This window comes from Microtus pennsylvanicus, chromosome 2 (genome assembly GCF_037038515.1).
Source record: "Microtus pennsylvanicus isolate mMicPen1 chromosome 2, mMicPen1.hap1, whole genome shotgun sequence".
In the NCBI taxonomy this organism is placed as follows: domain Eukaryota; kingdom Metazoa; phylum Chordata; class Mammalia; order Rodentia; family Cricetidae; genus Microtus; species Microtus pennsylvanicus.
The window spans coordinates 10,021,250-10,092,839 of NC_134580.1; the positions used below are offsets into that span (position 1 = coordinate 10,021,250).

Below are 71,590 nucleotides of genomic sequence, written 5' to 3' on the forward strand. Positions count from 1 at the left end.
GGAGACCCGTGTCTAGAGGAGCCAGTGAGCCACCATTACACAGGCTCAATGTGTCAGTGCAGGGCTCCATCTTGGCCTGACTTCAGCTGTTTTGAGTCCAACGATCAAGAGCCACCACAAGAAATACCAACCTGCTCTGCCTGTGCGGGCCCCTGCCGTTGCAGTGGACTGTAGGTGTTTGTGAGGGGTCCCAAGTGCTGCCTGTGCAGGAACCAAACCTGACATTGGTGGCATTAGCTGAGACTAGAACACACACTTTCTGACTCTGGTTAATGCCAGGATTATCCTGCTCACCACTCCTCCCTCTGAGAGTTGTGGCAGCCCCCGAGCCTTCCTACCTTCCTCATCCTGGTGTTTGCCCATATCTTCCTACCTCAGATCAGTCTGATTTATCCTGACCGCCTTTGTCTTTGGTCCCATGCCACCTTCTTCTGCTGTCATTGACTGCTATATACTCCATTTTCTAGACCACAGTTAATATTTATTGAACACAAATTATAGAAGACAAGAGGACAAAATCCAGGTTATCTAGACGCTATCTTGGCCATCACACCTTCCCACAGTATGAGAGGAAGCTGAGGGTCACAGACTGAGTCTCTTGTCACAAACATGTTGACCCCAAACAATACTTTGTTTGACATCTTATGTAAATCTGCCTTGACTCTCTATCTCCAAAGACCCAATAATAACACAGCACAGCATAGACATTCACTTTGATGTCATCGGTCTCTCTGGTGACCCTGTCCCCTTGAAGGGTTGACTACTTCTCAAGAACTCCATCTTTTCTCTTGTCACCACCACCATCCTCAACATCATCTACATCCCCATCATCATCACGATCACTATCACTATCCAGACATTACTTCCTAGAAGACACAAGGGTGTGGTGATCCTGCTGATGCTGGGAAGAATCACCTAGAGGTCATAGGGACCCTGCCCTCAGAAAACGGGATGTGGTCCCCTGCTCTGGCTTCAGCTCCCACTCTGGCTTTCTCCCATCTTCAGTCATCCAGGTTTCCTAGGTTCTCATGGCTTGTTCGTGTTCTGCTCTCCATATCAGACCCTCTGTATTGCAGTCCTAGTCCCATTCTCTAGGCATTCTGACCCCTTATTTTAGACTTCAGATTCTATCATCTTAATGCACTGCATTGACCTTGCTCTGCTCAGCCAGAGATACAAACTCCTCAACCCTCAGGTCTATAGACTTGATCATGCGTTATTTCCCTTGTAACGATATGTCCCCCCTGCCTTGTGCCCATCCCTATACATGTCATTTCCCCTGAACTCTTAACTGCTTGGTGGAGGGGTCACTGAGGCTAGAATGACTGTAGATCCTTGTGGAGCTGCTCAAATTCACGCAACCTCTCTTCTAGATTGTTAGCCACCTCCCGTAGCGCTTCTGCCGACTCTGTCTTTGCCCCATTATGTAAATCTATGGAGTCAGTCACAAGATTATACACATCAAATCCAAATAGTGAAACATTACCGACTCCTTTTCCAATCCTGGCTAGTCTGGTTCCTAGGGGAATACCGCGTGAGATGAGATTCCTCAACTGGCTAATACGGTCTCTAAACGTTGTGAAGTTCCTGATTCTGCCTGTCCTGATGGCTTGAATATGATCACTGAGGTTTTTGCAGGCACAGATTAACTCCACACCATTAATACCAAATTTGAATATGATCAAAGGCGTGATATTCAAAATTCTGTTCATTATGTCTGTGCTGGCTTCAACCAGCCGCCTGGCTTCACGTTTATCTGCCCCTTTGATGGATTCTTCCACAATGCTAGTGGTGAGACCAGTCGCAGCTGATGCTGCTCCTAGACCTGCTGCTGCGAGAGCCAGAGAGGCCCCTCCTGTGAAGGGTGCCAGAACGAATCCAGCGATTGTGGCAGCGATGCCGGTGGAGCCGGACACCACATTGGAGATGGTGCAGCCCTTGTGCACCTCGTCAAGATGGTCAGCCAGAGCTCGGAGCTTACTGATGTTTTCTTCAAGTTTCCTTTTCAACTCAGGAAATTCTTCCAGAAATTTTTTTTTCCGCTGCCTCTTTTCTGTTTCATCATTTTCATCTACGGGCTCCCGGGCTAAATGCTGCTTCAGTGCATCACGCAGGGCAGCTTCCTCCTCGCTGTGAGAGCAGAGATAAAGTTCATGAATAAAATAGTAACTTTTTGAATGTTAAAGCCTTGTTCAAACCTTCCTTTCATACCACAGACCCAGCAGGAGAAACACAGCAGAGATCTGTAATCTGCTCTCTACCTGGATCATCTGGTACAGCATAGATGTCCAGGGCCTTAGTCCATAGGGGTCAGTGTGTGAAGTCAGGACACTTGACAAAATTAGAGGCACTGATAAAATGATTTCACTCAAGGTCAAGCCAATGCCATCACTATCTGTGGGAGCCCCATAGATGAGTGCCACATTTGGGCTTAGAGCAATTACTCTTTCAGTCAGAGAACTGTGCGTGGTGTATGGAATTCCCCTTTCCCAAGAGTCTCCTCTCTGTCCCTGGTTGCCCTGAAGTCATCTGCAGCCCATGCAGTATCCAGCTGGCAGGAATGCCTGTGCTTGCCTGGAGGGTCTGCGATGGACCATTCACAGGGCAAGCCAAGTGTGGATTCCTCAGTCTGAATGAATTCCAAACCTAATGTCTCAAAACTCCACATCTGTCCTCATGGGACAATACACAGCGACAGCACAACTGATTATAAAGAATTACACAAGACTCCTCCATCTCCTGTACACTGTCAGCATCCAGGCAGATTCAGGCTCCATCTGTAATATACTTCACTAAATATCTGCAGGTGTTTCAAAGTGTGGAAAATGCAGGGTCTGAGATGCATCTGTTCCCGAGAATTTCCTATGAACATGCTCAACCTGAAAGATGTGGGAACTTTGGTGCCATTTCTGACTTGCAGTGGAACTGGAAGCCAAAACACTGACCTTAGGAAGATTCCCCTGAGGCCTGTGTCACCAGAATTGATTTCTTATTGATGTCCATGGAAGGGATCTGTGGTCCTGCCCTCCTGACAGGTGTCTCTAAGTCCCCAGATCTCTGTGTGTACAGTATGGCTCCATGTTTGTCCCAGAGGGCAACAGTCCTGAGCAGTGTTCTCCTGACTTCTTGAACCTGCTTCAGGATGAAGGTTCTTTCCTAGGTTGGGCTTCCTGGTGTGCAGTAGTCATGTAATTTCCTGGTGTACTGTGGTCATGTGATTTCCTGGTATGCAGTGGTCATGTGATTTCCGGGTGTGCAGTAGTCATGTGATTTCCTGGTGTACAGTGGTCATGTGATTTCCTGGTGTGCAGCCTGAGTCATGTGATTTCCTGGTGTACAGTAGTCATGTGAATTTCTGGAGTGCAGTGGTCATGTGATTTCCTGGTGTGCAGTGGTCATGTGATTTTTTTGTGTGCAGTAGTTGTGTGATTTGTCACACACTCAATGCAGAACAACACTCCACACTAAGGAGAAGAAACTTGAAGCTTGAAGCTCTCTCATTTCCATCTGGTGGATGTTTCCATTAGCTCATTTTAACCCTCTGTGCTCCGTGGTCAACTGTTACTATGTGCCAACTGTTATATGTGTGTTCTTTGTGTGGTTTTTGCAAATTCTCAGTCCTGTTTGCATTAGAGTTGTCCTTCATTAATGGCTAGTGTCAAATATAAAAAGAAGGCTCACTGGGACTCTTTCTTCAGACTTTGTCATTTAGCTATTTTTGAGAATTTAAAATTAAACCCAAAACAAACCTTCAGAGCCACAAGAGACCTTTCCCAATCCTTTTGCCTGATCTCTGCAGATTGCCAAATTCCTTTCCCTCCCTGACTGGATCTCACAAGGTCAAGTGGCTGCCTGAGATGACTGAGACAGGACAGCTGCTATTAATTCTGGCTTTACACCGACTCCCACCCCTCACTCACTCTTGACCAGGTCTAGTCAGAGCCCTGCAAACAGAGGTCACCATGGTAACATATACTACAGCTACTGACAGGGTCACATTTGAACACAGCAAGGCCATGTGCAAAGATACAAGGGGCCTGGAGACCACTAATAGTGACAAGCAGGCTGGACATCGCCTGAAGCTGGACAGGGCAATAAGGGAAATATTGTCCTCTGAGATGGTGACATGCGATCCCCTCAAACTCTCAGCTTCTGAAAACCGTCCTCCAACCGCATTGTCTGTGGACTCTTGTCTCTAGCCACACACCCTTTCTGATATTCAGGGAGTGCTGCGTAGAACAGGATAGAGTCTGAAATAACACCCGAGAACATCTGAGCACACACAGCACGTGGAGAGTGTGCCCAAACACAATGCTGCACACACATAAAGCATGAGGTCATGGCCGAGGAGATAAACACTCTCCTCTGTCTTGCATGTCCCCTGCTAGGCCTCTTCTCTGTGCCTCTAATTCCTCCATCCTTCCGTCCCTGCTGTCCTTGCCTTCTACCTGCACCTCCATTCTAGGGTCACTCTCAGTCTTTCCTGGACCCTGGCTAAGACCCTGGTCCTGCTCTCTCTGGTCTTTGGGAAAGGGTGCTGGCACTTGGTTTTCCCTCCCTGACCTGCTGCTCATCCCAGGCTGTCATCATGTCCTATCAGCCTGCACTTTTATTCCTACTGAACACACTGGGCTCCAGATCTCAGTAAGGACAGTCAGGCTCAACCCAGCTCTGTGCAGCTGCACTGTGGGCTCTCGGCCTCCTCAGTTCACAGAGGACCCTGCTGTTGTCACAGCTCCTCACATGGGAGGAAAGTGACCGAGACAGAACCTGGGGACAGGGCTAACCATGTCTACATTTTTCTCACTTGTCTCACAATATGTTCTTGATTCCTCAGTCCTACAGGAGACTGCTGGCCCTGGTCTCTTCCCATGTCTAAAATAGCTCTCAGTGATAATTGTGTGTACTGGCCACATGCTGAGAGCTGCACACACATGATTTTATTTTCTCACACTGCAGTCTCACAGTGGTGACACGCAGGAAGTTGCTAACTAACTTGCCAAGGTCACAAAACTAATAGATGGCAGAATCGGTCCTGGCACCTTGAGCAACATCTTCAGTCAACCCGAGGTGATGTCCACGAAGGATAAAATAGTGGAAACATCCCCCTGGATTGTTGAGAAGGATGTCAACAACCCCACCCCTGGGACTGCCTAGAGTGTGATTGCCCACCCAGGAAAACCCTCATCCTCATGGTCTGGTGGGCAGTGCTTGGTGCACTATGCAGGTAACCTTGAGAACTCCGCTTCTGCCGCAAACGCCTTCCAGACTCCATCTTCATTTATCAAGAGCTTCAGGTCATCTCTGCACACTTCGTTAGTGATTAAGGTAGTTATGTTGTCCACTATGCTTGGCTGCGCTGTATACCATGAAAAAGAGTGAGGTTAGAGGACAGAAAGGAAGAGGTTAAAGGGCAAGTGGCAGAAGGCGGTGAGATGTCAATGTTCCTGAGCATTTGTCTTTGGGTCCTAATTGGGTCTCTAGGGTTGTAGGTTCAATTACATCCCCTAAATTTGTATGTAAAAGCTGTTAGGCTCAGCAACTGTGCTTGGGTACAGAACCTCAGTGCCCTTATATCCTTGAGAGTCACAGTCATCCTGTGACATTGAGCTTTCTAGTGCTCTTTTCTCTGCAAATGAAAAACGCCGAATGCTTGTCATTTCTTATTGTCCCAATTGCTCTTTTCATTGTATACCTACATAAAGAGTCACCATTTACAACCATCCACAGACTCAAAATTATGCTCTGTTGACCTTTTCCCCACCAAAAATTCCCGGCTGACCTAGAATTAACTGTGTGGACCAGTCTGACCCCAAATTCAAAGAGATCCACTTACTTTATCCTGTCAAGTTCTAGAAGTAAGGCAGGGCAATAATCTCTAAAAGCCTACACACAGGGATCAACTTCCTTCAGTATGCCTCTATATCCTAAGACTTCCATAACCTTCCTGAAATCACCACACCAACTGGAGACTGAGTGTTAAAATGCATGAGCCTCTGAGACATTATAGAATCAAGACAGCACACTTATCCACACACTTATATGCTTCAATTCCTCTTCCATTGGAACACTTGCAATCTGGATGCAGCCGGAAAGGAAGGAATAGACTACCTGGTAACGCCATGAGGATGTTCTGGGTCTGTGCACAAGGCTTTTTGACAGGTTTTCCTTAAGGCTCTTCAGGTGGCTAGGCTGGAAGGAAGAAAAGAAGAAAATGTAAGATGTAATGGGGACAGCTGCAGGGAAGGGAAGGTTGGAGGGGCCAGAGACCCAATGGTTCCACCGGAGTGGCAGTAAAGGACCAAAGGACTGACGGCCATAATGCTTCTCCCTCAGTGGGTCCCGTACTGCTACTTACAGATGCCAGCCATCTGGTCTACCTTCTCCCCTCAACCTGGCCAAGACAGCCTTCTGGCCCTGGCAGAGTCCAAGGAGAAGACACCAGCTAGAGACATAGCCATGAAGAAAAGCAATATACAGTCTATACATAGGAGAAATGGGAAGGGATGGTCTGCCAACTATTTGGTGGGAACTCATGTAAATTAATGTTAATAGAAAAAATTTACTGTATGTTTGTGATACACAAGGCTCCTCATACACACCTCATTAGAGGACCACCATCCTCCGTGAGATGAGGACTCCTGTGAGCCCCATTTTAGTGGAGGGAAGAACATAAGGGTTTTCTGACACCCACAAGATTTCATAGTAATGCCGGAACAGGGTTTGACCCCAGGTTGTTCTTACTGGTACCCCATCTTTTAGGTATGACTCTCCACTCTCTAAGGCACCCATCAGGATTTCATCCCCTCCCATGTGACTATGAATGGCTTCTCACCTACATCAGGGCCTGTGCCCTTGAATGGTTAAATTCACGGATGCTGTCCTGTTCTGCCAAAGTTCACATCCTCTTTGTTCTGCAGGATCCTGGATCCCACCAGGGCTGGAGTCCCTGTTAGTCCCCGTCCCTGTCCCTGCTCTAGCCCATCCAGTGCTCTGCCCTCCCCATTACATGTTCAGCCTTAGGTAACTTCTAATCACTAAGTGAAATGAACACTCTCTTGAATACAATGTCTGCACTGTGGATTGCATTCTTTTTTAGGTATTTCTAGAAGAAACATGAGTAGATCACAGAGCTTCAAAATTTAACTTTTTCATAGCCTGGGGCTCAATGTTGCCTCAATAATGTGTGAGACGTGGCATCCCCATGGGCAATGCACAAGGTTGGACATTCTCCCTAGGCTACTAGGGTACAGTAGCCTTAAGTAAACAGGAGATCTGATTGCACGTGGGGTAACCTCAGCACTGGAGAGGCTGAGGCAGGGTGGCTTCTGGCAGTTCGAGTACAGCTGAGGCTTCACACTGAGATCCTACTTTTAACCCAGTACAAACACCACTGGTGTCTGCGTCCAAGGCTACATTTTGTTGGCGGAAAGCCCCTCAGTGTATATGAGGCCCCAGGAACAATCCCTAGTGCCACAATGGGCAGGATAACCAGATCCCCCCTGTAGACTTGCCCAGTCACTCCCAGCCCTGGATGGCCTATCACTAAGCGCACTTCTCAGCATTACACTTGCCACCTACCCAACCCCATTCTACCTCCAGGACCAGTGGGCTTGGCATGATGCTGGCAGCAGCCCTGTGCTGGTAACCAGGACCAACTAACTGTCCAGAGGAACCTTCAGCCAGTGGGAATGTGATTGTTGTAATTTAGAAAAAAAGCAGCGTGTGAGAAAAAGATGCCATGCGACAGAGTTCACGGGGAGGGGATTTTATTAGGGGAAAGGGAACTTAAAAGGAGGGAAGGGGATGGGGAGACTGCTCTCGGGGGACAGGAGGAGCAGAAGAAAAGAGAAGAGAGAAAGAAAGAGATGGAAATGAAGACAGAAGGAGAGAGAGAGAGAGAGAGAGAGAGAGAGAGAGAGAGAGAGAGAGGATGATGATGATGATGATGATGATGATGATGATGATGATGATGGAAGGTGGGCAGGGCCCTTTTAAAAGGGAACATGGTGAATGTGAACAGATGATTCTCTTAGTGGGTAGAGCTGATGAAGTAGATCACAAGGTTGTATCAGCACAGATGCCCGAATGCTAACAATGATCACAATTCAATTGGAGATGTCAGAATCTTGCTGTATGCTAATATCAGCCTTACCAAGTTTGGTGGGTGGAGAGGGCTCAGCACAAAGATGCCAGGTCACCATGATCACCCCACCCTCACCAGCATCCTAGAGAAGGAGGTTGGCTCAGACCAGCTGGATCAGACATGGGGTTACCTGTATCAGAGACCAACTACACCGACTACCCTTGAAGCAGTCTCCCTTTCTCTAGAGACCTTAAAGGAGACAGGAATCTTCCATATGAACAAGTGACATGGTGGCTGGTGAAGTCATCTGAGCGACCATGACCGACAAAACTCCCAGGACTGCAAAGCACAGGACCGTGCTGATCGCCCATTCTGAGCCAGTCTGTTTCCCCAGAAGAGAAAAAAAATCCTCGAACTCTCAGGTGTTTTGAAAATGTCATTCTCACCTTTGAGTGCCTGAGATGAGTCATGACACTTCAAACACCACGACATTGTTGTCCTGTGGTGAAGGGAAGTGAGGAGACCTGTGTCTAGAGAGGCCAGCAAGCCAACATTACACAGGCTCAATGTGTCAGTGCAGGGGTCCAGCTTGGCCCGACTTCAGCCATCTTGAGTCCAACCATCAAGAGCAACCATGAGAAACCTCAGCCTGCTCTCCCTCATTGCCTCCTTTTGCTGCAGTGCCATGTAGGGCTTTGCAGGGGGTCCCAAGTGCTGTCAGTGCAGGAACCAAGCCTGACATCCGTGGTATTAGCTGAGATTAGAGCAGGCACATTCTAACTATCCTGCTTAGCACGTATAACCCCTTGGTTTCACTAGACTTGATCAGTGCCATGATCTCTGTGGCAGCCCATTACCTATGTTGGGAACAACCAGGAGGGCCTTGCCCTTTTCTCCCCAGACTGTCTCTGGCCTGGGCTCTTACAGAGGACACAACTCCAGCTCACCTTTCCTTCTAGCTGAGCACTTCCATTGGTTTGCTTTTCTGTCTGCATGAGCAGCTTACTGTCAGGAGCTAGAGGCCAGTGACACAGCACACATAGAAGGCCACACTGACTTCACGAGCTGTAGACTTCTGAGAGTCTCCATCAATTTCGCTGACTCTCATCCAACTATACCCCCCTCATCCTTAATTTAGGATTTTTTTATTTTAAATTTATTTATGTGTTTGATTTTTTAGACAGGCTCTCATGTCCTGGTTGTCCTCCAACTTTATGGGTCAATGAACCTGAACCTGACCTTAAACTTCTTATCCTCCTCCCCCACCCTCTAAATGCTAGGATTGCAAACATGCACCATGCTCAAGGATACAAAACAAAAACAGAATCCAACCACAGCTTGAGGAGTAGTGGACCATGAGCAAGCCATTTTTTTTTCTTGTTTGTTTAGTTTTGCTTTTTGTTTTTCAAGATAGGGATTCGCTGTAGTTTTAGAGCCTGTCCTGGAACTAGCTCTTGTTGACCAAGCTGGCCTTGAACTCACAGAGTTCCGCCCGCCTCTGCCTCTTGAGTACTGGGATTAGAGGTGTGCACCACCACTGCCCGGCTGAGCAAGCCAATTGGAACTTTCCTTCCTGGTGACACCCGGGGCCACCACCTTGGACCCAGTTCCCTCCAGCCTCGCCTATTCCTGCACTAATGTGTCCAGGTACTTGAGACGTAAGGCACCTTGGCAGAGTCACTTCCTTCCTTGCTTGTCTCTCCATTTTCTCTGTAGACTCACAGGGTCAGGTAACACAGCAGGCAAAGCATTGAAATCTGCTGTCTATCAGTGACCTGCTGTGGGAACCACACTGCCTTTGGGGTTGATGTCTATAGAAGCTTCCAGAATTTTTGAGAACAATCAGCAAGACCTAGTTGTTAGATCACAGACCACTTATCTGTCTCCCACTTCCTCCCTCAATCCTCCTTCCTCTTTTCCTCCCTCCCTCCCTCCTTTCCTTCCTCCCAGTCTCCAAGCTGTCTTTGAGAAATCAGACCGTGTCCCCATGCCTCTCTGGTCCCCACCTTCTATCGCGGTGCGCTCTATTACCAAAGGATGTGAGAGAACTTGTGAACCAATGTTTTTCCTTATTTTTGTCATTCAGAGTCAATCAGACGCCTACTCTGAAATTGGCTTTGAGCTCTGGCCAGGCTCCCCAGTCCCTGGGGATACATTATAAAATCGAGGGAATTTTTATCTCACTCTCTCTCTTCCCTCCCCAGCTTTATGTCCTTGTGCCTTGCTGTCCATGGTGGCTGTCTATCTTACTATTTAATTAGACTTTATTTCTCAATGGACCTCCTCTCCAGGTCCTAGAGTGAAGCTTCCTTTAAGGCTCTTCACATCACCTCTAAAGATCCTCTGTCCCCTGAGTGTTATTCTACCTTGAAGCCCAGCCACATCCTGCCCACAGTGACTTTCTCTTCGAACAAAGCTCATGCTAGAGGTTGATTTCCTGCCAGCCCCTTTCCCAAAGGCAGCCTTTCTTACACCTGCTAATGTTTAATGTGCTTACATGGGATTACATCAGACCCCAAGTATCCAGCGGGCAGAGTCCGAGCACACATCCATGCGCAGGGTGACAGAAGCGGCTGGTAGCTGGCGAGTTTTAAGGCCAAAGGAGAAAAGGAATCGACTTTTCAGTCATTCTGCAGTAGTCAAGCAAACCCGAGTCCAGTGACACCAGGGAGCACTCCAAAAACTGGAAAGAGTGCTGCAGGGTGGGGACATGGGGGCCACTGGGCTTCCTGGAGCTAGGTCTGACTATACAACGCAGGCTTGTGTGTGTCCCAACCCCCACATGGACATATGAGAGGCTCTGCCCTGTCCACTCATCACCTAATAGGTGAGCAGAGGCCAGGTGAAACCCAAAAGGTAAATTGCTGTCCCAGAATCCTGGCCAAGTCTCTCTCTCTTCTGAAGCCTCGGTTTCCTCATAAGGCCTGACTCAGAGTGTGGATTCAGAGAAAGATGGATGTAAAAACCCTGGGGTCCTTGTGTCTCAAAAAGCAGTTCTTGTCCCCATTCTGCTTTGGTCACATCACGCAGAGCCAGCTCTGCATGTCCAGGCCCCCAAACAGAGATGTGTGGTCCCCTATCCCCTATCTTGTTGCTTCCTCCCTTTCCCAGAGGAGGGACACTGAGAGCACACTCCTCCCTGAGGTCTCCCGGTCACGTGTCAGGAATCTGGTGCACAGCTAAGTCCCATAGGTTCTATAGGCCCGTCTGAGGAGCCCCCTCACCCTATCTTGCACTTATGGTAGATGGAAAGGGGGAAGCAGCCCGACCCCACCCTGGCTGCAAAGGCAGCTTCATTGCTGCTGTGTCTGTGACCCGAGTGAGGCAAATGCCTCACGTTGCTGAACTTATTATGATCCTCTTTCAGAGTGGGTGGGGGGAGGGGGTATGCAGGCATAAGAACTTAAACATTCCCCAACTTACCAGCAGTCTTCAACAGGATGAATTCAGATGGGGCTGGACAGTGCTTAGCTGTGTGGACACAGTGACCAGCTGTGCATCCAAGTGATTATCGAACGCGGCCTCCTGCTGATATACCCAAACCAGAAATCGAAAGAGAAAGCCCCACTTGGCAAGGAACTGACAAACACAGGAAACTTGTGATTTGCTGGATGCTACCCTCATCCCATGCCCCCAGCTGACCCACTCAAAGGAGTGACCTTATTCCTAGGTTCTTAGCTGAGCCATTTTTAATGGGGGGGTGTGTCTGTGGTATGGAGGGAAAAGACCTGGCACCACAGACGTGGGGACTATCCACAGATCACCCCCGGTACCCGCTGGGTTCTGTTCATCTCCTCCATCCCCCACCCACATCCTCAGCACTGCCCCCACCTCCTGGGTTCTGTTGATGCTGACCTTGGTGCTGCGATGGCCTGTGCAGCGTCTGGTCATCTGCTTTTGTGGGTTCTCCTCCCAGGAACTCCTGCTCTGAAGCACTCAGTAACACATCCTCTCAGGGCAACAGGCCCCCAAACCTTAGTAGGCCCCCAGACCTTAGCACAGCTGACTCCATGATGGAAGCACCATTCAGGCCACAAACCCAGCACATAGAAAGCTTCACCTGAGAAAAGGAAAACTAAATTCTAATCCATCAAAGTCCATGGTTCTCCTAGAAATCTCTAAATGGGCTAACCTTGCATTGTAGCTTCTGGAGTCTGCTCCTGGCTGACTGTTCTGGTTAACTGAAGTATGCCATGCCGGAATATGGTTTTTGTGCTTAAAACTCACCCTGAGAAAGGCTCAATGCTACACTGGTATTTGGAACACAGCTGTAGTTACCAGCAGACTAACAACTACTTTCTATTGGCTCAAGCCCGTGTCTGAGTAGCCTTCTCTGGTGGATCCCCAGGAAACTTTGGGAGATTCCTAGAGACATCAGGGGTCTCAGATCCTCTCAGAGCGCGTAAGAGTGCAGTGGTCAATGACCTCCAAGGGGATGGGAAGCCTGAGATGTCCCAGGTCCCCAGGACTCCCTTTCATCACTTCCTGTCTAATGCTCTTGAGGGATCTGACACCTCCACTGGGAAAGGAAACACATTAGAAGACACCTGTGCTGTCACCTCTGGAGGTAAGTCTGGTTAAGATGACTTCTGTATAGGTCACAAAGAGAGGCTGGACATGGTCACTGATGGGTGTCCAGTATCTGTGTGAACCATCACCAGACTCCCCCGCTGTATGAATGTGTGGGGTCACCCCTGGTGTCTCTACTGTGTGTCTCTCTATGTGTTTCTGTCAGTTCTACGTCCCTGTATTGACCTGACCAGTGACGTTCTCTGGTGTGAGATACCTCCTTCTCCCTCTATGACCTGTGCCCTCTTGTCGGGGACCTGAATTCTTTTGGTTCTGCACACAGAGAAACCCAAAAACCTCTGCCTGTCCCACTGACAGAGTGCTCATTGGCTTTTTTTTTTTTGCTGGACTCCCACTCATGGTTGGAGTCAGTCTCAGTCTCTATGAAGCTGTGGGGAGGAGCTGGGCCTCTTATGCAGGTGGTGGGGGAGGGGGCTGAAATCTATGCAGAATTTATAAACAAAACAGGGCCATGATCCTCTTTCAGAGTGGCTATGAGGGTATGCAGGTGTGAGAGCTTCGCTATTCCCCAACTTACAGGATGAATTCAGATGGGACTGGACAGTCCTTAGCTGTGTGGACACGGTGACCAGCTGTGCATCCAAGTGATTAACGAACACAGCCTCCAGAAAGTGAAAGAGAAAGCCCCACTTGGCAAGGACCTGAAAGAACACAGGAAACTTGCGGTGTTCTGGATGTTATCCTCTTCCCACGCTCCCTGCTGACTCAAAGGAGTGACCTTAGACTTGTCATTGTAGGTTCTTGGTTGAGCCTGTTTCAAATGGGGGTTGCTGTGATCTGGAGGGAAAAGACCTGCTATCTCGGACTCGGGGACCCTCCACAGATCAACCCTGTAGCTCTTAGGCTGACATCTAAGCAGAACATGCACACGGAGGAGAAATAGTGTCCCAGACACACGCTTGCTCTACTCCCACCCCTTTCTCTATGCAACCCCCGGGAATGGGAAAAGTTCCCTGAGCAAAAGAGGAAGTTCCACTCCTTCCTCTTTTATTATTTATGTGTCCTTTTCATAAAGCAATCTGTGCAATGGGAAAACTCAAAACCTAGCATTCTCTGAAAATCAGAGCCCCCCCCCCCAAGACCTTGTTAGGGTGGGGATTAGTGCAGAACAATTCTTTCTGGACAGAATGGATTTTCTCTTCTGTGCAACACTGACCAAAGGGACTTCGAATACTTTTTGCTGGGTCCTTTTTAGAAGGATGAACGACAGCTGCTGAAAAGATTTCCTTTGTCACCCAGTTGGCCCCAGCTATTAGAAAATGTTTTCAAATTAGAAAAATGTAAAGGTTTAAATGAGTCCCAGTTGCTGGAGGTAACTCAAAGGTGTTTAATAAAAGAGAACAGATTGAGAGACGACACCTTATATATAAACTGAGAGCCACTGTCACCTTCTCTGATGATGACACACAGTGAGACTTACAGATTCTGTCAGAAGAATATCTCCTATAGAAAGTCCTGCCCCAGGGCTGGAGAGATGGCTCAGAGGTTAAGAGTACTGACTGCTCTTCCAGAGGTCCTGAGTTCAATTCCCAGCAACCACATGGTGGCTCACAACCATCTGTAATGAGATCTGGCACCCTCTTCTGGTGTGTGGGAAGCAGAATGTTGTACACATAATAAATAAATTTTAAAAAAATGATAAAACTTAGAGGTTTAACAAGCCACCTCTGACTGCGTGTATTATTTATAAAAAAAGAAAGAAAGAAAGTCCTGCCCCAGTCAAGAAATACAATTGAACTCTGTGATTTACAGTTCCTGGGAATATAGACAGAAACCAATCCCTAAGGACGGGCCCAACACCAAGTTCATATAACTGTTCAATTAACCAGTTCAGCTACTCTCCGCAGACTAAACAATACCCAATGACCCTGGAAACAAAAAGGGAAGTTGTGGTCCCCATTGCCAGGCTTAGAGAGACGGGCATCCTGGTGCCCTGCAAGTAACCCTGGAATACACCTCTCCTGCCTGTGAAAAAAACTGGGACCTCTGGTTCTCATGAGTCTGACTCTGCCAGAGAAACAGGTGTACACTGTCTTGGACCTGAAGGATGTCTTCTTTAGCCTCCCATAGGCACAGATCAGTCAACCTATTTTTGATTTTACATAGGTGGACCCAGAAAGAGGATACAGTGGGAAACTTTCCTGAACCAGGTAGTCCCAAGGATTTGAAAATTCTCCAACTCTGTTTGATGAGACACTAAATGCTGACCTCCTGTTCTTAATCAGAGGTTTCCTAGGGCCACACTCTAACAATGTATACTCTAACCAATCCTCCCCTAGCCTCTAAAACTAAAATAAATTGTAAAAGGGCCACTGAGGACTGCAGCAAGAGTGACAGACCTTGGGCTACAGAATGTTGGCTGAGAAAGCCCAACTTGTACAACAGAGGCTGCCCATCTTGGCTACCAGTTGAGGGGAGGGGAAAGGAGCAGGTCTCAGTGAAGGATTGCTGCCTTCCTTCAGATCCCAGCTCCAAAGACTAAATGGCAGGTTCCAGAGTTCCTCAGTGTGGCTAGGTTTTGCTGCCTCTGGATACCAGAGTTTGCGGAAATAGCAAGGCCTCAGTACAAGGTGTGGTGAAGGTGAATGACTCCCTACCCTAGACAGACAATAAACAAAAGGTTCTGAGAGCAACTCTGACTCAACTCCAACCCCCAGCACTTCCAGATGTCTCAAAACTATTCATCTGGTTCTCCATAAAACTAAAAACATTACAAAAGGGGTTCTAACCCAAACTTTGCGGCCATGTAAACGCCCTTTCCAAACAATCGGACCCTTTAGCTGCAGGATGACCCTCCTGTCTAAGAGCTGGGGTGGCAACCATTAATCTAATGAAAAAAACAACAACAAAAACCAAAACAAGATAACTCTGGGTCAGCATCTTATACTCACAGCAAGCACCACACTGCGGAGGCTCATCTCTGTGGAACACAAAAATGCTCTCTATGCCCACGTGACCCTTGAGCAGGCTCTAATCCTGGACCGTCTTTGAGTCCCATTTGAGAAGCCTTCTGCTTCAATCCTTCTACCCTTTGCCTGATATCAACACACAGGTCCTCATCCATGACTGTCACATATGAAACCCGGTGCATGGTGTGTGGCGTAGATACTTTAACTGCAGTGTTTTAAAGCCCAGGCAGGTGTCTCAGCCCACAGAGCAAAACTGACCGACCTAATCCAGTCTCTCAGATGGAGAAAAGGAAAGTTCAGCATCATAAACACAGAGAGTCGCTATGCACTTCCTACTGTACATGGCTATGTTGTGGTCTTTAGAAAAAGATGGTCTCTGCCTTCTGGAACAAGGACATCTAAAACCAAGAGAACATTTTGTCCCTAGAAGCTATTTGGCTGTCTCATGAATTTTCCTGGCCATACTTTCTGGTTTCCAGCTATTGTTGACCACGTTTCTTCTGTCAAGTTTCCTTGCACTGAAATCTGTCCCCTTAATTAGCATGACTTCAGTTATCCAGTCAGATAACATCACGGTGTGATGCAGGACTGTGAAAGGGTCCACAGGAACGGCAGACTAGCAGGGATGTGGGCCCTCTGCAGAGTACAGAATACACTGGAATGTTCGCAGTCTTGAACAGTCTCTGAGATGAGCAGCAGGGTGGAGCTGTAGACTCTCATGGCGAGGGAGTAGAGTAGGGGTCTCTAAGATTAGTTTCACCCCACCTGGACACCCTGAAAATCTACTAACAACAACTCAGTTGACCAATGACATGCCAAGAAATGTTACTCAGGGTGGCTGTCATTTAAGAGTTGAGGATGATCTAGAGGTCATTTTAGCCCAATGGAATGTGACCCTGATGCAATGGGAAGCATTAGCTGAAGGATCGAGGGGGAGTTGTGTGGACCACAGCATCTCCTAGAGGCATCAGTGACCAAGATGTCCGATCACCATGGTTACCCTATCACAGTCCATACCCTGGAGAAAGCATGGCCCAGAACAGCACTCACCTCCTGCTGGTCTCTCTTCTTCTAGCGGCTGGGATCTTCCAAATGAGCCTGTGACCTGGTGGCTTCTGAAATCATCTAATGGCCAGGACAGACAAACCTCCCATGACGGGAAAGCACAGGAATGAGCGTAAGTATGCTCTGTTGAGAGCTCCAGGTGGCTCCCTGGGAAAGGAAGGACAGCCACTGCCCCACATGATCACAGTCTGGACACTTGGACCCCAAGAACATCTGATTTGTCTTTGCGCATTATTGAAAACACCAGGCCCTAGATAACAAGTATCAGTTTCAAGAAGGTTCCACGTTTTCGAACCAAGTGCAAATATTGCTTCTCGGCCTCTGGACTATAAGCAATTGTCGAACTGCACATAAAGATGACAGACTCTAGGCCGTGAATGTAATATTTTTGTTTGGAGCACGGATAACTTTGCCCTCAGTTTGCCACATGGGTAATAGCCAGGAGCAGCAGGGCCATTTGCTGAGTGAGCACAGCAGCTTTAGATTAAACCAGAATGAGCTGACCCAGAATTGATCCAGAAAAGCTAGAAATCACCTGGAGACTTGCCGCTGATTATTGTGGAAGCTGCCTACAAAGTTCATCCGGGGAGAGGACCTGGTCTCATGATCAGAAGATTCCTGAGTGGGAGTGGAAACTGGTTGTGGAAGTCACATTACCACGCAGCTCCGTAGCAAATTTTAAAGGTACCATCCGGTCTCCCCACCTATACTCCGAGTTAGAGGACATTGGAGAGTTGGCAGATGTCACTGTTACGTCATAGCAAAGTCTTGAAATCCACCGCACCTGGCTTCTGCAACCAGGGTGGAGGGTCGCCCCAGATACACAAATGCCACATTACCCAGCCAATCCCCTTCTGAGTAAATGCACAGAAGCAATGATGAAAACAGACGCACAGGGAGATGTTTGTTCTTCCACGTTCCCAACAACTTGATTGAGAACGGTCAAAGGCACAGCCTGGGTGTCCACCGTGAGCTGAACAGAGTGAGAGTGTGCAGTGTGGAGTGGAATCTCTCAGCGTTTAACGGGCAGGAAATTCTGTCCCACACACAACACAATGAAGCCTGCCATTATTAGCGCAGACAAAATAAGCAGGACATGGAAGGACAGATGCTGCATGTCTCCTTCGTGAGGACAATGGGGAGGGAGAGCCCACAGGGGAGAAGCCCGTGGTCGTTCCAGAGGTTGTGGAGAGCAGTGTCAGCCCACAGATGAAGAGATCTGGATGCTGGAGATGTTGCTCACACACACACACACACACACACGTGCTTACAGTGGGCCATATGGATATTTTACCACAGCTTCAAAAATCTATCTTTTCTTTAAAAACCTTTATTCTTCTCTCATACAATACATCCTGATCACAGCCTCTCCTCCCTCCCCTTCTGCCAGTTCCTCACCCCAGTTACCCTCTCCCCCAGATCTACTGCTCCTCCAGTTCGCTTCAGAAAAGCGCAGGCTTCCCAGGGATATCAATCAAACATGGCATAACAAGATGCAGTAAGACTTGGCATAAACCCTGATATCAAGGCTGGAAACAACCTAGTTAGAGGAATGAGTCCTGCAAGCAGGCAAAAGAATCAAACACACTCCCTCTCCTACTGTTGGGAGCCCAGAAAAACACCAAGTTAAACAACCACAGCATGTTTGCAGAGTCCTAGAGCGGACCCAGGCAGCCTCTGTCTTTGTGAACCCCCGGGAGCTCTGCTTAGTTCATTCTGGGGCTGTGTTCTCCTGGTGTCCTTGACCCCTCTGGCTCCTACAGTCCTTCCTCTTCCTCTTCTTCAGGGTTCCAGGAGCTCCGGCTAATGTTTGGCTGTGGGTCTCTGCATCTGTTCCCATCAGCTGCTGGAGAAAACCTCTCTGATGACGGCTGAGCTAGACTGGGCCTTGTGAGTAGAGCAGAACAATTAGGAATCAGCTCACTGACATTTTTTTCTCAGTCCTGTTTGGTTCTACCCTAGGTCTGTGAGCCCAGTAGCTTCCAGTTCCTGGCCTTCCAGGCAGTGTTGGGCACAGGCTCCCTCTTGTGGCTTGGTCCTCAAGTTAGACAGGTCATTAGTTGGCCACACCCACAGACTCTGAGTCACCATTGCCCCAGTGCCTCTTGTCAGCAGGGTCAAAGGTTTTGTGGCTGGATTGGTGACCCAGTCCCACCACTGGGAGCTTGACTGGTTATAGATGATGGCCAGCTCAGCTGAATATCCTCCATTGCTAGGAGTCCTTGCTAGGGTTGACCTGATAGATTTTAGGATGTTTCCACTGCACTAGGTTTCCATTCTGCCCCTTAAATGTCCACCTAATCTAGTCATCTCTCTCTCTCTCTCTCTCTCTCTCTCTCTCTCTCTCTCTCTCTCTCTCTCTCTCCACTCCTCCATCCCCCATCTGTTTCTTCCTGCTCCCATCCCCACCTGCCCCCCAAACCCACCCACAAATCTATTCTATTTCCCCTTCCTAGGGGATCCATGCATCTCTCTTAGAGCCCTCATTGTTACTTAACTTCTCTGAGTCTTTGGATTGTGCATGATTATCCTTTTTTAATAGCTAATATCAACTTACAAGTGAGTACATAACATTTTTGTCCTTCTGGTTCTGGGTTATCTTGCTTAGGATGATTTTTTTTCTAGTTCCATCCATTTGTCTGAAAATTTCATGATATCATGTTTTCTAGTATCTGGGTTGTACTCCGTTGTGTAAATATATCACATTTTCTTTATCCAGCCTTGGGTTGAGGGACATCTCAAACCCAGACTTCTTTGGGAAAAATGATAGCCAAAGGCGTCTGGAGAGATTGCTCAGATGTTAAGAGACTCACAAGGCTGTGATTCAACATTGCGTTCTTGTCAATGACCAGGGTTCAATTCCCAGCACCCAGAGGACCGCTTACAACCATCCTTAGTTTCAATTTTAGAGGATCCAGCACCCTCTTCTGGCCTCCTCAGATCAGACATGCATACAGGACAGTCACAGACATGCAGGCTAAACACCCACACACATCAAATATGAATAAGAAATAGATATTTAAAAATTAAAGAAAAGAAACATTTGCAATCCTTTGACTTAAGGGAATTAGAGGAGGAGAAAGCAAGGTCCTGCCCAGGGCCATGACAGACTGAGCAGGACAAGGAGGCTCATACGCATGCCCAGGGCTGTCTGCTCTGGGCTCCTAAGAGAAAACACAGGTTTGCCTGGTGCCTTACTCTGCTGGGCAGTGGGGCATTATTATGGTGAGCAAATGTATGGAGTGGTATGATGAAGGAGAGAGGGAGGGGGATGGAGGGAGGAAGGGATGGAGGGAGGGAGAGAGAGAGAGAGAGATGATGATGATGATGATGGTGATGATGATGATGATGATAATGGTTCATCTCCTCACTTCCCATAGACACACATATATCTGAAGAGGTCAAAGTGGTGAGGAGCAGGCTGAGGTGCTGACTTGATTGCCATCCAGAGCCCTTGTCTGGGTTCACAGCCCTGTTGTAGCCATGGTCAGTGTTGATGTTTCTGGTTCCTGATACTACTGAAGGCCCAGAGGATAGGGTTGTCCGAAGTTGTCCACACCCATCTGCAACACTAGGAAGAACTGGTGTTGCTCCTCACCAGCAGAAGCACTCAGAAGAGAGGGTCCCTGAGAGGGAGGGAGGGAGGAAGGAAGAAGGAGAGGTTGGAAATCAGAGACATTTCATCTCAGTCACCAGAAGACCAGAAGGTGTGGGCTCAGGAGTCGCTGCTTTTCTCAAGGGAACCATCTCTTTGTTATCTTTGATTCCTGCTCCTGTCTGCCTTTTCCTGCTGCCTTTGCCCCTGGAAGTCAGGGCATTTCAGCTGATGGGCTGGGGTAGTGAATAGGGGTGTATAAATAGGGAGATCTGAGTTGCAGTCCTTCAACCTTGATTTGGGTGTTTTCAGGTTTCTACTGAAAAAGGCCCCCAGCTCTTAGAAAGCCACCATACCTCAGCACAACTGACTCCATGATGGGAGCACCATTCAGGCTGTAAAACTCAGCATGTAGACAGAACCACAAAATGAAAACAAAGACTTAACCCATCAAAGTCCATGCTTCTGAGAAAGCCCCTAAGTGTACTAACCTTGCCTTTTTACTTCTGTGGTTCTGCTCCTGGCTAACTGTTCTTGTTAACTGAAGCATGTCAGCCTAGGATAAGGATTTTGTGTTTAAAAGCTTCCTCTAAGAAAGGCTCAGTGCTATACTGGGATTCTGAACACCCTTGTAGTCACTGGCCAGTCAATAAAGACTTTCTATTGGCTTAAACCCGTGTCTGAGTCATCTTCTCTCTCGGATACCTTCCCACATCATGTTTCACTGACTGGAATCCCATGCTGGTGCTCAGGTCTATTATGTGACCTACAGTGTGTGGTTTCCTGTTCATGAGGGTGGTTTCTTGACTTCCTTCTAGACTAGAGAATAATAGAGAGAGCAGCTGAAGGTCTTGCTTTTACTGGCAACATAGTAACTTGACTTGTGTGCTTTGATGTGCACTGTTATAGGCATCAACTCCAGAGATGGCATGTTTTTCTGCTACAGGAAGTCATATAAATGACATCATGGTCTCTCATGCAAGCTCTAAGCCTGCTTTGCTGGAGCGTTGGTTTAGTGTGCTGTGCAGTGGGCATAGCAAACACTTATCCAGTTGATGGCCAGTAGCTAGAAAGTGCTCTTTTAGAGAACGACCCATGTTGAATGTGGTTGTGGACAATAAAAGACAATTTGTCCTCTGTCTACTTTTCTTCAAATAATTGCATCCAAGAGAAGGTGGTTCTGACTCACTCTCCTAGTTAAAATAAGACAGGGGTTGACTTAAGCTTCTGAATACATGAAACATTTGTACAAAGGTATCTTCTGTGAAAATGATTTGTAGTCTGTAGACATTACTTAGGAGATACCTTGAGATGTACAATCCTCCCTTTCAGTTGAAATATTTTTTACTTTCTCCAATTAAACTTAATCTTTAAAGATTAAAAACAGTAAAGATTACAGTCAGGACAGTTTGACACTTTCTGCATATTTGGTCACATGTCTCCTTCTCTTGGTTGGTTGTTTCATATTATAGTTTTTTCCAATGGTCAGCAATATTTATTTAACCGTAGGTTATAGATGTGGACAAAGCCAGTTGATATGAGATATCATCTTGCCTACCTCCCCTTCCATCGCTGAGAGGGGCCGAGGTTCATAGACTGAGTCTCAGGATCCCAAACTAGTCAATATATCCACCTCCAACTTGCTTGATCTCTTACTTAAACATCGCTTCCCCTATCTCCCCAAATCACCTACTGACCCAGCTTGACACATGGAGATTGGTTTTAACTTCACCGGTCCTTCCTGCCACCCTGTCCCCTTTATGGGCTGGCCCCTCGTCAAGAGTTCTATTCCCTGTGCTGTCACCGCCACCATCCTCAGCACCTCTGTCATCATATGAAAGGTGCCCGATGGACAGAGCGGGAGTTGGTACAGCTGATGCTGGACAGAAAGGGCTGTGGCTCACAACACATTGTCCTGTGGGAGGGAGGCTTGGAGCCTCCTACTCCCAGCTCTTCCGTTTCCCTGACCTTCCCATTACTCGCCCCTGCACACCCCTCTCTGTTCATACCCACAAACCACTATGTGTTGTTAGACCCATTCCCACAATCTCTTGTCCTCTCTGGTCCCTCAGTTCAGGATGCTGTCACATCTTTCCTTGACCCTCTAGCCGTCCGTATTAACCATACAGTGAGCCACAGAAACACAAACTCCTCAACACTCAGTTCTATAGACTCACTCCCACACTCTCTGCCTTCCCAACTTTCATTGCTGTCGCTGTGATAAACACCCAACAGAAAAGCAACTGAGAAGAGAAAGCTTTTATTCAGCTTATAATTCTAGGCTATAGTCCATCACTGAGGGAGTCAAGGCAAAACGTCAAAGCAACTAGTCACAATGCATCGACAGTCCAGCGCAATGAGAAGTGAGTTCCTGCATGCATGCTTACCGGTGCACAGCCTGCTTTTCCTTATACAGTTCAGAACCATACCTAGAGAACAGTGCTGCACATAGTTAAGGAATTTAGAGTCATAAAGAAAAATCTCTCCCAAGCACGACAACTTGAGCTAGACAATCATCGAGATTGTCTTCCCACAGGATTCTAGATTGTGTCGAGGTGACGGTTAAGACTAACTACCTCATTCTTCCTCCAGCAAAATGCCTCAGTGCCTCTAATGGGTCTAAGTCATCTCGGCTGACCTCTGGGTTGCTCAGGGGAAGCTGTCACTAAGAAACCTGGAGGGTCTTATGGATCTTGGCAATCTCTCTCACCTTGTTCTCTAGCTCCTGAGCCAGCACCCGCAGTTTTTTGGCTGATTCTGACTTTGCTCCACCATGTAATTGCATTGATAGTCTTACAAGGTCAAACACATCCACTGAGAGGAAGACAACTGAAATGGCTGCCCCTCTGATTTGGGTCTTTTTGGTCATTGCCAGAGCAGTGCCTTTAAAGACATTCTTCACCTGACTAGCTTGTTGGGCAGAGATTCTTCCAGAAGTCATGAGGAGCTTGGCATCTGCCACTAAGTGAGGGTTGGCTCTGGCTACCCTAATGGCACGGATGATTTGTTCCAAGGTTTTCAATTCATTGACGACACCACAGAACCTTTTAAAAAGTTTGAGAGCAGTATTTCCCAGGTCAAGAACTTTCTTCATATTATCCATGGTGTCTGACAACAGGCACTTGACTTCAGCTTCATCTGTCCACTTGTTTGTTTCTTCCACAGCTACAATGGCAGTATTGGCCACAGCAGCCACTGTCCTCAGCCCCACCCCAGTGGCTGTGAGCATCAGACTGGCCCCCTACTGTCACAGGTGCCAGAACTAGACCCAGGATGTCCAGGACTCCAGAGGCAACTCTAGTGGAGTTGATCACCACGTGGGAGATGGTACAGCCCTTGTGCATCTGGTCAAGGTGGTCAGCCAGAGCTCGGAGCTTCCTGATGTTTCCTTCTATCTTCTTTTTCAACTGAGGAAATTCTTCCACAAACCTCTTCCTGTCCTGCAGTTCTTTTTGAAGCCGTTCTTTGTCCTCCACGACTGGGAGCTGCTCCAGAGCCTTACGCAGTGCAGCTTCCTCATCTCTGTAATAGAAGAGGTCAGAGCATCAGAAAGATGGCTTGTTCGCTGTAAGATGGGTTCCCCAAGATCTATCTCATTCAAATCACAGAATTACATTGTAGAACCAATGGGAAAGAGTTTGACTATGTGCAGGACTCTGCATTCTACAAGAAACCCCAGACTCTCTGCATTCTACAGGGTGACCACAGACACTCAATGGTTCTTAGTCCGTAGGTGTCAGTGTGTGAAGTCATGTTCAGACACACATTAGTGACGGGCACATGATAAAGACGGCTCCACTCAAGGTCTGTGCCATGACTACCAAATATTTGCTCATGGGGAACTCTGTGGGTGAGCACTGGGGTGTGGGATCAGAGTAAAATGGGGGACATTCTGAGGGATCCTGTGGAGATGACCTGGACAATTCAGCCTCTGCCACCAACACCTTCCAGGCTTCTTTTTCAGCCAACAGGAACTGCAGATCTCTTCTGCTTGCTGAGTCCTGCAGACACTCAGTGACTTCCTGGATGAAGGGTTTCCTCAATACTTGGGAAGAAAAAGAATGAGGTTAGAGGTCAGCATGGAAGAGCCTAAATGGCAAAGAGCGTATGGTACTTGATAGCCAGAGTATTCAGCATCTACCATTGGGGCATGAATGGAGTCAGCAATGCTAGGGAATGTGTTGTGCCTTCAATTCACGTATAAAACTGGAGGTGAACAGTTTTAGAGGTGGGCCTTTAAGAAAGAGAAGAAATGAGGATTAGATGATGTCATAAATCTATGTCCCTCATCCATGGGAGTGTGGCACTGATAACAAAAAGAATAGATACTACTATGTGTATAATGTCATCTATCTGTCTGATTGTCTGTCTGTCTATCTATCTATCTTGGTCGTCCTCAACCTTCCTAATGTTGTGACCATTTTATAAGGTTCCTCAAGTTGTGGTGATTCACCCCAGCATAAAAATTATTTTCACTGCTACTTCCTAACTGTAAATTTGCTGTTGTGAATAATAATATAAACATCTGTGTTTTCTGATGGTCTTAGATGGCCTCTGTGAAAGGGTCTTTCAACGTCCAAAGTGGCCAAGACCCATAGGTTGAGAACTGCTGACCTATCTTCTGACCTGTCATTGTCGATCTCTGTGACTATGCGTCCGTACCTCCACTTGGTCCCTTCCCGCCTCTTTGTCTCCATGCACGCAGGAGAGGAGGTGTGCAGACTCCCAGTTAGGTTGCCGCTACACACCTGGAGGAGTGCCCTCACCACACCTACCTGCCATTCCTTCATTGTGGACTTTGGCTTTCAGAACTGAGAGAGACGGAAGTCTTAGGTTCAAGCCCTCAGCCTGAGGGATGATGGGATGGCAGCTGTGTCGACTCATATACCTATCTGTCGTGGATCTTCATGGTGGTTTGCAATGAAATGAAATGTCTTCTGCTCTGAACAGTTGGAAGGTGTCACTTTCAGTCTCAGAAAGTGACAACCTTGCAAGGGTGACTTCCATCTTCCTTAAGGCTCTTGCATGTCAACACTGGCATCAGAGCCTCTGAATGGGACGTATAACTCTCAGAGGTTTGTGACATTAGCTTGTTGGATAAAGGTAGCATTTCAACAAAAACAACTAACAATGTCAGAAGTAATTTGAATGTAGGAAAAGTGAGGCTAGCTGTGCTGGTTTGAACGAGAATGACCCCCATAGGCTCATTAATTGGGATGCTTGGTCCCCCATTGGTGGATGTTTTGGGGAATGGTGGCCTTGCTGGAGGAGATATATCACTGCGAATGGATCTTGAGGTTTCAGAAGCCCACTCCACTCTCAGCTCCCCACCCCCTTTCCACCTCATGCTTGTTGATCAGATAAAAGCTCTCAGCTTTGACTCCAGCACATTCCTGCTTGCTGCCATGATGGTCAAGGGCTCATCCTCTGAAACTGCAAGCCCCCATTAAATACTGTCTTCTCTAAATTGCGTTAGTCATGGTATCTCAGCACAGCAATGGAGAGGGGACTAAAACGGCAGATGGCACTAAGGAGGGGGTTATTGCTGGGACAGGCCTGACCGTGGCAGTTTTTATGGATAAATCTTATTGGCAGAGGAGATTTCGAGACAGCCTTGTGTTGACTCTGCCACTTGGCTGTTCTACAGACCCACAGCTAAAAAGAGCAAGCTAGGGAGTGCCGTTTCTCTGTGGCCTCTGCACCAGCTTCTGTCTTAGGTTCCTTATCTCCTTGAGTTCCTGACATTGATGGTCTTTGCTGATTAACTATGGTGTGGATAGTGGAAGTGAAATAAACCCCTTCATCTGTGCTTACTTTGGTCCCAGTGTTTATTGACAGCAACGGGAACCCTTGTTCATATCCTAGCTACAGTGAGTTTTCATAGGAGACGAAGGACTCATTCGCAGAAGCTGCCAAGCTTGGGAAAGCTGGTGTGAACAATATCACACACAAGTGTTTTCCTGTGTGGTGGGGAGCTTGGAGTCTCCTCAGACTTTGGAAGTTGTCACTAAGCCATATGACCTGCTCTCCTCCACTTCTCTAGGCCCTCCTAACCCCTCTTGAGAGGCAAGGGAGGGAGGAGGGGAATCTGAGCATGTTTCTCAAGACAGGGCCAAGAAAGAGAACTCCTTATACCCAGGTAGAGGAGTCTCCTCTTGGCACATTTTGGAGGCTTTCTTTTTATCTTCCACTCAACAAGCTCTCAGTGTGGAGGTCCAAGGTTCTAGACCACACTCAGGAAACAGTAGAGAAGAGGAATCCATACCTTTGGAGGCCATGAGGGCTGCAGGGTCCCTGAAGACAGGTGTGGGGTCTCAGGTTTTATGCACAGCTCTCTGTGGGTCTGGGCTAAAAGGAAGAGAAAAGCAAACTGTAGGATTGAGTGGGGACAGCTTCAATGGAGGCTGCTGTCTCTGATGTGGGATTCCCCTCTGTATGCTTTAATATGTTTTATTGCCATTGGTTAAAAAAGAAGCTGTGTTAGCCTATGGCAGGGCAGAATATAGCTAGGCAGGAAAACTAAGCTGAATGCAGGGAGACAAAAGGCAGAGTCAGGCAGACACTGTCCAAGAAGCAAGATGTGAGGTAACAAACCACAAGCCTCTATTATAAAATAACAGAAATGGGTTAATTTAAGATGTAAGAGCTAGCTAGGAATATGCCTGAGCTGTTGGCCAAACTGTGCTGTAATTAATATAGGTTCTGTGTTATTATTTGTGTCTGGGCTCCCAGGAGATGAAAGCACAGTCTCCATTTACACTTCTCACTGTGATAGCAGAGTCAGAAAGTGACTGTCCCTGCCCTGCTGCTTAAGGACCCATTGGGCCTCCCTTTCTTCCATCACCCTAGCCAGAGCAGAGGCTTCTGGTCCTGCTAGGTCCATGGAACAGGAGGTCAACTGGAGACATGGCCATAGGTAGGGACTGAGTCCCTTCTGGAGATGAGAAGAAATGTGTGGGCACCTGGCACGGGAACTGTGTGCAGCATAGGTTCTTGCTAAAGGCACCATATGGCAAGAGAGCTGGCATCCCTATCTCATGTGGCCTGTTTATAGGCTACAGGACCCCAGAGGCTGATAGGAAGAAAGACTGGCATTTGGGGTGACTTATACTTGGTTGAAATGTCTGCACTCTTGTTCAGGGAGGCCGCTTACTTGTTCCTGGCTGTCCAGAACTGAAATAATCACACAGAAATTATATTAATTCCAATACTGTTTGGCCAATAGCTTAAGCGTCTTTCTGGCTAACTCTTTTATCCTAAACTAACCCATCTCCACTAATCTGTGTATTGCCACGTGGCTGTGGCTTACTGGATAAAGTTCCGTCTCTTCCTTCCTTCTCCGGTGGGACTATATGGCATTTCCCTGACTCCACTTACTCTGTCTCTATATATCTTTGGCAGCCTGGCTGTATCTGTTAAATCATTGGCTGAAAGCAGCTACTTTATTAACCAATGGCAATAAAACATATTCAGAGCATACATCACCTCCCACATCACTCTGATTTTCCTGTTTCGGTGTCACTCTGCTTGTGGCATAGCCCAATGAGAAAGTGTCAGTGGGCGTAGGTCCTGGAGCTAACACCTAGTATCACAAAATAAATGAAGGGAAAAGAGAGTGGAAAGGCCAGGTCTCCTTCATGCTTCCTTTAGACCACCACCTCCCCCATGCAGTAATCTGCTACACAAAGACCCTCTTAGCATCCGCATCCTCTAGATGGGAGCCAGGATGAAGTGTAGCTGGTCCCAATCCATCCATTCTGGAAGCCCAGGCTGGAAGCCTCTACTCCCTTGCTGTGCACAAACTCTCCACGTGGGGCAGATAGAGGCTCTCCGCAAGTCTCAATTCCCTTTGGTGGAGCCTTTCCTAGGGCAAGGAGACAGGGGCTCAGGACAGCTAGAACCTGAGAATCCTTAATTAGCTCCCCAGTCATGTTCAAGCCCATGCATGCTGGACAGAGGGTCTCCCGCCTACTGCATCCCCCCCTTCATTCCATTATCTCCCCCATTTCCCTTACTTACCTCACTGGCCCTCCAAGCAGCTTCCAGGGCTATAGGACTGTGAGTCTATCCCTCACAGGAAATGTCACCCAGTCTTATATGGTGCCCAAACCAAACAGGACAGCCTCATTCCATGTGACCAGACTGCTGCTGTCTGGAATCTGGAGACATTCATTGGATATTTAGCCATTAACTTCTGATGACACAGAAAGTGTGGATTAAAAAATAATAATGAAGTTTCTAGGACTTTCCGATTTTACAGACACAGAGATAGTCTCCTCTACCCCCACCTGTGATCTGGACTTTGACCTTGTGCTGACAGAGCTCGAAGTGCTGAATATGGGGTTGTACAACTTGTCCCTCCATACCCCACACTGTGCCCTGCCCACCCAAACACACAGGCCAGTCTGTCTTCCTTCTCCACCCCTCACAGGCTGTGCAGAGGCTGGGGAGGCCCAGGGGAGGCGGGCCTGTCTCCCAACTGCTCAGCCTGCTTCACTGAATCCTTAACAAGGCACCTCCATTCCTACAGGGCCTTGGCACGGATACATGGTCAGAGACACAGTGTGCGGCACAACTCCTGGGCACCTTGAAGTCCCCAAGTCAGTCAACATTTATTCAATCTGGTCTTGGCAGCAATAACTACCCAGAGCCAGCCTCAGGGTGCACAGGACACATGAACCAGTGAGCTCTGGGTTGTCTCCCCGCCTTTCTCTACACCCTTCATTTCCTCCATTTCCAAAGGAGTGAGGCCCCACAACAGCCACCTGCCCTGGGGGCCTGTTTTCCAGGTCTCAGGCAGACTGGAACTTCATCAAGGCTCTGGGAACCTTGGTGATCTCATCTGAGGGTTTCCACCCTTTCTTGTGCTTATGACAGAGAGGGACAACCAGAGCCCGCCATGGCTGCAAGTCTGCACTGGGTTCTGGGCTGATGTCTGACCTCGATCATTTTTTTTTCTCTGCAAGAGCTGCTGGGAGGAGGAGCAGGTAGGGGAGATTAAGAGGTCCCCAAATTACCAGAAAAACCTTCCCTTGGTTGAACAGGAATCTTCCCTATGCATCTGCTCACTGGCTGCACAACAGTATTCCAGTAAGGGGCAGCTTCATCTTTCTGCTGGTTAACACACAGCAAATACACAGCAATCGAAACTGAAAGCCCCAACTTCCTGAGCAAAGTCAGACCCACACAGTAGAATACCACCTATAGGGTATTCCACATTTCCACCCTACTTCCTGACCCACACAAAGGAACAACCTTAGCTTGACATCCCAAGCCTTTCTCAGTCCATAACATCTTGAATGGGACTTCTCTGTGAGCTTGAGCAGCAAAGATCTGCCATGACAGATTGTGGACCCTCCATAGATCACCCCCTAAATGGCCCTGCTCTGTCCACACACTCTCTCAACAGAACATTTCTTCCTCCTCTACCTCGGCACGGCCCCCATCCTGGGGTCTTGGATGCAGACAGCGGTATGGTTGCGTTCAGCAGTCTGGCACCCGGATATCTGCTTTCATGGCTTCTTCTGCCTCTAGCCCTGTTCTGCACCTGGAACCACCATGCATTGCTTCTTCTCCGAAGCCCTCAACCTCTACCATGGCAGACTCCCTCGTTCCCCTTTTGGCTCCTAAAGTAACTTGGGATCAAAGTCCACCGTCAGGGCAAAAAGCTCCTGCCTCTAATCTGGCATAGCTCCAGGCAGAAGGAAAATTTACCCAAAGCTGAATGAATCACAGGGACCAACTGACCTTTTATTACAATGATGGACATCATTCCAAACATGTCCTGGGGGTTGATGTCATCTCCGCCCAGCCTCTCAGAGAAGGATAGCAGGTGACACTGGATCTTCATACAACTGCCGGGATCTCATTTACTTAATTGTATGGTTGGAATTTTAGAATAATTTCCTAAAATCTAAAGAGCTCATTTTTTAAAAATCAAATCATTACCTTATAATTGATAATGGTTGATAGTGGGGAGGTGGCCTATGATTTTTTCCAGGTGTTGAGAGGTAAAGGCTTTCGTACTACAGTTCAGGAACCAGTCAAGACTCAAGCCAAGATCCATGTTCAGACAGTAGACACTTGGGAGCACACTTTCTTTTTTAATGTTATATTTTCTGTAGCCTTTCTTGTTCTCAATGCTTCCCTCTTTCGTCTGCATGACTTTATCTTGACAGTCAGAGGACATCACAGTGAGATGCAGAACCATGAAAATGTCCACACAAGCTGTGGGGCTGCCGTCATGGAGACCCACTGATCAGGGGACTGGATGACATGGAGCATTAATACACAACTGAGTGCAGTCGGGGTGGAGTTTGGGGTTTTAGAACCCAGCTGCAGATTCAGCAGAGAGAGAGAAATAAGGATCTCAACCTTCATGTACACAAGCAGAGACCATCCCACCTGAATAGCCTGTCTTTGTGTTAAAGAACGGCTCGGTTGCCCAGTGACCTGGTCAACCAGGGTGACTGTCACTACAGGGCTGAGGATGCTGAAAAGCATTTAGTCCAGAGGCAATTGTGTTCAGTGGAAATGCAATTTTAAAAGCTATTTATTTTACAACCTAACCACAGTTTCCCCCTTCTTCTCTCCTCCCAGTCCTTCTCCTCTGTTATCATCCAGGCAAATGCAAACTTGGCTGTCCATCCCTTGGAGACCTGTCAGAAGCAGAGTGGTCACCCCTGCATGCATGGTAGGCAGTGCCCCGACTCTGTACACAGGTGCAAAGGTCCCTATAAGAGACATGCTACAATCACTCCCTCTCTCTTTCAGAATTTCTCTGAGGAGGCAGCTCTCTCTCTCTCTCTCTCTCTCTCTCTCTCTCTCTCTCTCTCTCTCTCTCTCTCATTTTCCCTCACAATAATAAACTTCCTTCCCATGTAAGTTCTTCTTGATGGAATGTTTGTCCCCTGCCATGGGATCCGTGGTCCCTCCTCACACCTCACATCAGAACAATCCCCCCATCATCCCCCCCCCCCCGCCAACCCACTCTTCCTAGGTGGGTTTCTATTCAGAAAATGGCAGGGCTCCCGTGGATATCAATGAAACATGGTGTATCAAATTGCATTAAGACTAAGCACCTCCTCTAGTTTTAAGGCTGGGCAAGGTGACCCAGTATGGGGAATAGGGTCCCAAAAGTCAGCAAAAGAATTAGAGAGAGTGTTTGTTCATACTGCTAGGAGACCCACCGGAAAACCAAGCTACACACCTATCCCATATATGCAGAAGGCCTAGGTCAGTCCCATTTAGGCTCCTGAGTTGTCGGTTCAGACTCTGTGAGCTCCTATGAGCCCAGGCTAATTGATTCTAAGGTTCAAGGACATCACAAGAAAACCCACAGGATAACTAGCCTGGGAATGTAACTAATGCAATGGGAAGCATCCCTGCAATGGCTTTGGGAGGCAGAGGGTGAACACCAGCACCACCTGGTGGAAGCTGGAGGGGAAGCAGCTAAGGCACAGGGATCCCCACACAGCCCAGAAAAGACAGCTGAGACAAGGCTGAGACAAGATTGATACTGCACTGCTGCCTCCAAATAGGGGCTACCTACATGCTGACTTCCCTTTCTCTAGGGGCCTTGGAGGGGACAGGGTTTGGGTGGGTTTTCTTTTTCGTTTTTGATTGTGGGGTTTTTTTTTTGGTTTGTTTATTTGTTTGTTTGGCTTTTCCGAGACACAGCAGCTCTGTGTAACAGCCGTGGCTGTCTTGGAACTTGCTTTGTAGAGCATGCTGGCCTAGAACTCACAGAGATTCTCCTCCTGCCTCTGCCTCCCAAGTGCTGGGATTAATTCTTTCTCAGCTACAGCTGTTAATTCCCTGGGACTATTTAAGTCCCTGTTACCATCTAAGGTTTTGTTTAAATGAATTATTAGATCAGGTGTTATCCCAACAGCCAGTCATAGATTGGACATGTCTCCTAGCAATCTTTGAAAGTCATTAAGAGGCCTCAATTGTATAAGACTGTTTTGGCTATCCTGGGTTTTTTGTTTTTCCAAATAAAGTTGATTATTGTCCTCTCCAGATCTGTGAAGAATTTTGATGGGACCTTGATAGGGATTGCATTGAATCTATAAATTGCCTTTGGTAGAATTGTCATTTTTACTATGTTGATCCTCCCAATCCAAGAGCAAGGGAGATCCCTCCATTTTCTGGTATCCTCTTCAATTTCTTTCTTCAATGCCTTAAAGTTCTTGTCAAACAGATCTTTCACTTCCTTGGTTAGTTACCCCAAGATATTTTATGCTGTTTGTGGCTATCGTGAAAGGTGATGCTTCTCTGATTTCCCTCTCTGCTTCCATATCCTTTGTGTATAGGAGGGCGACTGATTTTTTGGAGTTGATCTTGTATCCTGCCACATTACTAAAGGTGTTTATCAGCTGTAGGAGTTCTTTGGTGGAGTTTTGGGGGTCGCTTATGTACACTATCATATCATCTGCAAATAATAAAAGTTTAACCTCTTCCTTCCCAATTCGAATCCCCTTGATCCCCTTATGTTGTCTTCTTGCTATTGCTAGAACTTCAAGCACTATATTAAAGAGGTATGGAGAGAGTGGACAGCCTTGCCGCGTTCCTGATTTTAGTGGGATTGCTTTGAGTTTCTCTCCGTTTAGTTTGATATTAGCTGTCGGTTTGCTGTAAATAGCTTTTTTTATATTTAGGTATGACCCTTGTAAACCTAATCTCTCCAAGACATCATCCCTGACTTCAAACTCTATTACAGAGCCACAGTAATGAAAACAGTGTGGTATTGGCATAAAAACAGAGAAGTCGACCAATGGAATCGTATAGAAGATCCGGATTTTAACCCACAAACCTATGAACACCTCATTTTCGATAAAGGAGCTAAAAGTATACAATGGAAGAAAGAAAGCATCTTCAACAAATGGTGCTGGCACAACTGGATGTCAACCTGTAGAAGAATGAAAATAGACCCATATCTATCACCATGCACAAAACTCAAGTCCAAATGGATTAAAGACCTCAATATCAATCTGAACACACTGAACCTGATAGAAGAGAAAGTGGGAAGTACCCTACAACATATGGGCACAGGCGATCGCTTCCTAGGTATAACCCCAGCAGCACAGACATTAAGGGCAACATTGAATAAATGGGACCTACTGAAACTGAGAAGCTTCTGTAAAGCAAAGGACACTGTCACTAAGACACAAAGGCAACCTACTGACTGGGAGAAGATCTTCACCAACCTCGCGACAGACAAAGGTCTGATCTCCAAAATATATAAAGAACTCAAGAAACTAGACTTTAAAATGCTAATTAATCCAATTAAAAAATGGGGTACTGATCTGAACAGAGAATTCTCAACAGAAGAAGTTCAAATGGCCAAAAGACACTTAAGGTCATGCTCAATCTCCTTAGCGATCAGGGAAATGCAAATCAAAACAACTTTGAGATATCATCTTACACCTGTCAGATTGGCTAAAATCAAAAACACCAATGATAGCCTCTGCTGGAGAGGCTGTGGAGGAAGGGGTACCCTCATCCATTGCTGGTGGAAATGCAAACTTGTGCAACCACTTTGGAAAGCAGTGTGGCGGTTTCTCAGGAAATTCGGAATCAACCTACCCCTGGACCCAGCAATGCCACTCCTGGGAATATACCCAAGAGATGCCCGATCATATGACAAGGGCATTTGTTCAACTATGTTCATAGCAGCATTATTTGTAATAGCCAGAACCTGGAAACAACCTAGATGTCCTTCAATGGAAGAATGGATGAAGAAAATGTGGAATACATACACATTAGAGTACTACTCAGCGGTAAAAAAACAATGACTTCTCGAATTTTGCATGCAAATGGATGGAAATAGAAAATACTATCCTGGGTGAGGTAACCGAGACCCAAAAAGATGAACAAGGGATGTACTCACTCATAATTGGTTCTAGCCATAAATAAAGGTCAGTGAGTCTATAATTTGATATCCTGAAGAAGCTAGATAAGAAGGTGAACCCAAAGAAAAACATATAGCTATCCTCCTGGGTATGGGAAGTAGACAAGATTGCCTGGCAAAAAAATCGGGATCTTGGGGGTGGGGGGGGAGAGATGGGGAGAGAAAAGTGAGAAAGGTAGGGTGGGGAGAACTTGGGGAAACGGGATGATTGGGATAAAGGAAGGTTGGATAGGGGAGCTGGGAAGCACATATCTTAATTAAGGGAGCCATCTTAGGGTTGGCAAGAGACTTGGACCTAGAGGGGCTCCCAGGTGCCCAAGGCGAGGTCCCCAGTTAGTTCCTGGGGCAGCTGAAGATAGGGAACCTGAAATGATCCTATCCTATAGCCATACTGATGAATATCTTGCATATCACCATAGAACCTTCATCTGGCGATGGATGGAGAGAGACAGAGATCCACCCTGGAGCACTGGACTGAGCTCCCAAGGTCCCAATGAGGAGCAGAAGGAGGGAGAACATGAGCAAAGAAGTCAGGACCACAAGGGGTGCACCCACCCACGGAGACAGTGGGGCTGATCTATTGGGAACTCACCAAGGCCAGCTGGACTGTGACTGAAAAAGCATGGGATAAAACCGGACTCTCTGAATATGGTGGACAATGAGAGCTGCTGAGAAGCCAAAGACAATGGCACGGGGTTTTGATCCTACTTCATGTTCTGGCTTGGTGGGAGCCTAGCCAGTTTGGATGTTCACCTTCCTAGACCAGGATGGAGGGGGGAGGACTTTGGACTTTCCACAGGGCAGGGAACCCTGACTGCTCTTCAGACTGAAGAGGGAGAGGGAGAGGAGTGGGGGGAAGGGGGAGAGGAGTGCGGGGAGGGGGAGAGGAGTGGAGGGAGGGGGAGAAGAGTGGGAGGCTGGAAGGAGGTGGAATTTTTTTTTTCAATAAAAAAAATTAAAAAAAGAGGCCTCAATTGGTCTCTCCTAATTTGTGCCTTTTTTGTTCTAATTTTTCTGTTAACCTATTTTGTAACCTAGGTAACTGACAAAATCTCTTCCTTATATTTCTTCAGGAGCAATTTGTAATCCCCATTTAGGCAAAAGTTTCTTTACTTCTTCAGACCTTCTTTCTAAATTATCTATGTTTGAATCAGATAGCAAAATATCATCATGTAATAGTAAGTTATATATTTAGGAAAGTGTTTATGTATTACTTCCAATGTATGAATTACAAAGAATTGGCACAGGGTGGGGTCCTTTGGGAGGACAGTCATTGAATGTCCTAGTAAACTGAGAATTGTTGTAAATAGGCACTGTGAAGGCAAATTTTTCTCTGTCCTTTTCTTTTGAAGGTATAGTGAAAAAAAATCTTTTAAATCAATAACTAGAAGAGGCCATCCTTTAGGTCATGGGGAAGGCAGAGGAATTTTAGATTGTAGAGGGCACGTGGTTGAATTACTTTGTTGACAGCTCTTATATCTGTCACCATTCTCCACTTTCCAGATTTCTTTTTAACAACAAATACAGGAGAATTCCAAGGACTGGTTGATTCTTCAATATGGCGATCACCTAGTTGCTCCTGTACCAGCTGTTCTAAAGCCTGCAGTTTTTCTTCTGTTAAAGGCCATTGTGTAACCCATATTGGTTTCTCAGTTAACTATTTTAAAGTAGGGTCTTTGGTACCTCTGAAGGTTTGCTACTCGTTTTGTGTTCTTATATAGCCTGAATGGCTGATGAACTTTTCTAAAATATAGTACCTTATAGTATCTTTCCCAGAAATTCTGAGATTGCAGGAATGTTAATCTAGGTATTCCATTGCCACAGCAGGTCACAACCCCACACATTCAATGTGATACTAGCCAAATATGACCTCAGCCTTCCTTGAAGTCCTTCTGACCCTATGCACTCAACCAATCTCATGCTTTGTTTCACTTGAGATAGGGTTCCAATTCCTAGGAATTGAACATCTGCTTTTTGAAGAGGCCAATTTGGATGCCAAGATCCTGGAATAATGATAGTCACATCTATATCCATGTCCAGTAATCCCTTATTACAGTGTTATTTTTATGCACTTTAGCTTTGGTCTTTGATCATTTATAGAAATATGCCAAAATATATATTTCCTATTTTCTGTTTTAATTTTTGATTTATCCTCCATGCTTAATCCATCATCCAGAACAGTATGTTTTTTCACAGCAGGCAGGAAATATTTTAATTTTCCTATTAAGATGTATCCTCCACAGTAACTGGAAATGACTGGATTATGTTTGACCTGGGGGCCTATGAGAGGATCCCCAAGGAGTTTCACGATCATATGGGGTCACCTTGTTTGTCTTTTTCTGATATACATTCACTCACTCATTGCTCCTGAGTTGGCCTTTGCCACATCTCCTACATAATCCAGAAGATAGAGACCTTCTATTTTCATCATTCCAAGATGTGATATTATTCCTGGGAGTGCCTTTTCTACCATCCCTTGTCAGATGTCCTATGCTACCACAATTACAATATTTGGTATTTTGATGCCTTCTCATAGCTTTGGAAACTGCTTCTCTTACCCTTCGATTACTCCAGCCCCTCATTATCAGGAAAGGCAGGTATTCTATGAGTATCAATAAAACATGGCATATCAAGTAGCAATAAGACTAAGTACTTCCATGGTATTAAGGCTGAGCAAGGTAACCCAGTATAACAAATAGGGTCCCCAAGTCTAGTAAAGGTGTTGGAGACAGCACCTATTCCAGCTGTTGAGAGTCACATCAGAGGTCCAAGCTTCACATCTATAACATAAATAAAAAGAGAAGTATAATTGCTACATGATAATAGCACACTGGTGCTATGGCCTCTGAATTCAGGCAGTGAAAGAGAAACATAATGAAAGAACTAGGCACCAGAGCTCAGAAGGGGACAAGAAACTGGTGCAGTAATTCATAGAGCTAAGTGACTTCTAGGCAGTGTGGTATGGATGGAGATGGGTGGCTGTTGGAGAATATTATTTTCAGGTGTGTGTCTTTTATCTATGCTGCACTTGTTTAATGCTGTGAAGCTGTGTTACCGTGCCTACCCCAAACACCTGATGATCCTAATAAAGAGATGAATGACCAATAGTGAGGCAGGAGCAAAGGTAGGCAGGGTTAGCATGCAGGAACAATATGAGAAGACTATAGAGAAATGAAGGAGGAAGAGAGAACAAGGAGAGGAGAACACCAGGGCCCAACCACCCAGCCACCCCGCCAGCCATGGAGTAAGAAGGATAGTAAAGTATAGAGAAATAGAGAAAGATAAAAGCCCAGAGGCAAAAAGTAAATAGGATAATTTAACTTAGAAAAGTGGGCAATTTTAATGGAAGAATGGATAAAAAATGTGACATATTTATACATTTACTACTCAGTGGTAAAAACAATGACATCTTGAAATTTGTAAGCAAATGAATGGAACTAGAAGACACTATCCCAAGTGAGGGCACCCAGATCATAAAAGATGAATATGGTATGTTTTCACAAATAAGTGGATAGTAGCTATAAACAAATGGTATCGAGCCTATAGTTCACGATCCTAGAGAAGCTAAGAAACAAGATGAACCTTAAGAAAAACATATATAGATTCAATTTGAAAGTTGAAACAGACAGGATTGCCTGACATAATGAGAACATAGGGGTGGGGAAAGAACGGACAGGAGAAGTGGGAGAAGGGGACGAAAGAGGAGGGAAAAGGAGAACTTGAGGGAACGGGAAAGTCAAGATGGAGGAAGGACAGAGATGAGAGCAAGGAAAGAGATTTTTATACATGTGATAGCCATTATGAGGCTAGTAAGAAAACTGGCTCTAGAAAAATTCTGAAGAATACACAAGGATGAACCCAACTAAGATCATAACAACAGAGAGAGGGTGCCCACATTGGCTTTGTCCTGTAGTCAGACTGATGAATATCTTAAATATCACCATAGAACCTTCACCCAGCAACTGATGGAAACAGAGGCAGAGACCAGCATCGGAGCACTGGACTGAGCTCCCAAAGTCCAGTTGACGAGTGGGACGAGTGAGAATATGAGCAAAGATGTCAAGACCATGACGGGTTCACCCACTGAAACAGTCTACCTGAGCTAATGGCAGCTCACCAACACCAGCTGGATGGGAAAGGACAAGCATAGGACAAACTAATCCCTCAGAATGTTCTTGACAGTTGCATGGCTGGGGCAGACAGAGGGGCAACTGGCAGTGGCACCAGGATTTATCCCTACTGCTTGTACTGGCATTTTGGGAACCTATTCTCTTTGGATGGATACCTTTCTCAGCCTCGATATGGTAGGGAGGGACTTGGACCTTCCCCAAAGCAATGTGACTTCTGATGAGTGGATGGGGGATGAGGTCAGAGAGTAAGAGAAGGGGATGAGAGAAAGGGAGGGAGTGGAAACTTGGATTGCTATGTATAGTGAAAAAAAGATTGTTTTCTTCATTGTTTCAAAGAAAAGTTGACAAGAAACAAGTCAAGCTAAGGTCGGGCAGTCATTAGTAAGAATAAGCCACAGTGTATGGTTTATTTGGGGACCGGGTGGTAGACCCCTCAAAAAGCCAAGACTGTAAAACATCGTACAACACATAGACAGTTTACATCTATGAAAAATAAAGTGATTAATAATAATAATAATCACAACCCCCTCAGGTGCAATTGTCTCTGAACCAAAGGTCTTTTCAACATCCCAATCCCTTATGTGGCAGCCTCCCTGGGCAACATTTCTTGCCATGTCAATGGTCAACTGAGTCATTCTTTAGTTAATCTTCAGGATGGGCTCTGCTTATATAGCTGGGGGTTGAAACCCTTTTTGTCTCTTTCAGCTGAACCTGCAGCCGGGTTCTGTGGCCCCACCCTGACTCTGTTCAGTTGTGTATTAATGCTCCAGTTCTCTCTGGGCCCTGATCAGTGGGTCTCCATCATGGCTGCCCACAGCTTTCGTGGACATTTTCATGGTTCTGTATCTCACTGTGGTGTCCTCTGACTGTTGAGTAGAGTCATACAGATGAAAGAGGGAAGAATGAGAAAGGAAAGTCTACAGAAAAAATAACTTTGAAAAGGAAAGTGTGCTCCCAAGTGTCACCTCTCTGGATGTGAACTTTGTCTTGAGTCTTAACTAGTCCCTGACTGTAGTGTGAAAGCCTTTACCTCCCAACACACCTGTTCCCACCAGAAAAAACATCATAGCTGCCCCCATTGCCATATGATAAGACACTGAGATATTTAGATGTTCAGAAATGATTCTAAAATTCCATAAGTATAGGAATTTTCGAGTTTCCACAGTACTATGAAGATCTAGTGTCACCTGGTGTCCTTCTGTGGGATGGTGGATTGGGATGTAATGGGGTCCCTACAAGTCCAGCTCCTGGGATCCCTCTGAGGGTTCAATAAAGATACCACAATAAGCTAAAAGGTGTCTAGAATTATAAAGGGTAAGAAATTTACTTACAATAGGATGTCTGTCCATGTTTTTTTATTCTTTTCTTTTTTCATCCCTCTTCCTCCTTGTTCTAATCGTTACAAACATTCCCAGTCACATGTACCCTTATAAAAAACAATTTCCCAGGCTTATCAGGCTCCAGGACTGGAATTATGTTGCCCATAAAAATCAGAGAAGAGTTTTCTCTCACACAGACACACAAACACACGCACACACATACACACACACACACACACACACACATATACACGGAGAGACAGAGAGAGACAGAGGGAGAGAGATAGATCTGTGGCTGGCAGCTCAAAGGTGGGAGTGGCTAGTATATGTCCAGTGAACTTGGGCATGTTAGTTAGAAATGGAGAATGTTAGTTAGAAAAGAATTAAATCATTAGGGAATTCTAGAGGGGAAGTGTAGAAGGAGCTGCAGGCTGCGTTCCTGCCACCCAGCTCACGGCCACCTGGCTAGTTTATGCATCAAAATAATGACACACAAACTGTATTCATATAAACACTGCTTGGCCCATTTCTATTAATGTGTGTAGCACCACGAGGTGCGCTTACTGGGAAGATTCTAGCCTACATCCATCCTGGGTCTGAGCTTCATTGTGTCTGCCATGGGGAGCAGCGGCATGGCATCTGAGCTCACTTCCTCTTCCTCCCAGCATTCTGACCTATATTCTAACCTATCAAGACAAGCAATTTCTTTATTAATTAACCAATGACCTTCCTCCATCAGGGAAGGATATTTTTAAGTGGTTAGTAAAGAGCTAAAAGTTTTATTTTTCAGTAAAATTATGAATTGGGCTTAAGAGTAAAACACTTAAAGCAGTAAATTTCATGAATTAAAATCACCAGTAATCTGAGGTGAAAGTGAGCATCAAGAGTTAGGAATCTTTTAAGTGGTGAAAAAGAAGAGCAGCAGCTTGGACAGGCAGTGATTCTGTTTTGTTGGAGATGTGTGGATATCTTAAATGGAATGCTCTCCTGAACCCTAAGCACTGACCAAGTGCCTGCTGATAAAGATAACTGTAGGAAGGCAGATCCGTGTTTACCTAGGAGAGAGGAATGAAGACCTGGCAGTGGGAAACTGTTTACATGAAACAGTTCTGAATCATGGGAATTAATTCCCAAATATATAACAGAAAAGGAGTCAGGTACAGAGAAAATCTACAGAAGAAGACAGCCACTTTATTCACACAGCAATAACAATAAAAGGCCTTGCCTTTTGGTTTAACCTTTATCAGAGCCCTTGGTTCTGATAAGTCACTTAAGAACGATGGCTGAGCACTTAGCTATTGTATAATGTTGCGGCATGTAACAGGGATGCCATCAAGTGCCAAAGACATACATGCGGGATGGTGCCAATCTGGATGTTATGGTCAGTTGGTCCCTGGAGTCCAGCCTTGCTTGCTGTTCTTTCTCTTAGGAGAAAAGGAGAACTATTCGACAGTCATTGGGCTTAGAGACAAGAGATTTGTCCAGGCAGTGAACTTTGACCACAAGTACTGTGGAAGCCAAGAAGAGAACAGGGGAGTCTGCTGTGGAGAATGCTGGTGCTTCTGAGAGAAAGCAATAATGATGGTTCTAGGTTGCATCACAGGAGCTGGAGGCATAAGAAACCCATGCAGGTAGATACCCAGATGCCAGACTTGGTGAATGCAGCAGCACGGCTGTCTGCATATACAGACTCCAGGATGAGGGCTGTGCAGACATGGAGGAAGAGGAGGAGGAAATGTTCTGCTGGAGAGAGTAATTGGACAGGGCAGCGTCATTTAGAGGGTGATCTATGGAAGTTCCCACAATCTGTCATGTCAGGTCTTTCATGCTGAAATCCACAGAGAACTCACAACAAAATTGTTATGGATTGAGATGGGCTTGGGTTGTGGAACTAGGTTGAACCACTTTTTACCTCTCTCTGTCCCCTAAAATGTGAGTGGACACTGGCTAACTATAGAAACACGCTTAAGATTGCACTGATGCTCCTTGGAGAGGACAGGGACATGTCAGGAGGACATTGAGATGACAACGCCATAGAACTAACTGTACTTCCCTGCTCATGTCCATGCCATTAGTGCTCTCATTACGTTGACACATGTTTCTATAAATCTGAGGTTACATAATCTCTACCTCCTTTTTTTGTTGTTTTTTGATTTTTTAAGACAGGGTTTCGCTGTAGTTTTAGAACCTGTCCTGGAACTCCCTCTTGTAGACCAGTCTGGCCTCAAACTCAAAATGTAGTGGCTGGAGACATGAATATATGAGATAAAATATTTAAAAGTCACTTTGGACTTTTGCCAAGCCCTGATTGGACCGCTGCATGTGACATCACATGGATTCTATGTGAGGTAAGTTAGACATCAGCCAATAGAAGGGCACCACCTAAGATTGGGATTTGTCCCTGTTCTTCAGAGAAGCAGTTGGGTCTGCGGGGTGAGCAGTTGGATTCAGTTGTTTCTCCTAGATTTGGACTTTTCAAAACCTGGAGGATCTCAACGTAGTGAGACTATTTCCCAGGATTCATTCATTTGGTATCTATTTATTCATTTATTTACCTCAATGGTTTTCGCTTTGTTTTTACTTGAAGTTCTTTTTTTTCATTTCACCCAATTTTCTCTTTATTAACGTCTTTTCTTTATCATTTTCCTCATGTTTTGTGTGATTTACATATTTAGTGTACATATTAACTGGTTTTGATGAGGAATTTGACCATGACTTCCTGTATCTGCCTGTATTGCATCTTGATCATATTTACCTGCTCTATTTCACTTACCCACCCTTTGAGTGTGACAAGAACTTCCAAATGGAGAAAGGTTGTTCCCTCTGCTTCTTCATAACCCCTAGGAAACAAAATGTGACCCTTGTGTTTGTAGAACTGGAATATTTGAGGTAACACTTTCTCTAGTCCCAAGTTTTCCCTGAAAAGGCATTTCATTCATTTGATGTCTGATTATTGGAATTACCTATAATGTTGTATGTATTCTATACCATGTGTCAGGTGTGTGTGAAGACATCTTGAACATAAAGTATGGTCTTCTTAATGTGGTATTAAACTTGGTGTGATAATGAGAATTAAGAATTATCTCTCATTAAGTATTTTCTAATCTGTGTTATTCAATTACATTATGATACTGTGCTCTTTTTAAGTTTTATTTACTTGGTTTGAAAATAAGGGTAATGCATCTTTTATGAAAAAATTTGAAAATATTCCTTCCCTCATGTTGATAGGCTACTGAAATATTTGGAGAACATTGCTATTTAAGTTAAGATTATAGAATCCACCAGTGAATTGTCTTGGTCACTGAAAAGTCTTTCATAATGCTCAATTATTTCATAGTGTTTTGTCTAGCTTTATTTCCTAGACTTTTTTTTTTGATTTATTATTTCACTCCTTTCTGGATGTATTTTCTGTTTTCAGCAGGTCAGAGAGAAAATGGCCAGAGGTTATAGAAAGACAGTGTAGCTAGGGCATATCTTCCCTTGAGACAAAACGTTGTAATGATTGACACTCAGTGGGTATCTGAAGTTTTTTTCCAACCCAACAAAGTATGTCTCCATGAATTTCAAGGTTTCTATGACAAAGGGAGTTGCTGCAATATCAGGAAACAGACTTGGTTAATATGAGACCTAAGCTATATGTCAGAGAATGGGATCTGAAATTTAGGCTACTTGAAAAGCTCATTGATTTTATTCAGGGGTGGGTGAGAGCAATATGGTCAATGTGTGACTGTGACAGCAATGACTCTATCTTGACTCCTGGGAGAGTAACAGGTGGGTTGGGGATGGATAGCAGCCATCTCTGCTAAGGGCATTTGTCCTTCGGGGCAAGAATGTAAACTGAAATATTTTTTTTAAAAACAACAGTGTTTTTTTTTTTAACTGAGCTTTGATTGGTCTATTGCATGTGACATCACAAGGAGTTCTTGATATTAGCCAATAAAAGGCACTTCCTGTACTGGTTTTGTTTGTACTTCAGAGAATCAGTTGGTTGGTGGGAGAGCAGTTGGACTCCATTTGTTCTCATATACTTGGTCTTTTCCCCAACCTGTTGTAACTGGACATAGTGAGTTTGTCTCCCAATTTTCAGTTTAGGCTTTTGGTATTTGGCATTTAATTATATATTTACATTATTGGTTTGGATTTTAATTTTTTTCTATAAGTCCTTTTTCTTCATTTTAACATATTTTCCTTTTATCAACTTCTTTTCTTGGTCATTTTTGTCCTCGTTCTTCTGTTTTTTTTTTATAAATTTAGTGATATACATTAACTCTATAGGATGAGGAATTTGATAATGATTTTGATATCTGTCTGTGCTCTATTTTAATCATGTTTATCTGCTATATTTCACTTCCCCACCCACTGAATTTGACAAGTACTTCCCATTATACAAAGGCTCCCCTCCTTCCTGCTCATGTTTTGTGGGAAACAAAATCTACGGGAAACTTTTGTTTGTAGAATTGACTTGTTTGTGGAATTGATATATTTCTAATAACTTTCTCTAGTTCCAAGCTTTTTTCTCAACTAGGCATTTCATTCTATTGATGTCTGATTACAGGACTTAGTGTGCTATGCTCTTTGACAATTTGTACCTGTGGACTGATCCTTAGTGTTCCTGATTAAAGACATCTTGATCATGAAGTACGGACTTATTAATATGGTGTTGAACTGATGTGAGCTATCTATTACTCTCATTCAGGATTTTCCAGACTGTCAGTCAAGGACATTGCCTGATATTAGAATATTTTTCAAATATCTTATATGGGTTGAGAATTAGAATAATCCTTCCATGTGAAAAGAGTTTGAAAGTGTCCCTTCCTTGGTTTTCTGGACTACGGAACCACATGTGGCGCACTGCTGTTGTTGAGATTGTAGAAGATGATTTCCAGTTTGTGGGTTTATATCCTGGGGTTATGTTTGTTGCTTTATATTTATGCTTTTTCCTTTTGCATTTTATTTATTCTTCCTTCCTACAGTACATTCTGACTGTATCATCGTCTCTCTTCACTCCTCCCAGTTGTCCCCAACCCTCTTTCTCTGCCTGATTCACTGTTCCTCAGTTTCCCTTAAGAAAAGAACAGGCTCCCTAGGGATAGCAACTGAACATGGCACAACAAGAAACATTAAGATTATATTATTTTTTTTTTGCTTTTTTCCAGGGGTATTTTATTCTTATATTATCTCTTTCATCATTCACTATTACCCAATTTGATTTTTGAAAAGTCAGTCTTTTATTTCCCTCTGGTTTATTTTTTCTTGTGTAAAACACATTTTACTATTTATTAGAAATAATAATTATATACTACATATTGCATACTACATGATATATACATAAATTATATGGCATGCTACATGTTATATAATATTTAATATATAATTATGGTACTGTAATTATATGATATATAGTATACAATTTGTTAGGTGTAATATATGTGCTATATATTATAATACTCATAAACACTGTCTATAATAATATATGTTAATTATATTATAATATATAAGTGTACTAGTTTAAAGAATTTATTATACCTTATTATAATCACAATTATATAATAAGTATAATATATATTTCACTAATATATATAATTTATATATCTTACAAATGAGCAATTGAATGATTCAGATTCCACACATGCCTACCTGTACTTTGATCATATTTCCCTGCACTATTTTGGTTTCCCCATTACATCTTTATGACATACACTATGACTTTACAAAAGCTCAACCCCTACCTTCCTCATGACCCAGAAGAGATGGAAGAGACAAAGGAGATCCTACATCTGTTTGTGGACCAGCTTTGTTTCAGGGAAAACTATACCTAGTGTTAGCTCTTTGCTTATAACACAACCGTTCACTATTCCCTGGGCTGAGTGTGGACCCCAGAGTTTCCGTCTATGCTGTGGTGTTGATCAATTAGTTTGTTACAAATGTTACTTCAGCTCCTGGGTGAGGCCATTCTGACCCTTTAGTGTGTTGCTGAGATGGATGTGCAGTATCAAGGAATCTCATTAAAGAGTCCACATCTGGGCTGGAGAGAGGGCTCAGCGGTTAAGAGCATTGCCTGCTCTTCCAAAGGTCCTGAGTTCAATTCCCAGCAACCACATGGTGGCTCACAACCATCTGTAATGAGGTCTGGTGTCCTATTCTGGCCTGCAGGGATACACACAGACAGAACATTGTACACATAATAAATAAATAAATAAATAAATAAATAAATAAATAAATATTTTTTAAAAAAGAGTCCAGATCTGTGTTCATCAAGGAGAGGAGCCTCCACTTGCTCTGTTCATTGAGTTTATTTGATTGTAGAATCAGGGTAACACTGGCATGGGATGAGTTCCATGTCTTCCTTTGCTTTCACTTTCTGGAAGTATATTCTATAACCGTGGTCTTCATTCTTCTGGAAAGTTCTGAATGATTCAGGGATTCCAAGAGATTGGTCTCTGCTGTGTTTGGAGCTGTTTTGCTGACACTCCAAACCTGTTCATTATGCCTGATGTGTTCACTTGTTTTTATTTTATCTTAATTCAATATTCACACGTCTAAATTTTCCTTACATATTTTCTAAATTCCAGGTGTATAAAACAGTAACATCACTGAAAGACCCTCTAGACTAGTTCTATTATTTACAACATCGATTTTTTTTTATAATGTAATTTGTATCTGCTCTCTCCTGATCAGTTGTTGTGAGGGGTTTGCATTGTGGCACAGTATGAAAACAACTAGCTCATTCCTTCAGCAATCTCAGGATTTTCCTGTGCCCACTTCACTGATTCCAACTCGGAACTTTCCGTTGATTCTTCATCTACTGCTTTGGGTTTGAGCTCCTCGTATGTTTATATCATTGAATAGCATCATTAGGTGGCTTAGAATATCTAGATTTCACAAGAGAGAACCGAAACTTATAAATATCTTTAATAAAATTAAATGGATTATTTTGTTTGTTTGTTTGTTTTTAGCATTGTATGATTCTGAAATTTCCCACAAGATAAAGTGGTTGAAATTGGTCAAAACACCATGGCCAGCAACATGGAAGAGGACACTCTTGAAGAGGATTTCAAGATCTTACTATCCCTAGGTTGTGGGGCGTTCGGGGAGGTGAAGCTGGCCTGCCACCTGCCCACTCAAACACGAGTGGCTGTCAAGGTCCTCGAGAAAAACACCAACAGTGTGGCTGACATCAGCACTGAAGTGAACATCCTTCAGTCTGTAGAACACAGGAACATTGTTCGATTTTTCCACATGATCGACACACTGACAACCACTTACCTGATCATGGAGTATGTGGCAGGAGAAGATCTGACAAGCTGCCTCAGGGCGCTGGGCTGTCTAAAGGAGGAGGAGGCTAGAGCGATTTTCCGGCAGGTTGTGTCAGCAGTGCACTTCCTCCACCAGAGACGCATCGCACATCGAGACATTAAATTAGAAAACATCCTAGTCGATGCAGCAGGAAATGCAAAGCTCTGTGACTTTGGTATGGCAATTGAAGTCACAGAGGGGCAGATGTTGGAGGAGATCTGTGGCTCCTTGCACTATTGGGCCCCAGAGATCTTGGCAAGGAAACCGTACGATGGACTGGCAGGTGACATGTGGAGCCTGGGCATCGTCCTATACACCCTGGTCACAGGGCATTTTCCATACGTAGAAACCACCATGGAAGCTATGCACAGGCTCATCACCACCACAATGTGTCCCATTCCTTACCATTTATCAAAACCCTGCCATATTATAATTGCGAGATTACTCATGGTCCCCACCTTGTGTAGAATAACAATATGCCAGCTTGTGGAACGACCATGGCTGGGCCCCATACAAGAGCATGTACCACCTGCCACTAAGGAACTCCTTCCCAGGGTCGTGGAGACTATGTGTACTATCGGCTATACCTGTGAAGAGATTGTTTCTTCCCTAAAGCACAGGGAGCCAAATAATGTAATAGCCACCATGAATATCATCAAATACCAACTGAGCTGTGGAGATAGCCATATGCTGAATAAGACCTGGTTAAATGTGACCCATGCAGCTCCCCTTAGCCTCCCAGCCGCCTTGATGAGGAGAGCTACTGAACCAGGTGGAGATAGCCATATGCTGAATAAGACCTGGTTAAATGTGACCCATGCAGCTCCCCTTAGCCTCCCAGCCGCCTTGATGAGGAGAGCTACTGAACCAGGTGGAGATAGCCATATGCTGAATAAGACCTGGTTAAATGTGACCCATGCAGCTCCCCTTAGCCTCCCAGCCGCCTTGAAGAGGAGAGCTACTGAACCAGGTGGAGATAGCCATATGCTGAATAAGACCTGGTTAAATGTGACCCATGCAGCTCCCCTTAGCCTCCCAGCCGCCTTGAAGAGGAGAGCTAGTGAACCAGCTCTTTCTGCTGGGGAGAGGCAGTTGCACAAAGAGGGTTTGGGAGAAAGTGTCAGGAGGTGTAGAAGCTGTACCATGCTCAAGGGATCCTGCAGCATGGAGGTGATGCTGTGTTCAGGTAATGCAGACCCAGAAAAAGATGCCTTTATGGCTGATGTCATCAACTCTACTCCAGAGAACACTGCAGTCAACAGGAATTCAGTTGACAGTCAGCCTGGCAATCTCTGCTACCCAGAATCAACTCTGGATGGAACATTCACTGGGTTTGTGAACATGGGCTTCACAGAGGAACCATCCTCGGGGCAAGGCATCCCCAGTGACCAGTCCCAGGCGGCACCCACATCTGGATCCAGGCCATTCCGGGGCTGGAAACTGGTGAGGAAGCGAATTTCCCAGGCACTGAGAGCACTGTGCTGCTGCTGCTGCTGCTGCCTGACCACACCACGGTGAGTCCTGGATCCTTGTGTCAGGGGCTTCACACAAAAGAGAGGACAGTGGAGACCTACGTGGAGTGCAGGTGGTTTGGTCACCCAGAAGGATTCCTCCCTTGTATTTTCACAGTGTTGTTTCAATATCATTTATAAATGACAAGTTGAACCCACATAGAAGACACAGAAATTAAGATGTCTTCCTGTTCATGTAAATACCCACAATGCTGAGCCTGAAGCAGATAGCATAGCATGTGGACCACAGGGTGGGAAGGAAGGGAGGGGATTTTGGGTAAAGAGGACAAAGCTTCAGAATGGAGGAATTGGAAGGGGAACTATGGCACCCAACATTTCTCTGTCACAGTTACTAACAGGGGTGCTTTCTTGTCTCTTACTGCTTTGCAGTGTGGAAATTGAAATGGTCTAATAGAATTCCAGCCCTGGTGAGGAGTGACTGCTAATGAAGGAAGTCAGGACAGATCTCCAGAGTGCCAGTCCCTCCAACCCAGGGCCACAGACTCCTGCATCCATCCTCCAGCTACTGGAAATCAACTGTGATTTTGCTTCTCCTTCAGCTTCTTCCAGCTCCAGCACTGCTGCTGTACAAAGAGCTGGTCATAGGCACAGCTTCCCGATGACCCTCTACCTCCCTAGCTTTGGTTGTGCTTGTGAGGCCACTCACATTGCATGTAAAAGAGCTGACTCTATAACCAGGCATGCCTTTATACCAATCTGGGCTGCTCTCATCTCGATAACTCTAACCTCTCCACCTTAATCTGTGACTGTGTTCTGGAAAGAACAGCGAGACCTGTGTGAGTCTGGGGAGGAGGGAGATGGGTGAAAGGATATAAAGGGAACGAATTGGGAGACAGGATGGAGACAGGAAAAGGGGAAATGAGAGGTGGTGTAGAGTAAGGAATACAGTCTGTCCTGAGGAACTTCTATCAACAAATGACATGAAAGAGATGGGTGTGCTGACCTGTGACAGGGACCCTGGACAAGCTAGAGCAGGAAGAAACCTCCCCTGAAGAGCATCTAGGGAACAGCCAGCAATGAGCATCAGAGGGCCTTCTATAATTCCAGCATTGTCAAGGCACACAAGTAGGATGCTGCCTTGGAAATTTCAGTCTGATCTTTTCTACTGAGCTAGGGTGTGGCAGGAGAAAAGGGAGGCCTATTGGTCAGTGGATTTCCATCTTCCTCAGTGCTGAGAATCTCCTCTCTGTCAAAGTCACTAGAGAGGGACTTTGATTATTTCCTTGGGCTTTTTTTTTTGAGAGGGAGTGCGATGACCTGTTTGAAACACTGTCTTGGTGTGTAACTGAAGGATCAGGTCAGATGCTGTGTCCTGTGATGATATGTCATGGCTACAGGTTCTGGTGTCCATCTTCCCGCTATAGAGTCTCAGTTCCACCTCCCTGCTGCCCTGCACTGTTGTTGGGCATCTCTGCGTAGTCACATGCAGCATCAACACTGAAGGCCTCCCTCCCTTGTCTCATGGATCCTGTCGGACCAGGCTTCTCCAGCATCTAATAGCCGGCCCCTGTCGACAGGACAGGCTTGCACATAGGATTCAGGCTTCATTCCTTTGTGATCTCTCCATCACCCTCAAACTGCTTTCTGACTGTCTTTAGGAAGAACTGCAGGAAGCATAAAAACAGTGGGGGAAGAGGAGATAATGGGGGAGGACCAGGGGAAAGGGATGTGGAGAGGATCAAGAGGCAGTGAGAGGACCTGCAGAGAGAGGGCTAGTGTCTGTCCCGAGGCGCTAACCTGGAAATGAATCAGGAGAAAAGAGGGTTTTGCTGGGTAGGGTCTTGAAGAAGTAACACCAGGAACAAATGTCTCCTGCAGCACTGAGTAGGAACTCTGGTTTCTTGCCTCCTTGAGGAGGAAAGTCTCTTCTCTGAAGGTTTTGGCATGTGTCAAGGTAGAAAAGTGTAAGGCGGTCTTGGAAAGGCCTTCTTGACTGGGGCTACTGATGAAGGTAGGACAGAACGGTGCTCTATCATAATTGGAGTCCTCCCCTGGTCTTGTCTGACATGGCCTATGGCAGGTCTGATGACTTCTGTGTCTTTGTCCTCACAGGCTCCTTCATCCAGGCTTTCCATGTTGCCTCCCATTGCCTGATCCAGGAATCTGGCATCATTTTCCCTTCTCATGGAGGGATTTATAACCTACATTAGACCTCACATTACCATTGTTCTGCTCCATCGTGGGAACGTAAGTACGTCATGCCAGGTCTGACGTGAGTTCTGTCTTCACAAGGCCAGCAGCCAGGGGACGTCTCTATGACCAATGCCCGCCATAGGGGCATGTGCACAAGGAGATCTTGGTCATCATGGAGCCCCTGATGACAGCCGATGGTGCAGTGTGAACACTGGTGAGTGTGGGGTCTCAACTGTTTTCCAGGACACCTTCCAGGTAGGGAGCAGCTCGCTGAGCTGCCAAGGGGAACTGAACTCAACGGGTAATCCAGGGCTATATCTATGCACATCATCCCCTGAAGGTAAGATTGATTGCAGTAAGTATCTGTTTATGGTAGAAGATGAGTTTCTGAAGCCTGGTCCTGATGTCATGAAGAAAAGGATCCCATGAGGTGGCCTCTGCCAGCACCCCTAACACAGAGGGAAACTTACCATTGACTCGCTTGACTGAAGAGCAATGGGAGGCGGAGAGACTGTGGAGGTGTTGCAAGGGAGGAACCATCTCTCTGTGGTACTTGGCATCCGGCTTCCATCCTGACCATCTGACCTTTTAGCTAACACTGGTGCATAGTGAAGACTTGGCCTGATCTTTAGCCCAGCAGGACAGCAGCCAGCTTGTGATGTCACGTACGTTCTAGAACCCTGACCATCTGGTGAGTCTCACATACAGGTAACAAGAAGCAGAGGCTTAGGAAGTAAGGGCAACTTTAATTAATGGGCATCAGCTGGGATCAGGTCTTGTTTCTGTTGCTTATCAGTGAAGCCAGGGCTGTGAAATGGTTGAGGGTTCTGTTGAATTCTGAAAATGAGATAGGGAAATTTCCTGAATCCATATTTTATATTTTATGTTTTGAGACTGGATCTCACAATATAGTCCTGGATGTCCTGAGACTCTCTATGAAGAGCACACAGATCTCAAACTCGTAGAGATCGACCATGTACCCCTGCCTCCTGAGGGCAGCACTACAGATGCACACTGCCATGCCTGGCTTCATCAGCTGTATGGTGTCAATGGTAAGTTCCTCCAAACAGCTGTATGGCGTCAATGGTAAGTTCCTCCAAACATTTGTATGGCATCAATGGTAAGTTCCTCCAAACAGCTGTGTGGCGTCAATGGTAAGTTCCTTGAAACAGCTGATGCAGAATCGTACCAGTTCTGTGCTTTTTTCGTCTTGACAGGGTCAGGACTGAACTGAAGGTTTTTTCATCCACGATGGACTAGGAACAGGGGGCAAAGATCTAACATAACCTTCGGAATAGAAGTCTATGTCCAGCATGAACAGACACCTGGAGGTAAGAAGTGCCATCAGGAGTTCTTCTGTGGACACAAGGCAGAGTGGGCTGGGGACATGTGCCATTGCTGATACATCCTTGGAAACAAGGCATAGAGTATTAAGTCTATGCATCAACCGTGTTTTTACAGAATCTCCACCTGAATCTTGGCACAAGTCATATGACTTCAAACTGACCAATCAGCAGGGTCCAGATTGGTTTCCTGGTGTGATTGAGTTCTCTCTATTTGGGCTCTGAGAACAAGTCTCAAGGTTTGTCACTGTGCCACTGGGCTCCTGTCTTGGGATTTTGAAGTCAGAGATTTAACTCTATGGACACCAGTGCTAGAGGCAGTGCAAGAAGCCACAAATCCTAGAAAGAAGCTTCCAGTCCTCCTCATCCAACACAGATAGAGTCCACTTTGCTGCTGGCTTTCACGGCTGGACTTGGTCATGGATGCCCCATGATTTCTTTACTGGGTTTGGGTTGGTTTTTCGACCATTGAACCTTCTTCTTTCTTGCTGTCTAGTGGGGATCTCAGAGTTGCCGGAGCCCTGATACTGAACAACTAGGACTCTGCAGCACACGCGGGACTCTGTGAGGGCAGAGGTGATCATTCCCCTCCCCATTGTGTGCGATCCCTGGGGGACCACTGTCCAATTCTGTGTCCTCAGTGTTCTGTCATTCATGTTCCATCTCCTACAGACCTCCAGATTTTCCATATGACAGAAGAGAGATCTCTTTTGCTTTTGGGACTTGCTTGTCTCACATAATGGAACCTTATTAAGAAACATGCATTCTCAAAAAGTCAAAATTTGACTTTTGCTGCTGAGCATGTGCCCTTTCCCCATATCTTCAGATAGTTATGTCATCAATTTTTTCACCAGTTTTTCATATTTGAAACAGTCATGTGTCTTTTGCAATTGTCCCATTAACTTGTTTCCCTGTATGGGTGTAAATTTCCAAATCTGACATCAGAATCTCCAGTCCCACAGCTCTCCCTGCTTCTAAGTAAAGTGACATAGTTGAGCTGGAGATGGAACCAGAGGGTGAGAGACAGAGGCTGCAGAGGCAGCAGGAAAGAGTTTGCAGAGGGAGGAATGTGGACGGGATGGAAGAGACAGAGGGGAGGAGCCATGGGGAGAGGGAAGCTCAGTGGGTAAGGAGAGTGGAGACTGAGAGCTGCATGTTTCAGTTCCCTTAGAGCCCCTCTCACGGGTCCTTCCTGTTTAAAGTGATGAGCTCTGGACATCAGGAGACACCGGAAGGAGACTGCAAGCGTGGCCTGAGACTCAGAAGTAGGAGCATTGGAGGAATTCCAGATGGCAGGGTGCCCACGTACCCAGTATAAAGGGTCTCTGTCCAACAGAGGAGGAGGTAAGCCATCTGCCACAGGTTTCTCCCCAGGACACCATAATTTTCAAGGGAAAATGTCCAGGGCTGGCCCATCACAGCATCCTTGACAGAGGGAAACTTGAGCCAATACCATGTCCAAGCTGCCCATGAATGTGCAGACCCTGTGGACTAGTCTGCAAGGGAATATCTCAGCAGAACTCATTAATTTGTGTGCTTCTTCAGGTTTCTGGTTCTAGTGAAATGTTTCCCCACATGAGACAAGGGAGCTCCTTCCCCTCCTCCATCTGCCTCTGCTCCCTGCGTTTTTGTTGGCTGGATTTTTATCCTTGTGTCCTGGCCATCAGAAAAGACACAGTCACACCGTGTGCAGCTCTGGTTACTGTGTTTCTGAAGAAGCCTTACTGTAGGGAGTTTTATGAGAACTGTATTTTTCCCCTGACAGGCAAGTGACAGCCAACTGGAGGAAAATGGGCATCACTTTGGAAAGCCGGGACTTTGCTCCACTTTGGAAGTGAGTTGGGCTTACCTAGACTAGGACACAGAGGCCAGCACTCTCACACCTACTTAATACCCAGGTCCCACTGGTCACAGGGGTCAGGCCTAGGCAGTCTTGCTGATCGTAGAGCTAGGACTTTCAGCTCAGCTGTCTGCTTGGTTGTCCTGCTGGGCTAATTGTCTAAAGTGTTGTCAGGTGCACCTGACAGCAGATCGCTGTTCCGTGCAGCGAAGGAAGGCCACTCTGAAGGGGTTGAAGGCCAAGGCTCATCTGTGGGCAGCACATGGCTGAAGGCATCACAAGGCCACTATATACCAGCCTATGGTAGTTGAGATGTGTTTGGTTTCTGGTCTAAAGTTGACTCTACCTAATGCATTAGGAAGCTTAAAGCTGGCCAGAAATGCTTCCCTCAATCCCAAGGGAAAGTGGTCATTGAGCTTGTGTTACAGAGGACAAGAAAGAGAATGAGAAACAACACGCAAGCCATGGCTTCAGAGGGATGTTGAGAAAACTTGGTGTAGGTAGCACATCTCTCTCCTCTGATCTTAAATCACTGGGGAGGTACAGTTTGAAACAAAGAAGATGAACATCTCACACAAGGGGATTATAATAACCACAGCACACGATATAGATGGCATTCACTCCACAGTGACTTAGTCTATGTTGATTTCCACCGCCGGGAGCAGGATGGTTCACACATCGAGCAGGAAAACCAGCCCAGAGAAGTTGACCTGCTTCCTCCTTGGCAGTTGGCTGATCTGTTGATCAGTGAGTGACCACTAAGGCAAGTCAGTCCTGATGTACTTTACTGTCACCAGTGCCTGGGCAGAGACACTTGAGGACTGTGACCAGGTCATGGAATCTCAGAAGAGACAGCCCAAGTGGACCAGGGGCCCCAAGCCCATGTGATGGTCTCTAACAATGTGAATCTCAGAATGCAGACATGATATCCAAGAGGCCCAGTGGGTGTAATGTGCACTTTTTATATCGCTGGCCACTAGAGGGAGCCCGTTGTGGTCTTTAGACTGTTACCTGAGCTCAGTCAGCTTATGATCAGGCTCACACATTTAACATCCCCCTTCCTCACTGTCTCCCTGATGGAGGCAACAGGAAGAGGTGCAGTCAATACCAGCTATTTGTACCCAGATCTCTGCACACACAATCCCAACGTTGCTCAGTACTGTTTCCCTTGCAGTGGGGAAAACTTGCTCTTTGGACAGTGTGTGACTGGTTGGATCCCTGTTTTAATTCCTTGGCCCCAGATACGGTGACCATTGTGGTAGCAGCCTGGGTCCCTTGCAGCCTCAGAGGTCAACCCCAGACCTCTCATTGACCGCCCTTCTCTCCTCAGATCTCCAGGATCTGTTGGACATGCTCTGGGACAAAGCTCATTGTCACCGTATGTGCACCCTGTGTCGTCTAGGCAAGTGTTGAATGAGATGGGGTGCAAGAAGCACAGTGCCCAGATATAGACATGTTGCTGGGAACCTGCTTTTCCTCCCTGACCATAGAGCCTTTTCACAGGACAGGAGCAGGGAAGTCAGGACAAAGCAATCCCTGCAATCAGAGCTTCCTGAGGAGACCATAGTGAATTCTCCTTTAGGAAGGTCACATAAGAAAATCAACATTGACCCTGCCTCATTAGGCCCCAAATCCCACCAAAAAGAAAGCTGCCCTTCTCCAAAGTCCACAGGATAAGGACTGGTGAATGAATCTTTCTGCCAGCCTCATCCTTAGTTAAAATAAGGCTTCTCTTGTAGGTGCTGGGCCACAAACTGAATCATGGACCCTGAAATTCCTCACCTGAGGATGAGCACACTCAGCATTAGTGACCTTGAATGTGGAGTCTGTCCTCACCTCTACGTCTCCTGGAAGATTGGCATGCCATTGCCTGAGCTCTTGAGGATCTCAGAGGCTCCACTGGACGTCATGAGGACACTCTGTGGAGGACAAAGAAATGGTTGCTCTTCCAACTTCCAACTACAGACAACCACCTGAATTACTGACAGGATTTGGAGAATCTACCAAAAGGGCCTCTTGGGATAGCCTCCCAGAGGTTAGATACTGTTGTATCCCTGCCCAACTTAGACCCCTCTGTATTTTGACACTGCAAAACATGACCTGTGCCTCTTTGTCCTCTCAGATAACCCAGAACCCTGTGTGAGCAGGCTAAGAAAGGATCTCAGAAGGGCCTTGAGTAATGAATGTGTTTCTCTTTCTGACTGGATCTCCCAAGAAGGGAGCTCTGCCAGCTGTCAGACCCTGCTGAACAACCCCTGCCTTCCCCACACACAACCTCAAATACATTCCTAAATATTGGTTCATGAAGAAGGTCCACTCAACCACATACTAGCTGCTAGGTATCAGGCCCTACTGAGCAATCGAGTCCCTACACCTTGTATGTCTACCAAGGCATGGACCTTGAATGACACTCATTTAACCCCACTAAGTGGCTAGTTACCGGGCCATAGCCAATGATCTGCCAGTCTACCCTAAACATACTGCTATTATTTGGTACCCACAGGAAACTATCCTACCACACAAGTGACGTTCTCCAGTGTTAATTACCAGACCCTGTGATACCTCATGACATCAACTCATATAAATTTTAGGATATCAAACCTTGGTATCCAAACACTCAGGCCATGATAACTCCTAGAATGGTAGCTGAAGGCCCTTGAAACACACACATTCCTCTAGGCAGCCTCACATATATTTCTAGGTATACATCCCTAGTGGTACCCGTGGATATCAGACCAACCACTGCCAATCCAGTATATTAACAGGCCTGGATGGACACTAATTCTACCCATTAGGTATGGGATGCTGCAGGACACCCCCTTTTACTGATCCTCATGGCAACACATTCTTATTCTTTATGTCTCTTGGACACCCTACCACCACAATGTCAAAGACATAGGGCAAGGTTTCAGATCCTGCTAGGTAAACCCTACCTGACAGCCACATTCTTCTTATACACTGGATATCAGGTCTCCCTACGAATCCCCCACCTTCAGTTAACCCCATCCAATGGGGATTACGTGTTAGCTCCTGCCAGGGACTCCCTTAAGAATAGTCAAATACCCTACATATAAACAGATACACATAGGACTAGGGATCACGTTCTTTGATTCCCTCCGTTAACATCAAAGTCCCTGGATGTACAGTTAGTGCCAGTGTCTGCTAGGTTTACCTCCTAATAGAGTCTCAGGTACATGACTATGTGTCAGGTCCTTCTCTGAAATACCTCCGCTAGAGGAAAACTTCAAATACACATGCATGGCAAGGTGTCCTGTCATGCTAAGAGTCTCCTCCCCTATAGCCAGTTACACCCATATACATAAGGATGGTGTAAGCTTGCAGGCACCTACCTTACATGTTAACCCTACTCTCTCTCTTTCTCTTTCTCTCTCTGTCTCTCTCTCTCTCTCTCTGGCACACACACACACACACACACACACACACACACACACACACACACACAAATAGAGATATTTAGAGAGAAGGAGAGAGGAGAGGCGAGAGAAAAGTAAGGGGAGGAGAGTGAGAGAGACAGAGATAGGAACAAAACTAGGGCTCATGTCCTACATGGTATCCCCACACTTACCTCAAAAGCCCCACCCACATACATGCATAGGTTTCTGGTCCTGAGAGTAATGCTGGCGTCTACAGTCAATGACAGAACACAGGGTGGGTGTCATGTCATGTCAGCTGTTCCTTCTGTCACAGCCTTTGCTCTGCCTGCACATTGGTCTTAGAGCATGCTAGATGTGCACTAACTTAAAACCAAAATTCAGAGAGACAGACACACAAACAGACATACATGCACACATGTGTGCTTGGCTATGTTGTCCCTCCTGTTCTCTCAGGAACAGATGAAGCCTCACCAATCCACTCATGGCTATAACTCAAGTCCTACTAGTCGCTCCAGCCAAATCCACACACTCAGCTTTTCATGTAGGCTTTCCACATATCCACTCCTCCACAGCCAAATCCCCATACACACACACACACACACACACACACACACACACACACACACACACACACACACACACACCCATGCACACACCATTATGTCTTGAAAACTCTCCCTTGGAGTGGCACACCTTGGTATGCTCCCTACAGTCAATGGCTTCCGTACATGCCTAGGTCTTGTGTCCACCTCATTTATTCCTCCTGTAAAGCAAATCTCCAAACATGCATGTAACGCTAGGAGTCACATCATGCTAGGTGTCTCTGCCCCTACATCCACTGTCACAGATACACATAGGTTGTGATGGCTGTTCCTGGCCTTGTATTCAAAACCAACTCTCTCTACCTTCTTTCATTCTTTTCTTTTCCTCCCCCACTCTCTCTCTCTCACGCTAGGACCCTGGTATCTTTGTTAATTCTGTACCATATACCCAAAGGCAAACACCTCTTACACATAAAGCCCTGCTAGGTGACACACACCCTCTAGCCAAACCATCTCATACATAAACAACCAAATGTCTGGTTCTTCTAGACATTGCCTCCGCACGGCAAAGGCCCTAATGCACACACAGGGCTATGTTTCAACTCCTGCTGATTACGATCTTCCCTACAGCCAAAGCTACACATGGAAGGATAGATGTCGCTTCCTGTTGGCCTCCCTTCCTTCCCCGCTGCTCTTTGTTCCTCCACGTTTTATTCTCACCTTAGAAGTTTGGGAGACAGAAAACCAGACGGTGAAATTTCCTGCCATAAGTCTCTCAACATCTAGGACCTGTCTCTTGAGATTTCCCACAGACATCCATTTACACAGAAAGATGTCTTTAAAACACAGAGGGTTAATTGCTGAGCATCTGATACTGGCTTGGGGTTTTGCAGCTGCTGGCAGGTTACAGGACCCATTTCTTAGTGCTGACTAATATGGGAGATCTAGGCCCACTGTGGGTGTCTCCACCCCTGTAAGCTGTCTTGAATTGTGTAAGAAAGCAGACAGACAGCCATGAAGAATGAACCACTAAACATCTGTCTCCTGCTCTTGAGTGAGTTCCTACCCTCACTTCCCTGATGATGGACTTTGAGCAGGACATGAGCGCCAAATAAAACTTTCTCCACCAGTGGGTTGTGCCATGATTTCTATCAGAAATAGATAGTTACTGTAGCGGTATATTATTTGTGTTTAATAAACAAAGCTTGCCTGAAGATTAGAGGGCAAAGCACCACACTAGTCAGCCATATAAGCCAGGCAGTGGTGGCCCACACCTTTAGTCCCAGGAGTCAGGAGACAGAAGCAGAAGGACCTGTGTGATGTCAAGACCACCCTGGGCTACACAAGATTGAATTTGTCTAAAAGAGAAAGCCGGGTGATGGTGGTGCACGCCTTTAATCCCAGCACTCGGGACGCAGAGGCAGGCGGATCTCTGTGAGTTCGAGACCAGCCTGGTGTACACAGAGAGTTCCAGGACAGCCAGGGATACATACACAGAAAATACAAAAACAAAACAAAACTGATGATGAGCGAGAACACCCAGGGGAGGGCTACAGAAGGCTGCGGTCATACTTTGACTTCTCCAGCCTCTCGCTAACATTTCCCCTGCAGTTCTCTCCATGCTCCCAGCTCCTTGGAGAGCTACAACTGAGTGGCTGCAGAGAAGCCAGAAACTCTCCAAACCCACAGGCAACCTCTGTTCATATGTCTACTCCAGAGCATGCTGGGGAGCTTTCATTAGGGCTCAGGGAAAGCTCACTTACACAGGATAACTAAGCAACATGACAAAGGCTGGGAGTCCATTCAACACCCAGCTAAGCAGAGGCACACATGCACTGAGCAGTTCTCAACCCTTCTGCGGGAAGGGAGCGCCAAACAACTCTGTCACATGGGTCACATATCAGATCTCTTGCATATCAGACATTTACATTATGATTCATAACAGTAGCAAAATTACAGTTATGAAGTAGCAATAAAAATAATTTTATGGTGGGGGGGTCACCACAACATGAAGAACTGTCTGGGCCGTGGTGGCACATACCTTTAATACCAGCACTTGGGAGACAAAGGCAGGCAGATCTCTGTGAGTTCTAAGCCAGTCTGGTCTACAGAGCTAGTTCCAGGACAGTCAGGAATACACAGAGAAATCCTGTCTCAACACCCCAACCCTCCCAAAAAAATGCTGGGTGGTGGTGGCGCACGCCTTTAATCCCAGCACTCTCTGTGAATTTGAGGCCAGCCTGGTCTGCAAGAGCGTTCCAAGACATTCCCCAAAGCAAGAGAAACCCTGTCTTGAAAAGCTAAAAACAAAATCACAACAAAACTAAAAAACCCCCGAAAGAACTGCATTAAATTGAAGCATTAGGAGGGTTGAGAACCATTACCTTAAAGTTTTTGAGCCTTTTAAAATAGGAATTACTGGGCATGGTAGGGCATGCCTTTAATCCCAGCAATAGGGAGGCAGGTGAGAAAAAGGTAGGCAGATCTTTGTGAGTTTGAGATCAGCCTGGTCTACATAGTGAGTTTTAGTTCAGCCGGAGCTATATAGTGCGACCCTGTCTCAAAAATAAAATAAAGGAGCCAAGTGTGGTGGCGCATGCCTTTAATTCCAGCACTCCCAAAGTCAGACAGATCTCTGTGAGTTCAAGATCAGCCTGGTCTACAAAGCTAGTTCCAAAACAGCTAGGGCCATTACACAGAGAAGCCCTGTCTTAAAAACAAAAAACAAACAAAAAACCCCAGAAAACCCAAACAAACAAAATTAAATTAAATAGGGGTCTGGTAAGATGGCTCACTGGTTAAGAGGACCCAGGTTTAGTCCCTAGCACCTATATGGCTCACAGCTGCCTCCACTGCCTCAAAGTCTTGAGGTCCCAGGGTACCTGACACCCTCTTTTGATCTTAAAAAAAAAAAAAAGAAAGAAAGAATAAAGAAAAGAAAGGAGTGGGTGGCGCTTTCTGAGGCAAGGTCTCACGTACCTCGAATGACCACTAGAGATGAGTTCCCCAAACTGACTATGTGTCTGCCTCCAATAACGTGATGGCTCAGCTCAGCATCTAGGACCCCAAGAAGGGCAAGAGTGGCTGCTCTCACCTGCAGTCTGGCCAAGATACTGGCTTTCTTGGAGTTGGAGGAGTAGCTCCTAGAACACGAGACACTGCAGAACCTCTTGGTCTTTGAGAAGAAAGCGTCTCTTGTGCCCACGATACCACACATCTCACAGACCGCTAGAAAGAGAAGCCGGCACGTGACTCCAGACATAAGTACTTCAAGTCAGACCAACCCATGGGCTCCTCAGAGTCCAGAGCACTGTGTCAACCATGTGAGTGAGAGGAGGAGGACAGCGCCTGTCGTTCTGTCAGGAGTGAGTCTCGCAACATGCTGCCTCTGCAGTCAGCCCCTCCAGCAGCTGCCACTCCATCTATCCACCTAAGATGGCAAGCGGTTCCTCCTGGGCCTGCAGCAAGAGCCAGTGCTAAGGGGCTGAAAACCCACACGAACACCTGCAGAACCTGGTGACAAGTTTTAGAGAGAGGACAGGGACAAGAGAGAGGTGCTGAAGTCACTTAGTATTTGTAGCTCTGTGTTCTCAGGGACAAGTGGACAAGCTGTGTTTCCCTTGACTTCACCGTAGGTCAAACGGTGCTGTGGCCTGGGCCCCAGTGACATGGGCATCTGAAGTGCTTAACCAGCTTCCCAGGGGACCCATCTGCAGCCAGGGTCATGAACCAGCCCCTGGCCCAGTGGCTCTCCCTAGTGATTCCTGCTAGTATTGAAATGCTCAGATTTTGAGAAGGGCGAAAGATGAAAAAATGGGGGGAGAAGTCAAATGGTTGGAAGGAAACCGGACCCCACTGCCCAAGAGTGCAAGCATGAAGAAACAGGAGGGGCCGTCTGCAGATGGGAGCCTGCCTCTTTCTCAGGACACACTGCTCACACTCTGGACTGGCAACCATCAAGATCCACCTCTTCGAAGCCAACTGGCTTTCAGATGATCTTTGACCACTCCCTTCTGTCCACCTCCACGTCTGTCCGTCTGTCCGTCCTGACCCGAAGGTCACTATCCTGCATGTCTCCCTACAATGTGTGTTAACTTGTAGTCCATAAGCTGTTTGCAGGGCTGGAGAGATGGCTCAGAAGCTCAGAGCACCGGCTGCTCTTCCTGAGGTCCTGAGTTCAATTCCCAGCCACCACATGGTGGCTCACAGCCATCTATAATGAGATCTGGTGCCCACTTTTGGCCTGCAGGCATACATGGAGGCAGAACCCTGCATACATACTATATTTTAAAAAAGCTATGTGGGTCTCACCGCCTTCACGCCCAGGCGACTCACACTAAGGCAATGGCACCTACCAAGTGCTGACTAGATACAATAGACATGAGGTGTCAGAGAATTATACTAACTAGACTGCAGGACAGGGAATGACCCTCGAGGACAGTCCCTTAGATATCTGCATGGCTCTGCCCACATCACCTGCGTTCGCCCACAAGCTCCCGACTCCCCTCCATCTTTAAGGGCACTGTGAAGAAGTCACCTGGCTCAGAACCACTTCCATCCAGGGAGCGAGTGTTCCCAGGGCTGAGCAAATGCAGAGGTGTGGTGAGAAGCTCCCCGGCTTCCCGGTCTTCATTCTCTGCCTCACTCGACTCCTCCAGATAGGAGCTGCTCTCACTGCCCGCGCTGCTGTTGTAACTTCGGAAGCTGTCGTAGCCCCCGAAGAGTTCCAAGTCATCCTCCTCCTCTTCTTCCATTGGCTCTGAAGACGGCGTCTCCTAGAGGAAGATGGACATGTGCTTGGCCTGGGAAGAGAATCTGCAGACCTGCTAATCCACCTCGTGTGGGCTGGGAATTTGAACTTTGGTCTTCTGAAAGAGCAGTAAGAGTTTTTAATTGCTGAGCCATCTCTTCAGCTCCCTGCAGGATTTTTTAAAATTTATTTATTATGTATACAATATTCTGTCTATATGTATGCCTGAAGAGGCCACCAGATCTCATTACAGATGGTTGATCCACCATGTGGTTGCTGGGAATTGAACTCAGGACCTTTGGAGGAGCAGGCAATGCTCTTAACCGCTGAGCCATCTCTCCAGCCCTCTACAGGATATTTTAATATGGACAAAACAGAATACGGATGGGGGCGCTGGAGAGATGGCTCAGCGGTTAAGAGCACTGGCTGTTCTTCCAGGTGTCCTGAGTTCAATTCCCAGCAATCACCTGGTAGCTCACAGCCATATGTAGTGAGATTTGGAGCCTTCTTCTGACCTGTATGCAGACATACAGACAGAACACTGTACACTGTAAGATTTATTTACATAATAAATCTTAAAGAAGTCAGGTGTAGCGGCATGGCCCTCTAATCTCAGTACTCAGGAGGCAGAGGCAGGAGGATCTTCTTCGAGGCCAGCCTGGTCTACAGACCAAGTTCCAGGATAGGCTCCAAAGATACACAGACAAACCCTGCCTCGAAAAGAAAATTAAGAAGGGAAAAGATGACACCTAGTCTACCTTAGCATAGCTAACTGCAAGCTGTGGTTTGTGTATGCCTCTGCTCACCACGACCTCTCACATGGGGAGCTTGGGCACAGAGCAAACTTCAGAGAACAATGTCCCTGAATCAATATTGTTCTCACACCACTATAAAGTCAAAAAATTATGCCAGGGATCAGAGCTCTATATAATAACACCGTGGGGAGAGGACTGGAGAGATGGCTCCGTGGTTAGGAGCACTGGTGGCTCTTCCAGGAGACTCAGTTCAATTCCAGCAACCATATGACAGCTCACAACTGTCTGTAACTCCTCCAGTTCCAGGGAACCCGACACCCTCACACAGACATGCATGTAGGCAAAACACCAATGCACATAAAATAAATGATAAATCTTAAAAACCAAAACAACAATACATTATTTAAATTAACTTGAATCAGGAGGACTTTAAATTTAAAAAAAAAAAGTGGAACTATACTAAACACCTCAAAGGAACTTCCTGGGCAGACAGCATTTGAAACCCATTCTTCCCTGTTCAGTATAGGCACACCAAAATGGAGCCCTGGTTGTGCAGGAACTCACACAGTCTGGTAGATCAGACTGGCCTTGAACTCACAGAGATTTACCTGCCTCTGCCTCCACAGTGCTGGGATTAAAGGTGTGTGCTACCAGCACCTGGCTCAAAGACACATTTAAGGTCAGCAGCTGTGGTAATCCTGTTACTGCCTAGCACACTGCAAGTCTAGTCAGTAAACCTATTTTCTTCCTAACAGAGGGGGAGGCAAAGGCAGATAAAAATTGAGACCCAGACTGTCTCAAGGAGGATCTGAGCAGGATGCCACAGGCAGTAATTGCATGGTGGTATGGACCACAGCTTACTCTTAAGCTCGGATCTTAATCAACCACTGATCCTCGGGTCATTTACCTTCTGAGAACCTCAGTCTTCTCACCTGTGACAGAACGTGTTGGCTCACAGAACGTGGGGTACACATGTGATACTACTTAAAAACCAAGGGTTCGGGGCTGGAGAGATGGCTCAGCGGTTAGGAGCACTGACTGCTCTTCCAGAGGACCCAGGTTCAATTCCCAGCACCCACATGGCAGCTTACAACGGTCTATAACTCCTGTTCCAGGGGATCTGACAACTTCACACCAATGCACATAAAATAAAGTTAAATAAATCATAATAAATTATAAAAAAAACCCAGGGTTCAAATACCACCTCTACTGCTTCCTAGCTGTACAATCCACAGCAAGTCAACTCCCATTGTCTCAGCTTCCACTAAACGAGGACAATAACACTTTATAAAAATATTTTGGGAAGAAAGGATGACAAAAGTAAACCATGAGAAGAGCGCTCCATAAACGTTGGCCATTATTACTGCGTGGAAAAGGGAAGAGACTTCAAATGGAAGGGGTGGTGGGCAACCGGCTACCGTGTCACGGAACACATGACAAAGTTTTGAAAACTGACACACTTGGTGGCAACCTCTTGCCCTTTGCAGCTGTGTCCACTTCCGGGGGGAACCAACAGGCTCTTTTAAGCCTTCCCTAATGGAGATGGTTGTGCCTAAAGTGGCAGACAGGCACATGAACGCCCAAGCGTGGAGTAAAAGTCAACTTATATTTCCCTTTACTTCCCTCGTGGAAGCGACAGGCCGCACAATCCCTAAAGCACGGGACCACGAAACCAAGAAGTCAAAGAGGTAGCGTCGCAGTTTCGAGCCCCGTTTCCTTGCCCCTGGATGGGGAGGCGTTTCCTTCCTACCTTCTTCCACGGACCGAGCCCACAGCTTAACAGGAGCAAAGACGAACCCGAGTGGTCTCCGGTCGGGACTAAATTTCTTACCTCAGTTTACTAACCCTGCACCTCTCCGCCCCAAAAGGATCGCTAAAACGACGCACTGCCGAGTGAGGCCTTCGGGGTTCCCTTTCCCGGAGGGGCTGAGCCCTCTCCCTCTTACCTCAGTGCCCCGCGATTTCTCCATGGTGCCAAATTCACCAGGTGCAGGAAGCCATATTGCCCTCGCTGCTGACCAAGAGTGTGCTCACTGGCTACTGCGCCTGAGCTGTGGACCAATCACGCCATAGGAAATAGGAAAAGCCGGTTCCGCGCTCGCTCTCACCCCGCCTTCAACATGGAGGGGTTGGGTAGTTCGGGCGGTGATGGGAGTTGTAGTTTTATTCGGCGTGCACTAGAAGGGGCGCTGCCTTAGCAACGCATAAAACTCCGGAGGCTGCTTCTCTGTCTTTCTGTGTCTGCCAACTTTAAACCCTTCCCAGCACCTAGGATGGACGCGTCCAGGCGCCAGGCAACACTTCGCATCGTCCCTAGGGAGGAAGTAAAGGTGCTTTTCTACTTGGATGCCTAGAAGAAATGCCTAGTCTCTCTTTCAGCTCAGTCAGAAACTGGAATATTCTTAATCACTATGTATGCTATAAATGCTGTATTCACTCAGAATTCTCAGACTGGGGCTGGTGAGATGGTTTAGCATGAAAAGGAGCTTGACACACGAACTACCTGAGTTCAACTCTCCAATCCCACTCGCAAACATGGAAGGAGAGAACCGACTCCATGAAGTCGTCCTGACCTCCGCATGCACTCCGCCCCCCATATCAAGCAAACACACACGCACTAAATAAACAAATGTAATAAAAAAGGCAAGGACTGGAGAAATGGTTCAGTGGTTAGTGGCTATTTTTCAGAGGAGCAGGGTTTGATTCCCAGTTCCCACAGATCCATATTCATACTGACTTTTCTTTATTTTTCAGTTTTGATTATTTGTTTGCTTTTTGGGACAGGGTTTCTCCGTGAAACACTTTTTGCTGTCCTGGAACTCATTCTGTAGACCAGGCTGGCCTCAAACTTACTGAGATCCGCCTGCCTCTGCCTCCCAAATGCAGAGATTGAAGGCGTGCAACACTAGCCAGGGGTGTATAGGGGTGTGTGTGTGTGTGTGTGTGTGTGTGTGTGTGTGTGTGTGTGTATCCTGCTACTCTGCGCCATAGCAGTGTCTGGCATCCTCAGAAGACAGAGTAGGAACCAGTACAACTGCAGTTACTGAAATGCGTGAGTTGCCCTGTGGCAAACCAAAACCAAAACCAAAAAAAAATTACTGGGAGGAAGGTGGATCCATGAATTCAAGGCCAGCCTGGTCTTGAGAGGGAATTCCAGGAGAAACCTCTCATAGAGTACACTAGACATATACTAGAGACACCTTGTAGCATTTTGGGAACAAAGAGGTTATTTTCTCTTAACAAGACTTTTTGTACTGAAAACAAATTTTTTTCTTTTTTTTTTATTGATAAAAGGAGAATAGAAAAAAAAATTTCCACCTCCTCCCAGCCTCCCATTTCCCTTCCCCTCCTCCCACTCTTCTCCCCATCCTCCCACCCTTCTCCCCCTCCCCCCACTCCTCTCCCCCTCCCTCTCCAGTCCAAAGAGCAGTCAGGGTTCCCTGCCCTGTGGTAAGTCCTAGGTCCTCCCCCCTCTGTCCATATCTAGGAAGGTGAACATCCAAACTGGCTAGGCTCCCACCAAGCCAGCACATTAAGTAGGATCAAAACCCCGTGCCATTGTCCTTGGCGTCTCATTAGCCCTCATTGTTCGCCATGTTCAGAGAGTCCAGTTTTATCCCATGCTTTTTCGGTAACAGTCCAGCTGGCCTTGGTGAGCTCCCAATAGATCAGCTCCACTGTCTCGGTGGGTGGGTGCACCCCTCGTGGTCCCGACTTCTTTGCTCATGTTCTCCCTCCTTCTGCTCCTCATTGGGACCTTGGGAGCTCAGTCCAGTGCTCCAGTGTGGGTCTCTGTCTCTATCTCCATCCATCACCAGATGAAGGTTCTATGATGATATGCAATTTTTAAAAAATCTTTCTCAGCCTAAAAGACAGTTTTTCTTGGAACGTGTAAAAACTGTGCAGTAGCCGTGTGTGGTTTAAGCAAACATGCCAGGTGAGCCTGAGGGATGATAGATTACAAAGAATCTATTTTTGTTACGGCTGGTCGGTCCCCGCAGTCCTTTTCCCCCTTGTGTGTGTGGTTCATGTGCACTGGGAGACGACTGAGGCCTGAAGCCAACCATATGCTCCTGCCTTGCACCTCCAATAGGTTTTATTATTTTTAAAAATTAATGAAAATATGTATTACTAATAGTTATTGTAAGAAAACTCCAGTGGGCTGATTTTAACCTGCAAATGTCTGAGGTTTCTTGCTTGTGCGCTCTTCCTTACTCTTCCCCCTAAACACACTTTCTGTCAAACTTGAAAATAGAAAGGAAAAACCCTCAACTGTTGTAAATCGTGCAGTTAATGTTGATTACTTACCAATAGGAACTTTGGGTCACAGTATAGAATGTTAAATCTGTTTTCTTATTATTGCTTGTTAAATAAACTGTGTGAGACAGACGCCTTGGCTTGTTTCACTTCTTCAAGACTCATCTTAGTCTTAGCGAACACAAGGTCAGGACAGGAGATGAAGCTGGCAGACTGCTCGCTTGACAGGGACTCAGTTCCCCCGCCCCGACAAAAAAGATGAAGGTGTTAGCATTCATCAAGGACAACCTTGGATCAGATTAACTCAGCCAGCAGACACAGCACCTGTTTCTGGCTTAGGTCACACCAAGTATACAACAAACAAGCTTCCAGGTCCTTGAGCAAGCTGGCTGTGCACGCAGGTTGACTTCCTCTGGGGCAGGAAGGGTGGACTGTTCACTGGTTGGAGGGCTGTGAGTTTGTGCAGTGTTTCTTTGAAATCTAGGGTCCTGGGTTTGTTCTCCTCCCCCAGGCACTCTCCGTCTCCTCTTCTTTTCGATCCCCTGTGGAAAGAAAGACTGCAGACCATGCTGGTGCTTGTCCCTAGTTAGCACTTGAGTTTTCAGCTGCTCTTCATTCATCCTGGCAGGGACAGCCGCTCTCCTGGATTCTTCCCTCCCAGTAAATCTCTTGAACGAGGTTTGGGTGAAGACCTTCTTTCTCCAGAGGAGAGGAGCCGGAGACAGAGGACTGGAGCTGGGCTCTAACACTTTGTCTGGGAAACCTTCCCCTAGCAGAGCAGAGCTGTTACACCCAGGAGCACTGGACCCAAAGTGTAAGACCTTCGCTGGGGAAGCCTCTCCTGCTAGAGCAGAGCTGTTACATCCGGGAAACATTTCCCTGGAGCAGGGCTGTAAGCTGCTAAGCTTACTGTGACCTATGCTACTCCCTGCGCCCAACTACCTGAATACTCTTCCACCTGAGCAGTAGCCTTCGGTATTTCCTGGCCCCCGAATGCCAGAATACTTTCCCATGCCAGGTGGAGCACTTCATTAGCCTTGGCTCCCGACTGCCAGGATCCCTTTCTACCTAGGCTGTGAGACTTCGCAGCACCTGGTGATGATTGAGGATACTGAATCTGGCATCATGGAGAAATCGCAGGCAAGTGAGGTAAGAGGAAAAGAGCCTCACTCAGAAGTGCACTGCAACACCCTTTTAGGGATGACTTGCAGGGGGAGAGTTGCAGGATTGGTAAACTGAGGTAAGGAGATTAGTCACGACCAGAGACCACTCAGGTTCATTTTTATTCTGTGGGCTTGGGTTCGTGGAAAGAGGAGTTAGGAAAAACCTTCCCATCCAGGGGGGTGGAAAAGGGGCTCTAAACTGTGACACCTTTGTCTTCTTGGTTTCTTGGTCCTGCTCCTTAGGGATTGTGCAGCTTGTATATGAACTACTCAACTTCATACTGAAAAACAAAAAACCCAGGTAGCCAAAACAATCCTGTACAGTAAAGGAACTTCTGAAGGCATCACAATCCCTGACTTCAAACTTACTACAGAGCTACAATACTGAAAACAGCCTAGTACTGGCATAAAAATAGACAGGAGGACCAATGGAACCGAGTAGAAGACATAGATATTAATCCACACACCTACAAACACCTGATTTTTGACAAAGAAGCAAAAACTATCAAATGGAATAAAGAAAGCATATTTAACAAATGGTGCTAGCAGAACTGGATGTCAACCTCTACATAAAGCCAGCTACACTAAACCTCATAGAAGAGAAAGTGGGAAGTAACCTTCAAAGCGTAGGTACAGGAGACCACTTTCTAAATTTAACCCAGTAGCACAAACACTGAGAGGGTCAATTAATAAGTTGGACCTCCTAACACTGAAAAGCTTCTGTAAAGGAAGGACATGGTCAACAAGACAAAACAGCAGCCTGTAGAATGGAAAAAGCTCTTCACTAACACCCACAACAGACAGAGGTCTGATCTCCAAAATACATAAAGAACTCAAGAAATTGGTCATCAAAAGAACACATAATTCAGCAAATAAAATGGGGTATAGACCTAAAGAGAGAACTCTCAACAGAGAAATCAAAATGGCTGAAAGACACTTAAGGAAATGTTCAACATCCTTAGTCGTCAGAGAAATGCAAATCTAAACAACTCTGAGAGTCCATCTTACACTTGTAAGAATGGCCATGATCAAAAACACTGATGACAACTTATGTTGGAGAGGTTGTTAGGTAAAGGGAATAGTTCTTCATTGCTGGTAGGGGTACAAGCTGGTACAGCCCCATTGGATATCAGTATGTCGATTTCTCAGAAAATTAGGAAACAACTTTCCTCAAGACCCAGCAATACCACTTGTGGGTATATATCCAAAGGATGCTCAACTGTGCTACAAGGACATGTGCTCGAATATGTTCATAGCAGCATTTTTCTGTCATAGTCAGAACCAGGAAACAACCTAAATGCCCCTCAAGTGAAGAATTGATAAAGAAAATGTGGTACATTTACACAATGGAGTATACACAGCAGAAAAAAAATAACGACAGCTTGAATTTTGCAGGAAAATGGATGGAGCTAGAAAACATCATATTGAGTGAGGTGACCCAGACCCAGAAAGACAATTATCACATGTACTCCCTCAGCAGTGGGTTTTAATTAAAACAACGAAAGCCAGCCTACAAATCACAATCCCAGAGAACCTAGACAACAATGAGGACCCTAAGAGAAACATATATGTATCTACTCTACATAGGAAGTAGAAAAAGACAAGATCTCCTGAATAAATTGGGAGCCTGGGGACCATGGGAGAGGGTTAAAAGGGAGGGAGAGAAAGGGAGGGCAGTAGAGAAAAATGTATAGCTCAAGAAAAATCAATAAAAAATGATTATCTGCAAAGTTGAAACATCAGAGAACTCTGAGCAAACTTCTCCAAATTTAGAACAGCAGTTTCTATTAGCGGAAGCAGATCACTAGAGTGCAGAGTGTGAGTCTGGCCAGGGACTTCTCGGATTGCTGTTTTCATTAGAGTTCTGTGGTTTTTGTTTGAAAGAGGATGTTAATTTTTAGTTTTGTTTTTTTTAATCAAGTACCGTCTATAGTATATTATTATGTTAATTTTATATTTAAGCACTTATTTCTTCTTTCAGAAAATGATGGATTTTCATGTAATTTTATATTCTGAAAATTGGCTACTGTATCATTTTACTTTTTTTTTTTTTTGGTTTTTAAAGACTGAGTTTCTCTGTAGCTTTTGGAGCCTGTCCTGTCACTAGCTCTTGTAGACCAGGCTGGCCTTGACCTCACAGAGATCTGCCTGCCTCTGCCTCCTGAGTGCTGGGATTAAAGGCGTGAGCCACCACTGCCCAGCCTATTTTACTTTCTAGAAATTTATTCTAGAAATTTACACTCGAAGACCCTCTTAATCTCTCTCATGCTCTCTCTCTCTCTCTCCCTCTCTCTTTCTCTCTCTCTCTGTCTCCCTCTCTCTCACACACAATTTATGTGCAGGCCCCGCTCTAGCCAATCCCTCACACACACATAAAACCTTGTGTCTAGACATTTCCTCCCCCAAAGCAACCCCACATACACACACAGGCCTAGGTTTCAACTCCTGCTAGGTACGATTTCTCTAGGAGGATCTTGGGAGGATCTCCAGGGGATAAGATAACTAGCCATGGAAGAAGAATAGACACACAGCCAAAGCTTGCTACAAACAGCTAGGTGTCAGGTCGTGTTGGTATCCCCTCCCCTCTCTGTTCCTCCATGGGCTAGACTCACTACAGAAGTCTGGAACCAGAAATGACTGATGGAGAGGACCTCTGACATTTGACTTTCTGGGTGCTCTCACTCAATATAATCTTTTGCATCCATCCATTTACACTGAAAGATGGCTCAAAACCAAAGAAGGTGATTGATGTGTCTGAAATAGGTCTGTGATTGCTGATGCATTCATCTTAACAGACCCATTTCTTTCCTAATGCCTAATGAGGGCCATCTAGGCCTACAGTGGGTGGCTCTCCTGCAAATTAGCCACTCTAAGAGTGAACATCAAAGCCTTGACCCTGGAAGTAGTTATGTCAGTCTAGAAAAGAGAAACTACTTGAAAAATTGTTGGCTGAAGTGAAATTCCACGAAAAACCAACA

General features: G+C 46.1%; 2 protein-coding genes and 1 pseudogene across 10 annotated transcripts; all 3 read right to left on the reverse strand.

Annotated features, from left to right (window-relative positions):
* Positions 1-459: 459 nt before the first annotated feature.
* LOC142843123 (apolipoprotein L3-like) lies at positions 460-11,619 on the reverse strand. The gene is made up of 4 exons (XM_075960002.1): positions 11,510-11,619; positions 6,112-6,192; positions 5,233-5,359; positions 460-2,130 (listed from the first exon to the last, which is right to left on the reverse strand). The coding sequence occupies exons 2-4, from the start codon at positions 6,122-6,124 to the stop codon at positions 1,317-1,319; spliced, it is 954 nt and encodes a 317-aa protein (XP_075816117.1). The 5' UTR covers positions 6,125-6,192; positions 11,510-11,619; the 3' UTR covers positions 460-1,316.
* A 10,883-nt stretch (positions 11,620-22,502) lies between these two features.
* On the reverse strand, positions 22,503-31,164 carry LOC142843126 (apolipoprotein L2-like; annotated as a pseudogene).
* A 9,613-nt stretch (positions 31,165-40,777) lies between these two features.
* Positions 40,778-65,243, reverse strand: LOC142843127 (lethal(3)malignant brain tumor-like protein 2). Of its 9 annotated transcripts, none has more exons than XM_075960012.1 (5): positions 65,139-65,243; positions 62,225-62,462; positions 60,782-60,915; positions 55,587-55,669; positions 40,778-41,028 (listed from the first exon to the last, which is right to left on the reverse strand). In XM_075960012.1, exons 1-4 carry the CDS (start codon positions 65,160-65,162, stop codon positions 55,589-55,591), a joined length of 477 nt encoding a protein of 158 aa, XP_075816127.1. In that variant the 5' UTR covers positions 65,163-65,243; the 3' UTR covers positions 40,778-41,028; positions 55,587-55,588. The 9 variants fall into 9 exon arrangements, 8 of the variants coding, with proteins under 8 accessions (XP_075816127.1, XP_075816128.1, XP_075816126.1 ...); XM_075960013.1 differs by lacking the exon at positions 40,778-41,028 and adding an exon at positions 41,083-41,349; XM_075960011.1 differs by lacking the exon at positions 40,778-41,028 and adding an exon at positions 44,811-46,478.
* Between the last annotated feature and the right edge of the window lie 6,347 nt (positions 65,244-71,590).

What these genes read in the sequence shown, in the direction of transcription:
- LOC142843127 (XM_075960012.1), bottom strand. Translation starts at nt 65,162, where the DNA reads ATGGAGAAATCGCGGGGCACTGAG. An exon ending in AGAAATCGCGGGGCACTGAG is followed by an intron (nt 62,463 to 65,138) that starts GTAAGAGGGAGA and finishes ATCTTCCTCTAG; the next exon opens with GAGACGCCGTCTTCAGAGCC. An exon ending in TGGAAGTGGTTCTGAGCCAG is followed by an intron (nt 60,916 to 62,224) that starts GTGACTTCTTCA and finishes TTCTCTTTCTAG; the next exon opens with CGGTCTGTGAGATGTGTGGT.
- LOC142843123 (XM_075960002.1), bottom strand. An exon ending in GCAGAAGCGGAGTTCTCAAG is followed by an intron (nt 2,131 to 5,232) that starts GTTACCTGCATA and finishes CTGCTCTCACAG; the next exon opens with CGAGGAGGAAGCTGCCCTGC.